We start from the raw sequence: 72,089 nt of genomic DNA, 5'->3' as shown, positions 1-72,089 counted from the left end.
TGTCCCATAGTGCTTACAGCCATTTTAACCATTTTCTCATTGGCATTCTTCAAAAAGAGTTGCTGAAAGTGATGACCGAAAATCTTAATGCCGAGACTGATCTATGCAGAGGGCAAACATGTGTGAAGGAAAATGCTGTCGTAATCAGAGCTTGGCACTATAAACAGAAACTGCCACATTTGGCTTCACCACACAATTGTGGCACTACAGCTACTAGGTGACAATGAAGAAACAGGACAGTCAACGTCAAGTGTTGTGGACAAATCCGATGTGTGACGAAACCGAACGTTGAACCTATCGGGCACCTTTTATTGTGCCACTTACATTCAGTTAGTTACCAAAAGTGAAGGTGCGTCCTTTTCCTTCTGTGTAATTCTGTTTGTGAAGCGTAATCATGAGTACCAGAAAATGCACAATTATGCACAGAAGGTAGGGCTCAAAGTGAATCGAGACAAAACAGAGGTCATGCTATTAGGAAGATGACAAGAGCAGGCATGAGGTTCAAGAGAATACACCAGTTCAAATACTTGGGACCTTGGTTTACCACAGACAACAACATAAAAATGGACATCAAGGAAAGATTAGCAGTGGGAATGAAACACATACATTCCCTCAGAGAGACGCTCGGCTCTAAATCTCTCAGTGAACACTAAGATAAAAATCTGCACACACTGATATGCACAGCTGTGATATACTGTTCAGCAACATGGAGCATGACGAATTGAGAATAGGAAAAACTATTAATATTTGAAAGAAGAGTAATGAGGAAGATATGGGATCCAGTTTTAGATAATGGAGAATGGAGGAGGAGGAAAAACGAGGAAATCTACCTTCTGATTCGACGACCAACTACCCTGCAGAAGATAAAGAGCAAAAGATTACAATGGGTGGGCCATGTAGTTCAAATGCCAGATGGAAGACAGGCGAAGATGGCATTAACGGTGAAACCAAACACCAAACACTGGACGACTAAGGCAGCGCTGGATGAACGACCTGGCGAAGGCCCTAGCAGCCTTGGGAATTGAAGACACCTGGAGGAACCAGGCACAAAACAGGAAGGAATGGAGGCAGTTTGTGGAAGCAGTGTGTGGTCTGCAGGGCCTGTGATCGCTGTATATCCATCTATCTATCATGTCGTCTGCAGTGCATTGGTCTGTTGTGTGGAAGTTTGTTTGGGAAGCTGGATATGATAAGCGTTTCTTGTAATTTATGTGGAAAGAAAGGTAAAACTAGCGGAAACACAACAAATCCAGAGGCACATTTCAAGAGCAAACACCACTATGCGTAGTTGCAATTACAAAGATCAAACAAAACTGATCCAAAAGCTAGCAGTGGTGGCACTGGTAGTGTTGTTCTGGAGAAGAGCTCAATTTATTCAGTCCAAATACCATCGACACCAAATCCTGCGATGAACATGAAGCTATAACTGATAAGGTAATAATTGAAAGTTTTCACTTTAGTTAGTGCTTGTATATTAATGCACTAACACTGTTAATAGGGTTCATTTCCGGATTAACGACGAAGAAGATACATTAAACAGCGTTTCTATTGAAGCATCACCAAATCTGAAGCAACAGAATGTGCTGGAATCATTCGACAGAACGATGAGCTATGGAGGTATGTTATTTACATTTGCTTTTCATACTTACATTTTGTGTTTTATGACTGCTTAATTATTACTTCTAGATACTTTGTGCATTATAACAACTCACATACAACTTGGGAAACGTAATGTAGAAGAGGGAGTGTAAGTGTGGAAACATGTGGGTAATGCGAAAACGTGTACTACCTGAAAATATTTTTTTTAAATTTCTTTGCAAACATAGTTTATGTGGTCAATGGGATTAGATTCACTTCCAAAATATTATTAATTACTTTTATGTAATTTCTGAAGCTAAAAGACCAATAAAATTTTCTTTTATACTGCAAAAACAAACAAGGTTTCCACATTTACACTGCCTCCTCTACTGTATTCATTGGATATGCCTGTTTTCAAGAGTTATCTTGTCTTCTACTCAGGGAAATGAAAAATTCTAAATGAATGCAAATATAAAAGCAAATTAAGGCTGAAAATACGGAATTGCGTAGTAAATGCTGTTTAACAAGTTTAAATTTTTTGGATGGTTCCAAATAGTACTGTTTTCTGCATATGAATACTTGCAAAGTAATCTGTTTTCAACCAGTGGCATTGTACAATATCTGGCACAGCGTGATATGGAGATAAAAGAAAGACAAATGCAGCAGTCTCTCATTGTAATCTAAAGTTAAATAGCGAGTTGTACCACATCAACTATGGGATGAAAGCCATGTATGGTAATGTGGAACAATGGCGTCGAACCTAAAACTTAACAAAGAAAGTTGTACATGCAACAATTCAGTTCCATTCTTCTCTTATTGCTTTGTCAGTTGTGCACAGTGCATATCAGTAAACTATGTTTCACAAGCTATATGTGACTGGATGCCATTCAAGATTTATTTGCACTCACTATGTTATATTTTGTAAATGTTTCTCCTATCTTATTACAAAATCTCCTTAAATTTCAGATGGAGCAGTCAGGAACACTACGATTACCTAATCTTTAACATATAAGATTTTTAAGGACAATTAACTTTTATCTTGTGTTGGTAGGGAAGGTATGAAAAAAGTATTCAAGCAGTATGTTCTCAATATAAATTACTATTAAGATTCAAGGTGAATCCTTTAAATCTCCTAACATTTTTTTAATTGTTGGTTATTGTATACTTTTGAAATTCAAGGCTAATTTCAAATAACTGATATTTGTTAGGTAAATGAATTAGTGGAAGATAAATAGATTGCTGCAAAAGCATTGTTATCAAGTGACTTGTCAGAAGTAAGTTTCCTTGCCCTAAGTAGTTATATTTTTGTATTGATAAATCCCACCAGGTGTTTTTCAATTATGACTGTCCACTATGTCAATGTCATTAATGCAAGTTTCAGCAGCTGTTTCCTTACTGCTCACAACATAACAGCTACTTCTGAATATTTTTGTCATGCTATCTAAGAAGTTGGTAATATAATGTTAACTATGCTATCAAATATTTTTTGTTTTTCAGGGACACATGGGAGACTATATTAAAGAGTGTTTTGAAGAAAAAATCACAGAACAGTTCTCCATTGTTAAAGAAAAAGTCGTAAATGTTTCCACTCACAATGATAGCAACATGGTAGCTTGTCTAAAGCTATTTTTTGGGGGAAGTAAAAGAATTCCCTATATTGTTCATATTATTAATTTGATAACTGTAGGTGTTCTGAAAAAATTCAAGTTCACCAAATAAAAATAATTGTCAGATATTTTAAGCAGTGTTTCGGCACTTCTGATGATCATAGATCGGAGCAAGAATGAGAAGAGAAACAAGGAGGCCAAGTACTAATGCTTCTTCAAGCAGTAATCACTTGGTGGAATTCATGCCTGGGCATGATACAAAGGTTTTTGTGATATCTTCAACTGTCAAAAAAGCGTTTGCAGGAAGAAGCAATCATAACGTGCCAGACATGGTGGTAGCTTCACAATTATTTGCGCTAATGACTTAGTTGTGCTTCTTTCTCCATTCAAAATGGCGATAGGAGAGTGCAGAAAAATATGTAACAGCCAGTCTGGTTATACCTCTTACCAATTTACTGAGACATGAAGCTGAACAAAGTACACCATCTATAGTAGTCGGAATATCTGTGCAATATGACATATTAAGAGGCATAATTAACCGACTGGTTTCTTTGTAACACAACATGTTTTTAGCCAGAGCCACTATAATGGATCCACATTTTAAAAGACTTTACTTCAGTTCCATGCCAGCTGTTTCTGAGGCAATTTCAGATGCAGCCAATGAAATTGCTGTGGAATATAAAAGGAAAGGAAATGAGTTACCTGCCATAGGAGTTGCTCCCTATGGGATGGTAGAAGCCAGATCATCTGTTTGGTATAGACATGAGCAAATGCTCTTAAAAATAAGTCAAATGAAGTGCCTAGTAAGAATTTTGATAGTATTCCATCAGAATTGAAACAATATTTAGATCAGCCTAACATTTGAAGATTTTCCAATGCCCTTAAATTCTGGAAAGAAAGCAAGAGTGTTATCCCTGTGCTGTCAGCAGTAGCTTTAACACATTCGATTCCTTCAGAACATTAGTCGTTTCTGAGCATGTGCTTTGACACAGTCTCCAAGTTCCAAATAACAGGAGCAACTAAACAGCTGAATATACTACACAAAGAGTGTTTTAAAAACACCTAATGACAATTACTGGAACATTTGATAAAAAAAAATTATTCCAGTAATCTCACATTCGTATTTATTTTTTTACTTCCTTGTTTATCTAATAACTGTCATAGACGAATACCAGAGTAGGCTTACAACTTGTCTTACAGTGGTATTTATGACAGTCATTAGTGAGAACTTAACAAATAAAATGTGGGGATATATTTTTTATTTTAACCAGAAAATTTAAAAATATTTAGTTTCATCTACAATCTCATCAGTTAAAAACATTTCGAATATTCCGCAGCAGATATATATTACATATAATTCCAATTACATCAGTAATTGCGGTATTGCTTCTGTACATTGCTTACACAATAACCTGTTATCTATAAATGAGTAGGGTTATGTTAACAATATAAAAAATTTACGTTTTGACACACTAACAATACAAAAGAGAAGTGTCTGGAATACCACAGTTACCACATGGCAAATGTGTTTTTGAAACCTGGTCTCCCTATGACGAAAAGCAAACTTACCTGCCAGATTCCGGAGATGAGGATATTCGATGGAGCTATCGACAGTTTCTTCTTATAGTGACTGCACTATGTAAAATATTTTGAATCTTCCTACATCAGCGTGAAAAAAAGTTTATTTCGACATGTAGCCAATGAAAAATTAAAACAAAATAAGTTGTGAGAGGTTAAATTGAATGAAATATTGCAAGACAATCTCGACCAAGAAAACATTTTAATACAAGTACAAGCTTTTCATCTGTTCAAAGGCCCATTGTTTACTTACTTATTTTCATGTTAGGTGTTTTATTTCAGTCCTTGCTCTAAGGGGGATAGGCAGGTGGTTAGTTTGTTGTTGTACAGAATACCTAATAACAAATTAATACATAAATATTCATTTCCAAAACCAACAGTATGTTTTTTCTTCGATATATTGCTACTATTTTTCGATGTTTCGTGGGCCGATAAAGATATTTTTCTACATATTAATGTATCGGATTCCCGATTTTTTTAAAAATATTCAAATGTGCAGAAGCAAGCCGCGCCACTAATGACACAGTGAACCAAATCAGCGCTCAGTAGCCTGAAATTGCCATAACGTATTGTGCTGTAATTGCATTTACGAAGAAAAACAAGGTTTTTTACGGTAGTGACTGGAGATTGAGTTCAGACTTACGCCGTAATTATCAGCGTATAGATGGATTTTTTAGAGTAAGTTTTGAGGTGAAAAATAACAGCTTGCTGCGCGATCGCTAGTTGTACTAACCAAGCAAGCAAATAAGTAGGTAGGAAATGAAGTTTCATGTATTTCCTAAAAGTAATGAGAAAAATTGATGAGTGCTTGTAGATATGCATATTCGTTTTCAGTTGAAAATTCTCGTATTTGCTCAATACATTTTACTGATTTGGATCATAAAAGGATTTGAAAAATGAATATTCCTTCGAAACGCAAGTTGAAAACTGATTCTGCTCAAGCTCTGAATCTACCATCTTCCAGTGCTGATTTTGGACGTTGTAATGAGCCCAATAATGAGACAAATATTCGGGCACAGAATCGAAGCTACTGTAAACAAGTATAAGATACTTTACAAGTAAATATATTGCCAACTAATAAAGAAATTACTACCAGACAGAACGTTAACTGTGAAAACAAGCACTGCTATAAATGCTACAATGCATGATTATGCCAATAATTAGAAATTGTGAAGACAGAAATAAAAGACCACAATAAAGCAGATTTACACATCGTCTCTCTCTCGATGTAGGGCTGAGTTACATGAAATTAAAATGTGTTCAAAAAGTGATTCAGGGCTCTTTTCCTAACTGTCAGCAACAAGTGGTTGTGAAAAGACGCTGTACTAAGTGGTCATCTGAAGATACTGCGAAGGCTGCGACTTTACATTTTGTGTCTTATAGAGCATTATGCTTCGTCAGAGATGTATTGAAATATCGTCTTCGTAGTGAAGTCACTATAGGAAAGAGGACTCAGGCAGTTAGCTTTCCACCAGGTTTTATTGAGTTAAGACTTATTATTTTGAAAACACAAAGTTATTCACAAAATTTGAAAAAGTCGTAGTTTGGAGGCTTTACACTAGTATGTCACCGACCACTGAAAAAGATAGTCTAATAGATAGCTTAAAAATAAAAACAATATAAATAATAATACACTAAAACCTGGAAAATCTCTGTTACATTCATACCTAAGTACGAGTTAAGCATTTGTGCGCTGCTTTCCTTTAAGCTTCAGTGCAAGCAGCGTGGCGGGACGGTTCACAGTGAAGTCACAGCTCATAGCCCACAGCCCACCTGCACGTGACCCCTACTGTGTTTTCTAGTATCCGTGGTTGAAGATATCGATTCAGTAAACAGGGTCGTGTTCATCTGTTTGTGTAACGAAATGCACTACCGTTTCGATGTTTCTAGAACCACATATTGTGTTCATGTTGAGTGTATGGTTTAATGTCTGTGCGAACATAGAGCTTAGAACCCTCCTCTATCCAGTGACATACGCAATGTGTTTCTAACTTATATAGATTCTAATAAACAACTGAAGTCTGTTTTTCTTTTTGAATCACCCTTTATTCGGATGGCACTCTTTAACTTGGTCCCTGAGCAGATGATGATGGGAGCCGAAGCTTACGATCGCCTGGTAGCACATTGGCTGCTGAAATAAGCCTCACCTCTTCCTGCCAGAGCAACCAGCTCATGGCTCGTAAAAGAAACATCCGTGTAATGAGTCAATGCATCGCAAAAGTGACATAAAAGTTGATGGCCCGTAAGTAGAAGGGCCAGGGTCACCGTTGTAGTTCATTTTTTAAAATAATATTAACAGTCACTAGACACGACACCACAGATGGATCAACACTATATTCACAACAGCTACTTATTGTTACAGCACCCGATACTATTATGTAGCTAATATTGGCAAAGAGTGTGAACATTCCTCTGCGGCACCAAGTCAGCCGTCTTACACTAATATAAGAGGGGACAGAATAAAGCAAAAAATTTTTATAAGTGCATCCAAAAAGCTATTTTGGTATTTCAAGAACAAATCAGATATTCTAAAAAATAAATAGTTACCATTGTCTGCTAAAGCACTGAAAGATGGAACAGTAAAAAGTTTTCGAATAAAACCAACCAAAAAGTCGAATATTTTAGATTGAATTCGGCTCTATCGACAGCAGTTGACGACACTTATGACATAAATGATCCAATGCAAATTTCACTTAGCGTACAGTTTACTTCATCTACATCTCCTAAAAAAGAACTCGCCACTCAAAGGTCAAAAAAGTGAGGAAGATATGATGAATGCTGTAATAGTGTGCATTGTGAAACATTTTTCACGCTATAAAATTGTTTCACTTTCAACAGATGTGGAGGACAGAAAGGATGGCATACTGAATGGGTTTATTGCTACTCTGAAAAAAAAAAATTAGCCAGAAGACAGTAACCATTGCATCATTCAGCAAGACGGGCTTTGTAGCAGATACAGCCAGGAGAAATGTGCTATGTTATGGAATTCTTTGTTAAGATTATCAACTACATATACTAAAGCTCTTTATTATCGCCAGTTTAAAGAATTTTTAGTTTAATGTGAGAATGAGTACTCAAATCGTTGTTTATCAAGAGAACATTTTGAAGCGTTTCACTTCCTTATTAAGAGAAATTAAAACTTTTACCTTTGAGAAGAGTCTTCACTATCCAGAATTAACGAATGATCAGTGAATAAAAAAAATGTTTCGTGGTAGACGTTAAGTCTCATCTAAATGGGCTTAATCGTGAACTGCAGGAAAAGGAAACAATGGTGGTGGTGGTGGTGGTTAGTGTTTAACATTCCATCGACAACGAGGACATTAGAGACGGAGCGCAAGCTTGGGTGAGGGAAGGATTGGGAAGGAAATCGGCCATGCCCTTTCAAAGGAACCATCCTGGCATTTGCCTGAAACGATTTAGGGAAATCACGGAAAACCTAAATCAGGATGGCCGGAGACGGGATTGAACCGTCGTCCTCCCGAATGCGAGTCCAGTGTGCTAACCACTGTGCCACCTCGCTCGGTAAAGGAAACAATGTTTTCCAAGTTAGAAGAAGTTATTGAAAACAAATCTTGCTCACGATTTTGAACGAAAAACTTTGATTCATTTTCCAAAGCCCTTTGAAACATTGCCAAGATAGTAACTCTGATATTGACATTTCCTATTCCAAAACAACACTTTTAAAAATGAGGAAAGTTTCTCTCAACAGGTTTCAAAAATTCACAAACACCAAAGCGATGTTAACATTTGTTAAAAAGAAAAAGTTCTTATGTTTCTATAACAGAACTAATTTTTTCTCCCTTTAATACTGACATTGGCAAATCCAGTTATTGCATTTAAAGAACAAAATATTGTGGAGCTCAAAATTTGAGTGTCTATGCGCTGATATAGAAATATTGGAGAAAAATAAATGTCAACTTAGTTTACAGTACATGTCTTCTCCTTTGAAAGACATGGGAAAGGGAAGTGTGTTGATTTTAACACCATATTCATGACTCATACAATCAGCTGAAGAAACTACCGTTTGCCGTTCTTTACTTATTATTGGTTATGTATTCATGCAAAAAATCATTTTAAAGCCTGAAACCTATAAGGAATAAATTAAAAAGCAGTCTTATGTACGAGAACGTTATGCAACTGAAAACAACATATAAACTTCACTTACCAAAACTTACCATTGCTCACGATATTTCCCAGCCATTGCTGCGATGTAAGTTTATGGATACCTTACAGTTCAAATTTATCAATAAATAATACATTTATTAGCTCTTATATCAAGTTTCATTCAACATACATGTGTCTTAACTAAGACTTAAAATATTAAGTAACGTTTATTATGTTAACTAAGGGAGCATCGGGGCGTGAATGAAGTTTATGTAGTGTCGAGAACTGAGAAAGTTTTGTTGAGGCCGTTTGGACAGACAGGAAGGTTGACCGAAAGTAGTATTTATCTATTTTATTTATCTGTTTATCACAATTAAGGCTGCTGTCTGGGAAAGTAAAATAGAGCACATAATTCACATTTTTGTTGATAATAAGAGGCGAATATATCATTTATTCCTGTTACTTAGAAGGGACCGTCAGATGAAAACGAGACAGCTGGAAGAAAAGTAAAACAAAAACTGTTGATTATTTCAAAAGACAGCTGGAAGAAAAGTAAAACAAAAACTGTTCATTATTTCAAAAGTAATCGCTGTAACTGTTAATACATTTATACCACTGTCAGACAAGCCTACAGGTAAAAATGTTTGCAGTTGCCTATGTAGCCATGTTTGTACCCAGGCGTGCACGTTTTCATCCAAAGCAAATTGACGGCCACGAATGTATGTGTGTATATATATATATATATACAGGGTGTTACAAAAAGGTACGGCCAGACTTTCAGGAAACATTTCTCACACATAAATAAAGAAAAGATGTAAGAAAAGCTGTGATGTAGACATGTGTCCAGAAATGCTTAATTTCCATGTTAGAGGTCATTTTAGTTTCGTCAGTATGTACTGTGCTTCCTCGATTCACCGCCAGTTGGCCCAATTGAAGGAAGGTAATGTTGACTTCGCTGCTTGTGTTGACATGCGACTCATTGCTCTACAGTACTAGCATCAAGCACATCAGTACGTAGCATCAACAGGTTAGTGTTCATCACGAATGTGGTTTTGCAGTCAGTGCAATGTTTACAAATGCAAAGTTGGCAGACACCGATTTGATGTCTGGATTAGCTCGGGGCAATAGCCGTGGCGAAGTACGTTTGTATCGAGACAGATTTCCAGAACGAAGGTGACCCGACAGGAAAATGTTTGAAGCAATTGATCGGCGTCTTAGGGACCACGGAACATTCTAGCCTATGACTCGCGACTGGGGAAGACCTACAACGACGAGGATACCTGCAATGGACGAGGGAATTCTTCATGCAGTTGACGCTAACCCTAATGTCAGCGTCAGAGAAGTTGCTGCTGTACAAGGTAACTTTGACCACGTCACTGTATGGAGAGTGCTACGGGAGAACCAGTTGTTTCCGTACCATGTACAGCGTGTGCAGGCACCATCAGCAGCTGATTGGCTTCCACAGGAACACTTCTGCAAATGGGTCATCCAACAATGTGTCAAACCTAATTTCAGTGCAAATGTTCTCTTTACGGATGAGGCTTAATTCCAAAGTGATCAAATTGTACATTTTCACAATCAACATATGTGGGCTGAGGAGAATCTGCACGCAATTGTACAATCACGTCATCAACACGTTCTGTTGACACCCATCTACATACGGAGACATGATCAACATGATAGAAAACGAGAAATCAGGGCTCGCACAGAAAAATTTAAGTGCTCGTTTTTCCCCATCGCCGTTCGAGAGTGGAACGGTAGATAGACAGCTTGAAGGTGGTTCATTGAACACTCTGCCAGGCACTTAATTGTGAATAGCAGAGTAATCACGTAGATGTACAAACGAAGCCGATGTAACCATCAGCCATCGAGCCGTCGGTGTAAACCACTTCGTGCCCTTGGTAGATGTCAAGAATCAAGAGGAAGTGGCAGCTGAGAGCCGAGGGGATAACTGAGTACTTTGGGCCATGTGAAAGGTTCATGCGAAGCCGCGGCCTAGGTGTACACCATGAAGATGGACGTGAAAAGGTATCTGACCCGAACTGTAATTGGAAGCCCTGACCTGGCCACCAATGTGGGAGGTGAACCAACATGGGTGGGAAAAGGAGATGGTGATGGGCTCTGTAGAACTGCAGCAGCGTAGATTGATGTGCACCCCAATTAGTGTTGGTCAGGCAGCGGAGAGCATTGAGGTGCTGCCAGTACTTCCGCTTAAGCTGAAAAAGTGAGAAAGCCAAGTTAACCGGGCGTCAAAAACCGGTCCTAAGAATAGATACGTGTCCATTACATTGAGAGGATCGTCATTAAGGTAAAGTTCTGATTGTGGATGAACGTTACGACGCCAACAGAAGTGCATAACACACGACTTTGCTGCCGAAAACTGGAAACCGTTGGCTAGAACCCATGACTGCGCCCTGTGGATGGCTCCCTGTAGGCAACTCTCACCAACACCAGTACTGATGCAGCCATACGAAATGCAGAAGTCGTCTGCATGCAGAGAAGGTGAGACGGAGGGACCGACAGCTGCTGCTAGACCGTTAAATGCCACTAAAAACACAGAGACACTCAATACCAAGAACTGTGGGACTCCATTCTCCTGGATATGGATGTAACTCTGGCCAGCACCAACTTGGACAGGGAAAGTACGGGGCAACAGCAAGTTTTGGATAAAAATAGGGAGTGGGCCCCAGAGACCCCACTCATACAATGTGGCAAGGATATGATGTCACCAGGTCATGTTGTATGCTTTACGTAAGGCAAAAGAGATGGTAACTAGGTGTTGCCATATGGAAAAGGCTGTTCGGATGGCAGACTCGAGGGACACAAGATTATTAGCGGTAGAGCGACCCTGGCGAAAGCCGCCCTGATATGGAGCCAGTAGGCCACGTGACTCCAGGACCCAGCACAACCAGCGACTTACAATGCATTCTAACAACTTACAAAGGACGCTGGTGAGGCTGATGGGCCGATAGCTATCCACATCAAGCGCGTTTTTACTGGTTTTGAGCACCATAATGATGGTACTCTGCGGCCATTGCGATGGAAAGACGCCATCGCACCAGATCCGGTTGAAGATGACGAGGATATGTCGCTTGTAGTCAGGCCCAGGAGCTGTGTCAGGCCAATGTGCAAGGACACTGAGGAGCTTCCACACTGTAAATGGGGCGTTGTAGGATTCAATGTGGCGTGTAGTGAATGAGAGGACTTTCCCTTCCAGCCGCCGTTGGAGAGGGCGAAAGGCTGAGGGGTAATCCTCCGACACAGAGGCTCGAGTAAAGTGCTCAGCAAAGTGCTCGGCAATCGCGTTTGCTTCGGTAGATAATACGCCCTTTATGGTAACAATGGGAACACCTGGGGGGTCCGGTACCCGAAAATACGTTTGATCTTCGTCCAGACTTGGGAAACTGAGGTATGGTGCCCAATGGTCGAGACGCACCTCTCCCAACACTCCTGCTTCCGTCATTTGATAAGTTCGCGAACGAGGGCACAGAGCCGTTTTAAGGCTGTAAGGTGCTCCAGGGGAGGGTGTCGCTTATGCCACTGTAGAGCTCGCCAACGCTTCTTAACTACTTCAGTGACTTCCGGCGACCACCAAGGGAATGCCCTACGCCAGGGATCGCGTTTTCTGCCGCAGAAACAATTGTTGTAGTCACCTGCTAAACCATCACATCGATGTTACTGTGTGGAGGAGATCCAATAGTGACAGCAGAGGTGAAAATATCCCAGTCCACCTTGTTTAAAGCCTATCTGGGCAGACGTCCGTCTGCCTGACACTGGGCAGTGACAGGAAGATGGGGAAGTTGTCACTACCATACAGGTCGTCATGTGCTCTCCAGTAGATAGATGGGAGAAGTCCTGGGCTGCAGACTGATAAATCAATGGCCGAGTAACTACCATGAGCCACATTGAAACGTGTGGTGGCCCTAGTATTTAAGAGTCAGAGTTCGAACTGAGACAGTAAAGGTTCGACATCTCTGCTTTGGTCAGTGAGTACAGTGCCACCCCACAAGGAGTTATGGGTGTTAAAATCTCCCAAAAGTAGAAAACGTTTAGGGAGTTGATTAATCAGTGCAGTTAATACATTCAGGGGTACTGAATCATCTGGAGGAAGATATACGTTGCAGACAGTTACTTCCTGTGTCGTCAGGTTCACCTGCTGCCAGAGACTTTTTGCCGTAGCAGTCTATATCCATTGTGTTTGATAGTCTGGCGAGATTTAGGTCCTCAGCGGACGCCAGAGTCTCCACCCCATCCTAAGACGCAGAGCTTGTAGGTAGAAGTGGTGTGTCGAACTTCCATCACTTAAAGTACCACATCAGGGGAGCGATATAGGCCTTTACATCACAGTGGTAGACCATTACCTTGACCTACTCAGGCAATGTATCACCTTCGAAGGCCAAGATGAAGGCACTGGTGACAACCTGATCATCCCTCGGACCCTGGTAGACACGTCGGACGAAATGTACACCTCGCCGCTCTAAATTGGCGCGCATCTCATTGTCAGACTGCAAAAGAAGGTCCCTGTGAAATATGATATCCTGGACCATATTTAAGCTCTTATGTGGCGTGATAGTTGCAGAAACTTCCCCAAGCTTGTCACGCGAGCCAATAGAGGATACTTTTGAAGCTGTTGCTTATTTACCCTTTGCAGGAAGTATGTCATCCAAAATTTCAAGAATTTTAAGAAAATATAATATTAAAACTGTTTTTACGCCGGTGACCAAGTCTAGAGCCCTTCTATTCTCAGTTAAAGATAATTTGGGCTTGAGGAGGCCCGGGGTTTATGAAATTCCGTGTCACTGCGAAAAGAAGTATATTGGTAAAACTATTCAAACTATTCAGGACCGGTACTTGGAACATCATTGACACATTCGGTTGCACCAGCCTGAGAAGTCGGCAGTGGTGGAACATTGCCTTAACGAAGGACACATGATGATGTATGACAAGACACAATTGATCTGTCCTGCTTCTCGCTATTGAGAATGTGTTCTTAAAGAATCCAATGAAATTAGATTATCCAGTAATGTTATTAACAGGGATAAATGTTTTCGTCTACGTAAGCTATGGAATCCGATTTTGTCCGACATTAAACAACAACGGTCTTCTTTTCGATCACTGGATTCTTCCAACTAGTGCTGTTGCGATTTATCGTTTCTGCTGTCTTCTCCTACTGCGCTATGATGCGAGAGAAAACTGCTCCGCCATACATGCCGCTTTAATTTATTACTTCATTGCTACTAACTCTATTCGCAACACGTTTCGCAGACACTATCTATATATACCGCTGAATGTACCTAGACAGATACATCATTACACGATAAACAGTTCAGGAGCTACAACGTCGTTAACGCTGAGATGAGCGAGAAACTGTCACATCACACATGTAGCGTTAATTTATTAATTCTTTACTACTAATTCTAATCACAACACACTTCACAGAAAGTAGGCACATATAGCACTCGATGCGCCTGCAAAATTATATAATTTTATAGCAGATAGTTCAGGATATACTGCGTCATAAACGTTAAACTGCGTCAAAATGAAACTGCAGGGCGAAAACCACTGTCCATACCGGTGAAATATGGGTACAAATACGCCTAAAATGTGTTAAATATGTTTGAAATATATTTGACATGTGAGTAAGCGAGCAAAGCCACAGGTAAAAAGGTCGTCCTAAACCTTTGGAATTATTTCAGTCAAATGTGGCACACATTTTAGTTACAATCTGGAAAGAAATACTATAGGGTAAGAACTACCAGACTTCTATTGGGGTGAATGTGATAACATGGAGATGTGCATAGATACAAGCAGAAGAAGCTGGACAGAGATAGATATGAGGTAATTGGATAGAGAGAAAGGAGAGGAGGAGATATAGAAAGGAAATTGGTAGGAGAAAAGGAGATGAACAAACAGAGGAGGAGGAGAAATGGACAGAAAAATGGAAGAGAAGGAGGTGGACAGAGAGATGGGAGGAGGAGACTGATATAGTGAGGGGGAGGAGATGGAATTAGAGGGGGAAGGAGCAGATGAACAGAGGGAGGAGGAGCATACTGATAGAGAGTGGGGATGGAGGAGATGGACACATAGTGAAGGATGGAGGAGGTGGACAAATAGAGGGGATGGTGGAGATGTATGGAGAGAGAGAGAGAAATGGATGTGAAGAACAGGGACAGGGGGTATGGATAGAGGCCCAATGGAGGAGAGGTAGATAAAGATAGAGGGCATGAGTATAGAGTGAGACAAGAATATGTGGGTAAAGAGAGGGAAAAGAGTAGATGGACAGAGAGAGGGGACAAGGGGAGATGGAGAGAATGGAGGAAAAGGAGAAAATGGGCCGAGAGATGAAGGAAGAAGGGGTGGACTAATAAGATATTGAAGTAAATACGAGGGTAGGAACTTAAATAGTGGCAACTATTTATTCCCAACCGATGCAAAAGAGTTACATGTTTTCCACTGTTACTGTCCTTCAAAGAAGTCACCAGCGTTGTGTATAACCCGTTGCCAGCGATGTGGAAGGCGTAGTATACCGTTAGCAGAGCCTGTTCTGTTGATGGTGCGAATGGAACGGTCTACTGAATGTCAGATCTCTGGAACAGTTCTGAAGCGAATGCCACGAAGTGGTTCCTTCATCTTTGGAATCAAATCAAAGTCACATGGATTTACGTCGTATTATTGTTCGTTTTTGGAGCATCACCTGCAAACTTTCTGTGAAACTCGCCCATCATTTTGAACGACAATGTGCGGGCACATACAGCGCAAGCTGTGGCTGCTCCATTCGATAGCTGTGACTAGGAAATACTGTACCACTCTCCATACTCCCTGGACTTTAGTCCTTGTGACTTTGATTTGATTCCAGAGATGAAGAAACCACTTCGTGGCATTCGCTTCAGAACTGAACAGAGATTCGACAGGCAGTAGACTGCTCCATTCGCACCAACAACAGAGCAAGCTCTGTTAACGATATACTACGCCTTTCACATCGCTGGCAACATGTTCTAACACACGGCTTGTGACTGCTTTGAAGGACAGTAACAGGTGCAAACATGTAACTCTTTTTTATCGGTTGTGAATAAATAGTTGCCACTATTTAAGTTCAAAAGCTCGTAAATACCCAGACAACACCAGGTTTGTCACCTACTATTACCATGAATATAAGAAATATAAATTCTGTAACTAATTATTCAGGAATTTTAATAGTATTTATTAGCCTCTTGTGCAAGAAATGTTAATAATAAACCACAAGTATTACGGAAAATATAAATAATTTTTTTTAGATTTTGTGAAAGCTATATTTATGTTGTTGCATGTAATTCTGATGCCTGGCATCACAGAAAAAGTTGAAACTGTCGTGACCAAATCATCGGAGCTCATGTCAAAAATTAGAGCCCCAGTCAGTAAGAAAAAAGACATGTTTGGAGGCTATGTGATAATGATAGCCAACAAGTCAGTAAGAAAAAAGACATGGTTGGAGGCTATGTGATAATGATGGCCAACACAGTCACGATGGACCCACAGTACCAAGGATCACTGCATTCAACGAACGAGTGAAGATTGGTTTAAAAGAAAAATTCTCCATGGAGTGTGTTCTAATATCAAGGCCATGGAGTCATAAGTGCTTCATGAACGAGTTGTCGTGACTGACAGTGAGCCACAAGAAAATGAAAATAAAGGTGCATACCCTATGTAAAGTGCATTTATGTGCCATGAACAGTAATGAGTCACATTTAAAGGTGCCATAATTCATATTTTATGATTGTGTAATGATATGGTACTAAAGAGTGCTCATTTGGACTAGACTCAGATGGTATCTAGGGTGCAGAATATTTAAGCTGAAAGAGTTTTTTAAGTCTCACAGGACTGAGTTAAAATATCACATGTTCTGTGTTAACCCCATTGTATTTGTTGTTTTTTAAAATAAAACTGGCAATGGATATTAATATTACGAGAGCATGGCAGGTATGGTCTGAATCTTCTCATAATCCTAAGGTAAAGATAGAATACATGTTATGTACCTCTGTAATTTTCTAAAATTTGTTTGTTTTGTAGTAACAATCTAAGGAAATCAGTTAATTAAGAATCTGTGTTCAGGAAAGTCTGTAATGGCAATCCATTTCTTAATTACTAAAGTTAAATCAGCAGCCAACAGGCTTCTGTTATTGATGTGTAGGAAATTTGTAAGCTTACTGCATAGGGAAAAATGGCTAAAGTAAAGACAGCTGTTAACTATAATACCATGACCCTACTTATTTCTTAATTTGGAATTTTGCTTAAAAACCAGTTATGACAAGAAATTAGAGAAGGGGATATCTGATGCTCCTCTTATCTTGCACAACATTTTATTTGCTAACTCTAATATTGAATTGGAATGCTGTAGTTAACAGGAGTAATTAGCTTTCTTAAGCAGCATGTTGAATGCTGTAGCAATACATGAGAAGGCATTCCCATGCTGCGGACATAGAAAGTATGCTGGCTTCTCCATATGGCGCTGATGGCACTGCAGACACCAGTGACGAGATAAGCTATGACTAAGCAGTGAGACTGAATCTAACTTGAAGATTCTAAATGTCAGGGACTCACCAACAGTTCGGAATGAAACTAACACTTTCTCTATCAAAGCCACCTTGAGCATGTTAAATGCTTGGAGAAGCCTAAATGTCATTAGATATTTGATACTACGGTATTACTGTGCAGTGAAGTACTGTATTTATGTAAGAAAACAAATGAAAATTAATATTCTGCTGACAAAGTTCAAATAGCTCCAAAGTTATATGAAGTGTAGTAAAGGTTTCTATTACACCTCAGGTTAGCTGTCGGTGCTAGGATGCATTACAGGTGTGATTTATATGCAGGACATTCTCTCAGTTTTACGCAATTTTGAAGTTCTTTGTACTTAACAGTGCGATTGTTAACTGTTTAATGGTGTTTGTCAATAAATGCACCATAATGCCATCCCAGAGTTTATTTAAAGTAGATTAGTTCCCTTCAATCTTTTCACTTATAGCTGCACAGGTTGGCTGTTGGGGTCTCCCAACATATCCAGTAGCACGAGAAGAAATGCTTCATGGGACTACATGATGAGAAAACTTCACAGAATAGGTAGAGAAGAGTTCTAGGCGTCGATTCTCTAAGTTGGTCCAGGAAAGACTTAACTAAACATTTTAAGTCTCGATTGGGAAACAACGATCAGTTATACTCTCCGTCACCTATACTACTACCTAAGTGCTTGTGGCTAGACTGAGAAACATTTATGGGGGTTTAGTACCATGAGGCATCTTGCATCAGTCTCATACATAATGAAGTTAAAGAAAATGTGCAGACAGGCGGAAATTGTGATATAGGGCAAGAAGATTCAATTTTGATAATGATATCAGGTTAATAGCACAAAAACTAGATTACAATGCTTTCCACCATTTTATGCAACAAGCTGAAATCGAGAAACAGCATGTGCCACAATTGATCGAAATGTTTCCAGGATCACATTCAGAATGTATTGGGCAATGCATGCATTCAGTGGAGCTAAATTTGCAATCAGAACACTGAACACAAAATCTTTCAGATAGCCCCACAGCCAGAAGGCATATGGATTAAGATCAGGTGATCAAGATGGCCAGGTTGTAGGGAAGCTTAACTGGATTTGCAGTGTGTAGAAGTGCGCCATCTTGGATAAAAATGATCCCATTCACACATCCACTGTGCTGGAACGACGTGGTTGCACAAAAGAAACTCATAGCACTTTCCAGTAGCAGGTACAGGTAACAGGACCAGAAGAACCTGTCTCTTTGGTAAAATATGGCCCCATGATAAATGATGCCGTAAACCTGCACCTCACAGTGACCTTTTCAGAATGAAGTGGCACTGGTTAATTTGTGTGTGGAATTTCTGTAGCCCTTATTCGACAACTCTGTTTATTGACATATCCTGTCAGATGGATGTGGGCTTCGTTTGTTCACTAAATCTTCCATGGCCAAACATTTTCTACTTCTATGAAAGCAAGAAATTCTGAAGCAAAGTCTCTCTTACTGGTAGATCAACAGGAAGCAACTCGCGCATATGGGTAATTTCGAATAGACAGCAAAAAAGGATGTTTCATAGGATTTTACACGCCATGCTCACGGGTATGTCCAATGTTCGGTCAATTCTCCATGCGCTACACGATTGCCCAGTCACTTGTCTGCACCTGCATTGTTGTGGCCAGTGCTTCCACTGATGTTGAATCAATTCCTTTCCTCCCTCTACCAGGTTGCACACCAATTTTCGAATTTCCGAATCATTTTCTCCAGACTCATGGTAGTCAATGGACCAACACCCTTCTTCAAACATTTCAGTGTCCAGAACGTCTGCAGAGTGATGTGCGCACAGTCATCATTCTTGTAATTCAGCTTTACAAGCAGAGCATGAGCTTTCATTGAGACAGACGTGGCGAATGTCGCTGACGTGAAAGTAGGAAAAGCCATATACCTGGCGTGCTTATACCAACTTCAGTGGGTTGGGCGCATGACAGTTGTCTTCATATACATGTTCTGACACATATAGTGGCATCTATTGATTAATGTTCACACTTTTTTTTTTTGGCTTCTGCCATACGTTTTCCCCTTCTCTGATAATATTCCGTTGCAATTTGACGTCATTCTGGCGAATGGTTTTGAAAGTTTAACTTTAATTGCAATCACCCTGTATATAGTTTTCATGCAAAGATTTTTGCTTTTGTGGTATCTTAGTTAGACTTAGAACTTGACATACTGTGCACCCTGTTGACATATTTAGTGTAGCTAAATTTTTTAATTGCAGCTTTTTTAGCCAATATACATAACTCATCTCTTCAGGGAAGACGTGAGCTACAGAATAAATTGCATAAAGGTAGTCGAAACATTCGTATGCAGGTGACAGGCCACACCACTGTAAGCCAAAATGAAATTTGTTTCCCATCTTCGTCGTTTTATGAAATCGTTGTTAGCACGAAGGTCATAGGTGATAGAAGAGTTTGTAGTAAACCTATTAAGAAACAAATTTTCATATATTCCTCAATCAGACATTTGCATTTGAGCATGAATTTTTAGCAGTAGTTCATTTGAATATAGAAATCAATGTAGGAATGGACTGGATGTTGAAACACAAAACAGTCATTGATTGTAATAGAAGAATGGTAACTTGTGTTAGAATTGAAAAAGATGAAGTAAATTCTGATGAAGTTATTGAAGTAGATGACAGCAACCACACACAACTGAGACTGTTTAATGTGCATACATGTGTTGGTATCGCAGAGTGCTACCATGTTCAAAATCTGAGTGCAATTTCTGTCCTTAGAACGAATTTGAAGACATAGTACACCATGTTTCAGATGTATCATCAGAACAATGAGAGGATTTATACAGAATTTGATTCAAAATAGAGAAGTATTTTCAGACAAACTAGGATCAGTCCGCAACTGTAAGTATAAAATAAAGACTGCATCACATGAATCGTTTTATGTGCATCTATTTCAAATACCTCTAAAGAAAGAAGTGGAGCAAAAAGAAATTGGCCGTATGAAAGAATAAATCATGATGGTGCACTGGTTAATATGCTGGACTCACACTAGGTAAGATGTGACCTCAAACCCGCATTTGCCCATCCAGATGTAGCTTTTCCATGGTTTTACTGAATATCTCCAGGCAAATGCTGGGATGGTTTCTTTGAAAGGGCATGACCAATTTTCTTCCCCATACTTGAAAATTCTGAACATGCCTTCTGTGTCTAACAAATTTAATGTTGACAGGAAATTAAACCTTAATCTTCCATCCTTCCTCTCATATGTAAAAGTAGGAAATTATCAAACATGTAATAGTGAGGACAATAATCCACTGATAGTTGTAGATAAAAGCTATGGTGGAATTAGAATTTTGACCCACCCTCAGTCATGCTGCAGGCAACTATTTAAGGATCCATAGATCCTCACAGTAACCTCACAGTATATATATTCACTTATGAAATTTGTTGTTAATAATCCAACCCAGTTCAAAAGTAATAGCAGTGTGCGTAGCTATAACACCAGGAGAAAGGATGATCTTCACTATGCAGGGTTAAATCTGACTTTGGCACTGAAAGGGGTAAATTATGCTGCCACAAAAGTCTTTGGTCACCTACCGAACAGCATCAAAAGCCTGACAGATAGCCAACAAACATTTAAAAATAAATTTAAAAATTTGCTAGATGACAACTCTTTCTACTCACTGGCTGAAGTTTTAGATATAAATTAAGGGAAAAAACAACAACAACTTAAACATTAGTGTCATGCAACATTTTGTGTAATGTAATATCTTGTACAGACATCTTTTAATAACCTGACACGTTCCACATCATTACGAAGTGTTATATTCATGATCTATGGAACAAGTATTAATCTAATCTAATCTCTAATCTAATCTGGTAGATGAACATACTCTGAACAAAGTTGTTAAATGAGAGAGAGATTATCCAGAATGTTTATATGAGATGTAGCAAAAATTTCATAATGTGCAGTCAATGACAAATTTAGATTTAACTAGCAGTTAGTGGCAAATAAATACCTTTGGAACCAGAATCTAGAAGTTTTACAGCTTTCCTGTTCACAGGGGCTTGTTATCAGGATAAAGTTGTCCCATTTGTGGCGAACACATTAGCATCAGTATTCATATGAACTCTCGATATCATGCTGAGAAAGGACTGTGTATTAGAAGTATGATCTATGTAAATGGTTTATTGATAGCAGTACTCAGTGTGAAGTACATTAATGAAAAAAGTTTTTCATGCATTGAGAGTTGGTGGAATGACATTAATGATAAAGAAACGCAAATTTATAAAAGGATAATTGCAACAATATCACGAATAATTAAGGTTCCACAAAATATAGAAGAACTCAGAACCTGTCCTCCACCAAGAAAGAACAGTTGGAAGTATATTTAGAACTATGCAATTTCCATCACAAATTCATGCAAATGTAAGCTTTTAATGGTGTGAATATATATCATATATCATAGAATAGTGCTTTTGAGTAGAAAGTCAAAATGAAGAGCTCATGAAAGATCAATCTCTGCATCACTATGATTTGTCTTTACTATACATTTTGGGAAGTGCTTCATGCAAGTATGGTATAACTGTTCACATTTTCGAAGACGACGGAGAAGGGAGAAAGAAAGTACAGCTCTTTGTAAATAGAAGAAAGTTATACTATTTCCAATAAGAAAGCCATAGCTATTGTCTGGTTTTTTGAAAAATGAAAAGATTTTAATGGAGACACAGTGTCTTCGTTAGCTAAAATTAGGAAACCAGATTCAATATTACCTGATAACAATCTCAACTTATTTCCAAAGTCTGGGTCAATGGGAGGAAAGAAACGAGGTAGAAATCAGACACACCTTAGCTTACCACTCTTTGAGCAATCCTGCTAAACGTTACTTGTATAAACCAGGTAGATACTTTTGAACATATTTCCACTACAGTCACATCCAATTCTTTATGACACGGAAGCACAAGGATCACACTGAGTGAAACTACATTCTATGCCAAACTGAAAAGTGTTGTGGAAAAATTAGCTGATTTTCCGAGGTGACTAGAGATAGCCATTTTCCAGAAGAACCAATTCTTGAGGGAAAAAGTACACAAACATCCAGAAATAAGATTTAAAAGACATCATAAAGGATCCAAAACCAGCAAAGTAGGAGATGTGATACTTGTTAAAATACATCAGAATCGAGTGTGATAAATAATAAAAGCTCGAAGTTAAAATTCATTTATAATGGGCCTTTCAGGATTGACGGTGTTCCACATGCTAATGCTTTCTGTCTACTGTCCCAATTTTCAGGCAGATATTGAGTGCACATAATATTACAGACTAGAAACAGTACTGGAATAGAAATAAGTTACTTTTGTAAGATTACTTTTGTAAGACGTAGTGTTATGTATCTGTGACTGAAATATTTAAAATATGTTCATGAGTATGTGGGAATAAATTCGCTGTATGATGTTTTCTAACAAGATGGTCCATGAAAAGATTTTAATACAAAGACAAACACTTCCTTGTTGTAATGCAAGCAATGGAAGATACAAAGCCAAAATATTTCCTAAATGTCGTTGTATTGTGTGAAAATAAGTTCAATTTTATTGAAATTAGGGATGAGAATTGATAAATTTAAGGAATTGGTGATGTATGTGAAGTATAAATTCAGATATGCTAAGACTTTTTATACAAGCTGCAGGTTATACAAAATAATGGAAGTTTAAAGGACAAAAACAAAACGACTAAGTGGTGAATGGTCCCACTAAGTGAATGAAGTGACTGAGAAAAATGTTCAAAGGGACTTGGTTATTATTCATCCAGAAATATTGAAACAGTGGAGGAAGGGCATAAGAGAGTACTTAACTACTTACTTTCTCTCACAGAAAAGTTTAACTATTAGAAATATTATGTATAAGTGGGTAAATTATATTATTAGAAGATACATGATAGAAGACTGACTAATTCTTTGTAGAGGACAAAAATTCTTTTCTTTGTACACTTATGGACACTAAACTTTATGACTGGACAAATATGTACTTAATGTTGCTATGACATACACTACAGTTGAATTCTTTTATCTTGGCGGCTTGCGCATGGCCAGCCAGACGCAGGAGATTGCTGTGTTGCACACGACGCACGTGCCAAGAGAAGAGCGCCATAGTATACTATAGTTCGCAAGCTGACGTTTAGGGGGGAGCGCGCAGTTTATGAAGTAAAGCCACCATGGCCGCATTAACCCTTTCGCTGCTACAGAGATGTGCTCCCCGCATTCCGCGCTGTGTGCGATTTTGTCACTGCAGTGCTCGCCTGTGCTGACACATGGTGTTCCGACTGCCTTGACACACTTATCATTGGATTCCACAAAAACTATTTGGCCCAAAAATTTGATTTTTACACATCTTCTTGACTGATACCTTCACCCCACTTCCTTTGACTGATTGAAGTTCTTTAAAATAAAGCCAAACGCGCCCGGTGTAAATAAAACTTTTATTACAGTCGCGAAAGACGGAATATTTCTCAATATTACATACGACACCTATGTGGTACTTAAATTAAATGAGATATTGTTATACAGTAAATTTTATATGAAATTTAGGTACCTTGTCCACATTTAATTCTCAACATTGTGGCAACTAAAATCGACCATACGCAAAGTATACGCTATGGACATTTACCTCTGCAAACTCTTCAAAATTTCGTGCAATGGTTTACTACATTTAATGCTGCACAATAACTGGGTTGAACATCGAAACAAAATTAAGTCATTTATGGGAGGAAGGTATCAGTCAAGAAGATGTGTAAAAATCAAATTTTTGGGCCAAATAGTTTTTGTGAAATCGAATGATAAGTGTGTCAAAGCAGTGGGAACACCATGTGTCTGCACAGGCGAGCAGTGTAGTGCTGACAAAATCGCGCACAGGGCGGAATGCGGGGAGCATGTGAATGCAGCAGCGAAAGGGTTAATGAAGAGCCAAAGCACTAGAAATTTAAAAAAATTTCATTCAAACGAATAAAATTCGTGAAATAAGACACTTCAATATTGTTTTTAAATAAAGAAAATATTTAGCATTGCACAAGGTTTAAACTCTGTACCTTTCGCTTACTAACCCATCACCTTAACAGGTATGCTAGCGCAGCTCGTCTTACAATGCCCCTCCATTCGGACAAACGCTGTTGGTATGCCTATGAATTACTGGCAATTCGTCGAAGTACAATAGGAGATGAACAATTACTGCTGTTCTTTATTGCGAAAAAGCGGTTCGTGAAATTGATACAATCACCTTTCCTTGCTATCGCCTGAATTAGGAGTCTTATTGTTTGTTTGGTTTAATTAATTAATAGAAAATGAAGCAATTGGTATAAAGAATGGTTTTTCCAAACTTTCTATAAAACAAAGTTTGCTATCAATACATTTCTTTTGTTCTATTACTTTATTTATGACTGAAAGTTTCTAAAACTGAAGACACTCGTCGGTGCTCTGCTCTGCAGTCAAGATCTGGCAACGTCGTTCTCTGTTCATTGGCTGACTGTATTTCTTTGACATCAGATGGGCAGAACGAACCTAAACTCGACCGCAAACATAAATGACGTGCACTTTAATAACTTCTGATTTATGAACTAATCAACTAATGAAAATTTTAGATGCTAATTAAAAATGGTAAATAATATTACATATTTGCTAAGATGAATATATCCCCACAATGTAATTAAGAAAATACTACACATGTAATATTTTGTGACAGTAAGATTTAGATATTTTGAAGTTATGATTTATATATATGCCAGTTCATGTTAATAAACATACAACTACTATAACTCAAAATAAGGTTTCATTAATAGCACAAAATTATAGGTGTGCAAATATGTGATAGAATGTTACACACATTCAGAAATAATCTTATTTTGGTTATGAATTTAACATGTGATGTGTTCATTTTCTCTCTTTGCAATGTTAAAAAATGATATGTGTGTGTTATTAGATTTATTACAGGTAAAAATGACACATTACACAATCAGACAACTGCTTCTCATGATCTAAACATTTCCGTGAGTTTGCTATTATCAGTACAGATCAATGAAACAATAATCCACACTCGAGACAGTACTTCTTTTCGCATTTTTCAATAGCATTCTGTTATCGTTAATGTATATACTTTCAATTGCACTACAATGTGAAACAACTTTCTTCCAAACTGTTGATCATCTTTTTTGTAAATGATTTAAGTAGGCACAGTGGATGACATCGGAAGTTCACTGAGGCTTTTTGCAGATGATGCTGTGGTGTATCGAGAGGTTGCAACAATGGAAAATTGTACTGAAATGCAGGAGGATCTGCAGCGAATTGACGCATGGTGCACGGAATGGCAATTGAATCTCAATGTAGACAAGTGTAATGTGATGCGAATACATAGAAAGATAGGTCCCTTATCATTTAGCTACAAAATAGCAGGTCAGCAACTGGAAGCAGTTAATTCCATAAATTATCTGGGAGTACGCATTAGGAGTGATTTAAAATGGAATGATCATATAAAGTTGATCGTCGGTAAAGCAGATGCCAGACTGAGATTCATTGGAAGAATCCTAAGGAAATGCAATCCGACAACAAAGGAAGTAGGTTACAGTACGCTTGTTCGCCCAATGCTTGAATACTGCTCAGCAGTGTGGGATCCGCACCAGGTAGGGTTGATAGAAGAGATAGAGAAGATCCAACGGAGAGCAGCGCGCTTCGTTACAGGATCATTTAGTAATTGCGAAAGCGTTACGGAGATGATAGATAAACTCCAGTGGAAGACTCTGCAGGAGAGACGCTCAGTAGCTCGGTACGGGCTTTTGTTGAAGTTTCGAGAACATACCTTCACCGAAGAGTCAAGCAGTATATTGCTCCCTCCTACGTATATCTCGCGAAGAGACCATGAGGATAAAATCAGAGAGATTAGAGCCCACACAGAAGCATACCGACAATCCTTCTTTCCACGTACAATACGAGACTGGAATAGAAGGGAGAACCGATAGAGGTACTCAGGGTACCCTCCGCCACACACCGTCAGGTGGCTTGCGGAGTACGGATGTAGATGTAGATGTAGATGTAGTGGAAACGTCAGGGTCCTTAAATTGTTTTGTATCCAGAAATATAGTTTGAATAGCATTAGCTTCTGTGGTACATGAGATAGCAAGTTAAATGTCAGAAGTTAACATTGAAAGAGGTCAGATATAAAGTAACTGCGAGAGCACACACAAATAAGTGTATGCAGACAATATGGTAGAAAAATTTAGATCAGCAGATTGTGGATGCGATGGGCAGGAAGTTGTTGAGGCTGCATTACAATGATTACTCAAGGAGATATTTCTGGAGGGTTAAGAAAAGAAGAGTACTGCAGGGCAAACTATATTAAAATTGGTCCATAACTGGAAAAACACTCTTTGCTTAAATACTTGTTGCCATAAAAGTATTAAGTTTCGCCAACAGTAACTCCATTTCAAAATAGCTCTACAACATTTCAGGTGCTAACGAGTGTTGTAGAATCATTGATCCTTTTTCTGTCAATATAATAAATGATTGGCACAATATTAAAAGAGAAAGAGGCTTTTATGTACAATCCTTGAATTTGCCTGAAACAAAAAACAAAATTTTGCCCTTCTAGTGAAAAGATAAATTTTACTAGTTGACTGAAAGTATTACATCAGTTTTATATTTTGACTAGATTCATTATCTTTTTGAGAAGGAAGTTCATTAAATAACAAAAGCATTAATTCTGGCAAACTGTAATAAAAGTCTATACTCTGAGTCGAAAGTGTTACTGGTATTCAATCTTACCCACTTATTGATTTTGCTCGCAAGTCATGAATTTCATGAATTTGGTTTGTCTTTGTTGACTTGTCTCATTGCAGCTAATTGCAGTATATTTCTTGGTAATGAATTTTTATCATTAGAAAGAATTGGTTAGGAAAATATAGTGATAGCAACATTACTGTAAGTTCACATTTCTCAATCATTACTGCATCATGTACTGTAGTTAGTAAGTCAGTTGTGCTTTCAGAAGATTCTAGTGTCCGATGTAATGGTAATCAGTAAATCCAATTGCGTTTCCATCAGTCTAATGACCATTGTCACCCACATATGTTTCATTAATTGTCACTTAATTTCAGTTTCAGTCCAGCATTGTCAGCTCATAACTATCATCCTGGAAAGGAATGGTGCCCATGATATTTCATTTAACAATTACAGTTTCACTAAATGTCAGTTTCATAATTAGTAGCAAATTCGGTAAACTAATCAATATTAATGGAAATCAATACACAGTTTGCCTTCTGGTCATTATTTGTACAATATTGTTTTCATCGTTACAATAATCAGTACTACACTTGCCGGCATTCTGTCAGTCCGTATTATTTGTACTTGGTACCTTATCCAAAAGTTAGGCACATTTGTGTCACAGTCGAATGTTAACATACTGAAGGGTGCAGGCTCATTACTGCCTAAGCGCCCAGTGCAGTAGATACAGTGACACAGAGGGTGAACTACACCTGAACTGAATCTGCAGGGTGGATTAATGAATTTAGTCTTTTACAATATCCAGGCTGAGTACAGCTTTTAGGCAGTTTTCCAGTATAAACCAAAATGCTTGTCTCAGAAAATATGACTTACAAACAGTTCATACACAATTACAAACAGGATAGAATTTATATGATCACAGACAGATGACAAACATTACTTTCTTCCCTTAATTATTTGACCATTGTGGCTAGAGCAAGGTCATCCAACCACAAAGTTAAAAAATAATAATTCTGAAAAAAGACCCCCTACAATGGGATAATTACTTGGAAAGAAAGTGAGTATAATGTGAAATGATGAAGGTTGAGTTATAGGGATTACTGAGATAGCATGTATGCATCACATGTACCATATCCATTGTTAGGATCCAAATAGTGGCGAGATGTCTTCCAGAAGATATAATTATAAGCCATCTACACCTCATGCACTTGGAGAAGGCCTTCTAGACAATGAATATCACTGTGTACAGACAGTTACTATGCAGAAGTCCCAGACGTCACATTCACTTGTTTTAGTAATATTTATCACTGCTTGGCTCTTGATTCTGATACTAGATTCTGACTTTTGTATTACCAGTGGTGTCCCATAAATTCGCTTCAGCCATTCACTACTAGGCTAAATGAACTAATGTCTTGCTGATGTTAAATCTAGTGCGAACCCTAGAGTGAAATCGCCTGATGAGTTGTTATGTTGACATCTAGTGTGACTCAGCCTTTAATGTTATATTCTGAGTTGTTTGGATGACCCTTTTTTATTCTTTGACTTCTTTGCAGTGTGGACAATTTATTATACAACCTTTATCAAGAATACACGTTATTAATTTTGCTATGGCCATTGATCAGCTATAATGTTGCTACTTCTTTAATTCATATTCGTATTCATTTATCAACTATTGACCTTGATATGGGTTTTCTCAGTTACATACACATAACAAGTTAAAGGGGCAGGATGTCAAACAGGCTGACTTGGAGCAGGAGAGGCACTACAGGACATTTTAATTTCCACTGTCTATACTTTTACAAATAAATTCATAAAACTTTGTTAGTATCACCAGAAAGAATTTAAAGTTCACACTCATAGCAGTGGAAGTTCAAAAACATAACAAAATATTTTTTACATGTGAAATTTCATCATTTTTTCACTTAGTATTGGCTGTATTTGTTGCTATAGGTACACTTTTCTTCATAAATAAGAGAGATCATTTGATGAATTTTGCACAGCATACAAACCATACTTACACGTGTATGACATTCTAGAATTATCCAAATATATTAAAAACCATGGTAAAAATTTAGATAATTAACTATAAAATTTAAGTCTTTTCTAAACATGAAGTTTAAAATGTAACATCTCATTCATTTTTTTCATAAATTAAATAAATTCTCCCTCCTGCACTTATTCCTCCATTTTCATCTGCAACTGAATTTTCTTTTGTGTCTGGTTGTCCTGCTACTGGTGTTCATTTGCTTTTGTGAATTTGTCCTTAGTGTCTGATGTGTCCACCTGCACTTTAGGAATATGCCCCTCTTTGCTGTTGACTGTGCTGCTGGTTTACCTACTGTTACATCCTCTTCCATCAATGACATTACATTTCTTTCCACTATAGATGCAGTTATCTACAGAGAAGTAGTTTCAGTTTCCTTGTCTGATGATCTGGATGATCTTTTTTTTCTATTCTTGTTTGTTTTAACCTTCTGGTCATTTTCTACATTGTAAGTTCTCTACAACTACTGGTGCCATTGAGGGTGATTGCTGATTTTTCGTTAAATCCGTGTCACTTGCTGGTAATGAAATTAGTGCTGAGGATGGGATGCTGGCAGCTCATGTAACAAAATGGTTCAAATGGCTCTGAGCACTATGGGACTTAACTGCTGTGGTCATCAGTCCCCTAGAACTTAGAACTTCTTAAACCTAACTAACCTAATGGCATCACACACATCCATGCCCCAGGCAGGATTCGAACCTGTGACCATAGTGGTCGCATGGTTCCAAACTGTAGCGCCTAGAACCGCTCGGCCACCCAGGCTGGCCACATGTAACAATACTACATTATATAGTAATACTGACCCAATGAATCAGCGACATTTTGTTTAGCTTCTTTATTCCACACAGTCCGGAAAACACAATTTGACAAGAATGTGGGTAAACAAGAAATTGTCAGAACATAAAGGCAAAGATTAGACATAACAACAATAAGACGTGTCTACAGTCCAAAGAACAACAAAATACTCTTTGAATCTTAAATCTAAGTCAATGATTCCCACATATCCCCCTGATGGTAGACTGGAACTCCGAGAACATGTACATACTCCTGGTAACCTACTTGTTGGACTGCTCTCGTGCAGACTGCAGGCATTGGTCAGTGTTTCTTGCAGGCTTGTGTGTTGTGGTGAGGGTGACACTGTGGTTGCTTGGCCAGCCCGTTCACCAGTTTGACGCGAATTCACTAACACAGAGTTCCTCCTTTCTTGATGTTTTATAGGGGTTTTCAGTGACGCAATTTCATTTGTTCAAGTGACACCATCAGTAGCCAGTCATTACAAATTATCTGCACTGTATGCTCTCCACACTTTAAAACTCTGAACGGTCCAGGATATGATGATTCCAACAATGGGCACACTGTATCAGTTCTTAATATTATGTGAGAGCAGTTTTCTATTCCCCATGGCAGTATGCTGATGAAGTTCGTATGTCGGCTATCTGGACTTTGATTTGCTGCAGGAAACAGGGCAATTCTATCTCCACAGGTAGCTGATGTGTTGGAAAAAAACTACAGTCGTAGGCATAATGTTTCTCCATAAATCATCTCTGCTGTTGATGCACCAATGTCTCACTTACACACTGTTCAGAGGCCCAGTAAAGCCAGTTGGAACGTGGACGTCCTAATGTGAAACTTTTAATGTTGTATGCCAGCACTCAACCATCACGTTGCCTACCAGGTGGTAGCTGGTTATATGGAGGTGTTGGAAACCACACAACTTAGATATCAAGGAACAGTGTCAACTTGAGCTGCTTTCATTGACACATAGTGAGGTGAGATGGACATCCAAAATGAGATATCCAAGGGTTAAAAAAACTGTGAATTGGTGGCTACTTTAATTTGGTTAGGCATGGCTGCCATTGAACTCCCATCCTGGCCAAGTGGTAGTGTGCTTACTTCAAATCCAAGTTGATCATACCAACGATTTCTTTTTTTTTGTCCCTTATATACAACCAGTGTAATAATGTAAGCAAGGATGCTTGGTTCTTTGGTTGCTTGATAGATCCAACTTTAATTACTAGGACGTCCTGAACAGTGTGGCTTGATTAACTTTCCTTGACAGTTTGATATCACTTGGCTTGTGTCATATCTTTTATTTATAACTTGACACTCTTGCAGAATTCTGCGGATTGTTGTACCTATTACTAGCATGCAAGACCATTTGGGTTCGCACAGGGAGATGTGCATATTGTGACCTGATCACCAATCTGCCAGCGATATCAGCACACTTGTGCCATTTGCCTATCTTCTTGCTTCTTCTGGACTGATGGACGCCTTTCTTCTTCGTTTCATCTGGCGTGGGTCCACTTCTCAGTTGTCAGCACTAATAATTGTTTCTGCAGCTCATCTGCTTGATATTGTAAGCTTCTAAGCAGTTCGCTAATGTTTGTTTGCTACTGCTCCCGAATAGCAGCTGCCTCCCCATAGTTGATGTCATTGGCTATTTGCGTTACTACCTAAGTGCTTGCTTGATCTAGTATTGTGTACTCTTTGTCTGCTAATGCAAGTATGGAATTGATGTCACTTCTCTCAAGCTCCGCCATGGATATTTTTGCCAGTAGTGGCAGCTGCGTCAACTATGTGTGACACAGCGTAACGTTATATAAGGCCACTTCTCCAGTTGTGCTCCTCAGTTGCCGCCAGAACTCCAATTGTGTTCTGTCACCGACATGCTCACTATTTATTATCTGCTACATGCGTCGATCTAATAATTTGCACATTCTGCTGACCAGCGAATTTCTCAAATGTAAATATGGTTGCTCTGAGGGTGACTTCAATATAAGATCATAGCTACTGCGCAGGCATATAAACTCTTGACTGTCCCAGCAAATCACAAGTGGTCACTGGTAACACTGTTTTGCAGAAATGCTAAGTTAAGTATTGCGAACCACAACTTTAGTTTGTCCTGCAGTAACTTAGGAATGTGCACTTTTATTTGTGGGTTAGAAACTGTGTTAGGCTCGTGGAGCAAATAGGTCGCCCATTTTATCGTTTGAGGAGTTAATTTCATGTCCTCTCGTGTCCCAGGTTGAGACTGAAGATCGTCTACTTGCTTTTGCATATCTGTGTCCCAGCTTGAGACTGAAGATCGTCTACTTGTTTTTGCATATCTCCTTGCAGCTGCAACAGAATCCTTCTGACATTCGTTTGACATAAACTCACTGTTTGGCTTTGCACGTTTCCTGTAGCCTCTGTGCTCTTCAGTATTCCAGGGCTCACCTAATTGTAGTAATACTCCATTATTTAATAGTATTGATTCAATGAGTCAGTAATACACTGTTTGACTGCTTTATTTCACACAGTTAGGAAAACGCACTTTGACAAAAATGTGAATAAACAGTTAACTCTAAAAAAAAAAGACAAAGAGTAAATGTAGCAATGATAAGATGTAATGTAAATTGAAGGTAGAAGAGGGGAGAAAGGAAAGGAAAGGGAAGGAACTCATGATGTCAGGTGCACTGGGACTTAGTGCAGGATTGGCTACAGTGAATGAAATGTCTGCTGCACTGGGATTTGGACACCCTATCTCCTGCTTACCAGGCAGTTGTGTTAACCACTGTCACCCAGACACAATGTTTATTGCGATTGCGCATACTATCCCGGTATGTGCCTTGCCCAACCTACATTCCCATCTAGTGCCACCCATGTGCAGTTTCCATCCATGTTCCCAGTGCTACCACTTCTATATTCCCACAGGAGGATGAACATGATTGTGCATTCGAACTGAAGATGGTGTATTTACAGCCTACTGTGGCGACTCAATAATATGATTGTGTGAAGTCTCTTTTTTCAGACATGTCTGAAAGAACAGACATCACATACTCATACAAACGATGTGTCTGCAGTTCAAAGAACAATAAAATACACTTTGAATCTTATTCAGAAGTCAACGATTTCAATACACATATATTTTTCCTTCCCATTCCTATGAAGCCAATACTTTGTAAAATGATCCCACAGTGATAATGTTACTTGTATAATTCTTTCATTTGCCATGCTACTGCATACTTTCTTGAATCTCGTATTAATTGTAATTACCTCTCTGTTGATACATGACTTTTTCACTAGACTATTTGAGGCAATGAGAGCCATAAGGGTCCTAAGCACAGAAACAAAGTTTTGAGAAAAACTGATGTTTGTGAGTATCAAATTTATAGACAGAACTCCAGCTTCATAGGTCGACCCTTTTTAACCAAGTCTGAATATCCCATAATTCCTATGAAAAAATTAATTTACCTGTTTTATGTTATGAAATCTTAATTAATATTTAAGATTTTACTTATTATTGACATTAATTTTCAAAATTTATATTTGTAAGACAGTGACAATAGTTGTAAAATTTGTAATTATGTAATGTGAAATTAAAATCAGGACTGAAAGAACAGATAATTGAGCCACACATACAGTTGTGACCTGCTCCCAAAATTCGTGGTAATAGTTATCATTATTTTCATTAAGAGCATTATGTGGCATGAAGTTCGCCTCGAAATATGAAGTACCACTACTGTGTACATGATATAAACATTAAAATATATTGTCCTTCTTAGATAACAATGGAGCAGTGCAAATCAACAAAACTATGCCTTAGGCCCACATGGAAATGTATAATGGAGAAATTGGTGAGACAGCTCTTCATGAATGCTCTCATATACAGTGTGGGGCTACAGATACAGATAAAGCTCGTTCCTCATAAGATCAACATATGTCAGGAGCATACACATGCACTACAAAATCAAAATCGATGACTGTGTGCTTTAGGTCCTTATGGAGCTCAGTGCCTCATATTTTTGTGGGTTGCTTACTAAAAACAAGTTCATTTCTGAGTTTCTCAGTGGGGAACATTTTAGAAATCTGGTCACAGCTTGTCCACTTTCATTGTGTTAAACGTCAGTCGGATCTAAAAGTTACATCCCCATATGCATGAATCTGGTTTCATTATTGCACTTACTTTCACTTGGACATTTTCATATCGTGCATTGTCAACAAGTTCCTTTCCATAATTTCTGAATATGCGATTATTTCACTCTCGTCGATCACGTTTAATGTCTGTAATTAAGATTTCTTTCTATATTAGTCACTAATATTTGTGAACACTAATTATCACTAATTATCCCTTGCCCCTTCCTGATGCTCTTACGAATCTATTCAAAGTTTTGGGTTAAGGGCAAAAGAAGAGTGTTTCACAGGGCGAACTCTTTTGACCTAATAAACCTGTTATTTTTCTCTTAAAATTTTGTTGCTCCAGATTTTATGAGGCTATCTATCGCTGTTTCAATCATTTTCTCGTATTATATCGCTGAACACACTTTTGAAATGCGCTGTTGAAGTTTGGTACTATACAGGATGTTACAAAAAGGTACGGCCAAACTTTCAGGAAACATTCCTCACACACAAACAAAGAAAATATGTTATGTGGACATGTGTCCGGAAACGCTTAACTTCCATGTTAGAGCTCATTTTGGTTTCGTCAGTATGTGTTGTACTTCCTAGATTTACCGCCAGTTGGCCCAATTGAAGAAAGGTAATATTGACTTTGGTGCTTGTGTTGACATGCGACTCATTGCTCTATAGTACTAGCATCAAGCACATCAGTATGTAGCATCAACAGGTTAGTGTTCATCACGAACGTGGTTTTGCAGTCAGTGCAATGTTTACTAATGCGAAGTTGGCAGATGCCAATTTGATGTATGGATTAGCACGGGGCAATAGCCGTGGCGCGGTACGTTTGTATCGAGACAGATTTCCAGAACGAAGGTGTCCCGACCGGAAGACGTTCGAAGCTATTGATCGGTGTCTTAGGGAGCGACTGCGGAAGACCTGGAACGACGAGGACACCTGCAATGGACGAGGGAATTCTTCGTGCAGTTGACGATAACCCTAATGTCAGCGTCAGAGAAGTTGACCACGTCACTGTATGGAGAGTGCTACGGGAGAACCAGTTGTTTCCGTACCATGTACAGTGTGTGCAGGCACTGTCAGCAGCTGATTGGCCACCACGGGTACACTTCTGCGAATGGTTCATCCAACAGTGTGTCAATCCTCATTTCAGTGCAAATGTTCTCTTTACGGATGAGGCTTCATTCCAATGTGATCAAATTGTAAATTTTCACAATCAACATGTGTGGGTTGACGAGGATCCGCACGCAATTGTGCAATCACGTCATCAACACAGATTTTCTGTGAACGTTTGGGCGGGCATTGTTGGTGATGTCTTGATTGAGCCCCATGTTCTTCCACCTAAGCTCAATGGAGCACGGGATACTCTACCTGTGCTGCTAGAAAATGTGCCTTTACAAGTGCGATACAACTTGTGGTTCATGCACGATGGAGCTCCTGCACATTTCAGTCGAAGTGTTCGTAAGCTTCTCAACAACAGATTCGGTGACCGATGGATTTGTAGAGGCGGACCAATTCCATGGCCTCCACGCTCTCCTGACCTCAACCCTCTTGACTTTCATTTATGGGGGCATTTGAAAGCTCTTGTCTACGCAACTCCGGCACCAAATGTGGAGACTCTTCGTGCTCGTATTGTGAACGGCTGTGATACAATACGCCATTCTCCAGGGCTGCATCAGGGCATCAGGGATTCCGTGCGACGGAGGGTGGATGCATGTATCCTCGCTAACGGAGGACATAGGACATTTTGAACATTTCCTGTAACAAAGTGAGGAATGTTTCCTGAAAGTTTGGCCGTACCTTTTTGTAACACCCTATATTTACCTGTTACAGGATTACATGGATTACAATAATTATTGCCACTGCCATAAAGTGAGTTCACTGTGTCATAGCTTTTATCCATTACAAGTACGCCCACTTACGCTTAAAAGAGCACGTATTTATACATTTTACAACTTTTCCACCCCACTTTACATTGGTAATTCAGACACAAGAAATCGGCATTATTAATGCAGCCGTTTATCAATAAGTCTATACTCGCAACATCTTACACACGTATTTTAATACCAAATTCTGTCTTTTTTGTGCCATGGATGGTATAGCATAACTCACTATAACCATTAACTATCGAACTGTTGTATGTTGAGGTTGGCGTTTTTGCGTTACTTGACGTTGACGTTTCTTCCCTTCCGTTTCGTTGACGTCCAATATGAATCGAACGTGACGAAAGTGTATAGTAGTGGAGGCCTCTTTGGACAATCTCTGATATTGTTACGTTGGACAACCTGTCGGGAATCAATCGATGTTGTGGTGGCAAGTTTTGAATTGTGATTTGTGTGTTTGTGTTTTAACTTTGTAGTGGTTCACGAAAGTGAATGATTTTGATTTGAGATATGAAACGGACCGTACACATTGAAATAAACCAACGCTTGGAGAGGTAAATTTCTGTTATTTTTTATGTTATGTGCCTAATAGACAAACTGTGAAGAATGATGTTGGCTCGACTTGCTACACACGTCTTACTGGGATCAGCCGGTTTTTTGAAAAGTGCATTAATATATGTGCATTATTGCGGTAATTTCCGAAAGTATTCTGCAAGGGAATATATGAAACTATCACAGAAGTGCAGTTGCGTGATCTGCAGCACACGTAGAAAGCTATTTACAGTAGGTTTCTGCAGTGCAGATTTCACTGAATCGTATATTTCATTGCAATGTGATGGAAAAGGATACTGTAATAAAGTTTATATCGCAAAAGGCAATTGGATGTCTTAGACTTAGGAAGAGTCAAAAACATTAGTTTGTCTAGTGAGTTACTTAATGTAGAGACATTAACGTTCTGTCAGCTGTCACATTCGTCCCAAAGAAAAACAGCAGGCATTTAGTGGTATGGGGGTTTCAAAGTGAAATTGCAGGAATAGAAATTAATTCCTTAGAGTGTGGTTTGCTAAAGAAACTAAAATGACTGGTTATTATCAACCTGGCCATTTTAATTGGATAGATTGTAATCCGAAGACTTTGACATATAAATACAGTATATGATTCTCTGTGATTTCTCTTGTGACTGTAATGAATACCCGCACTATGTTGTATTTGAGAAGCATCAATGTTTTTTATAAGTTACGTCAAGATTGTCTTTAAGCTTAACGATGTTGGCAACTGTACTCAGGCTACAACGATCCTGAATGCGCTTTAGTTATTCAAATTATAGTAGGACTTGGTATTACATTTCTTCAGCAAAACTATGAATAGCTTTCTCACTACAGATGAATTTGCTAACTGCCACTTCTAAGCATTGGTAGGTAGATTGGTATATTGTCATGAAGTAAAAGCCTTACCTGGTACCTATGCTGTAACTGAGTTTCTAGATCCAAAATCCACAGTATTTCTTTTAAAACTAATAACTTGTTTTATTACAGTAATGCACCAAGAGATGTGGTAATAGAATTTGTTTCTAAGTTTGCAAAAACTTGCAAACTGATACAGGGATCCATTATAAACAGTTTTGATGATCCTTTCCTTTGTGAACATGTACAGGCAGTAAAAATATGTGAAATAAATGATGAAGCCCCACAGGTAACTGATTACTAACTTTTCCAGTTGCATATGAAATATAAGGTTGTTTTCTTCTTCTTTTTACAATGCATGTAAAGGAACTGTTGCTAATATCTGTATGAAAGATGGATATTTTATTTGAAATATGTGGAGTAAATTGATTCATTGTAATGTTTAGTTTACTTTCAGTGTCTAGAAGCAAGTGATGTTGACCTCTGTTACCATGTCTATACTCTTGATCCATATGGCTCTCAGCTGGAAACCATGGATGGTGAGGGAGATAAAGAAGTGCCGTTTGCCCTTCATTGTATTCTTCCTACAACTGAATTTGCAGGATTATGGGAAAGCCTTGTTTATGATTCTGCAATCAAAGAAAATGTAAGTAATGAGAAGTTGCTGTTTTAATGATTTGCAACCTCTTTCATATTTCAATTTAGTATTTCACTGTTCTCTTTTCACATGTCAGAATTTACACTGACTTTTTTTTTAAAGTCCTTGAATGGGATATACATGGATGAGTTTCAGTGAAACAGATACAGAGGAAAGGCCGCTGGTCCTGATGGGATACCAGTTCGATTTTACACAGAGTACGTGAAGGAACTTGCCCCCCTTCTTGCAGTGGTGTACCATAGGTCTCTAGAAGAGCGAAGCGTTCCAAAGGATTGGAAAAGGGCACAGGTCATCCCCGTTTTCAAGAAGGGACGTCGAACAGATGTGCAGAACTATAGACCTATATCTCTAACGTCGATCAGTTGTAGAATTTTGGAACACGTATTATGTTCAAGTATAATGTCTTTTCTGGACACTAGAAATCTACTCTGTAGGAATCAGCATCGGTTTCGAAAAAGACGGTAGTGTGAAACCCAGCTCGCGCTATTCGTCCACGAGACTCAGAGGGCCTTAGACACGGGTTCACAGGTAGATGCCGTGTTTCTTGACTTCCGCAAGGCGTTTGACACAGTTCCCTACAGTCGTTTAATGAACAAAGTAAGAGCATACGGAGTATCAGATCAATTGTGTGATTGGATTGAGGAGTTCCTAGATAACAGAACTCAGCACGTCATTCTCAATGGAGAGAAGTCTTCCGAAGTAAGAGTGATTTCAGGTGTGCCGCAGGGGAGTGTCATAGGACCGTTGCTATTCACAATATACATAAATGACCTGGTGGATGACATCGGAAGTTCACTGAGGCTTTTTGCAGATGATGCTATGGTGTATCGAGAGGTTGCAACAATGGAAAATTGTACTGAAATGCAGGAGGATCTGCAGCGAATTGACGCATGGTGCACGGAATGGCAATTGAATCTCAATGTAGACAAGTGTAATGTGATGCGGATACATAGAAAGATAGGTCCCTTATCATTTAGCTACAAAATAGCAGGTCAGCAACTGGAAGCAGTTAATTCCATAAATTACCTGGGAGTACGTATTAGGAGTGATTGAAAATGGAATGATCATATAAAGTTGGTCGTCGGTAAAGCAGACGCCAGACTGAGATTCATTGGAAGAATCCCAAGGAAATGCAATCCGAAAACAAAGGAAGTAGGTTACAGTACAATTGTTCGCCCACTGCTTGAATACTGCTCAGCAGTATGGAATGCGTACCAGATAGGGTTGATAGAAGAGATAGAGAAGATCCAACGGAGAGCAGCGCGCTTCGTTACAGGATCATTTAGTAATTGCAAAAGCGTTACGGAGATGATAGATAAAATCCAGTGGAAGACTCTGCAGGAGAGATGCTCAGTAGCTCGGTACGAGCTTTTGTTGAAGTTTCGAGAACATACCTTCACCGAGGAGTCGAGCAGTATATTGCCCCCTCCTACATATATCTCGCGAAGAGACCATGAGGATAAAATCAGAGAGATTAGAGCCCACACAGAGGCATACCGACAATCCTTCTTTCCACGAACAATACGAGACTAGAATAGAAGGGAGAACCGATAGAGGTACTCAAGGTACCCTCCGCCACACGCCGTCAGGTGGCTTGCAGAGTATGGATGTAGATGTAGCGAAGATAGGTACAAAGCAACAACCCACCACAATAGTACATGTATTGATGCCTACAACCTCTTCAGGTACAGGATTGAAATGTATGAGGAGATAAAATGAACTATTCATTATATTAAGCAATGTGGAAAAATTAATTGTAATCAAGGAGTGGAATAGAAAGTTTATATAATGGTAAGAAGGTGATATTGAAATCATTTTTAAACTGCAAAACATTTCCAGGAGCAGATTTGGACTCTGCTGATATTTTATTATGAAATGGAGATTACAGCAGGAAAAAAGGTAGAAAGGTAGCAAACTAAGGAAATGAAATGTGGATAAATAGAAAGAACAAGATGTTGCTGAGAATTTCGAAGAGATACTAAGGGAACTTCTGACTGAAATTGTGAATGAATACAATAGGATAAGTCAGGGTAGCTTTGAAAACTGGCCTAGTTGATGGCAGCAGAAGTACAGTTGAATCGCTCGATGCAGAAGAGGTCTCAGTCCATTCATTATAACTAGTTTCGAGAAAACTAAAAAGAACTATCTAGACTCTAAACTATGAGATTAAAGCTAAGAGAAAAAATGTGTGTTGTTTATCGACAGTTTATCAAGGGCCTTACAAAGTTTACAGGCATTTAAAGTGTTTTAATCTATGAGTTATTTAATTTTACTGACTGACTGAAGTCCTTTCTACGGGGACCAAAATAGATTTTCGCTCTTTTCATAGTTTCTGGAGGAAAATATGATGATTCCTTTATTACTTTGAGGATTTGCTTATAGTTCAGGAATGTGAAAGGCTCATGAGCATTAGATAAAGCAAAACAACTGGTTTTCAATCAATATTTATTAAGAAAATAACTGAGAAGAAAAACAATTCAGTACATCATTTTTTAGTTTCTTTAGTCACCTTACACTTCACTGTTATCAATGTCACTTGTGGGCCAATGTGTCAGTTGGTGGTAGAATTCTTCATACTCATTCGGTATATAAGTTAGTAATCTAGTAATGTCCTTTATTTTTGCTACTTTTATTGAAACTTTCCCCATGGGATATGCACAGTTTGGGTGGAAAAGTAGAATGTGTCATATGGCCAGGTTGAGACAGATGGAATGTGTGTTTCATTATACCATCAATACCCTGGGATGTTGTTATACATCCACAGAGTTGGCTACTGTATGAAAAGTGCATCAGTGTACTGATTCTGAAATGTACTTTCTGGTCTCATGGTACTGACTTTGGTATAGTTTCTTCTGATATGCAGTTTCTTTTATAAAGAATTGGCCACCATTTCTTGAAATCCAAGATATCCTCTGTTTTCACTTCACATACTTCAAATTTCACAGATTTGCTACTTTCTATGATCATTTTGGTTATTTCGTGTACACGATAAAGTCGATCATGCCTTCTAAGGGTGCATTTGACTGCAGCAAAATCCCTGTCACAGGGCAGTAAAGAATGACCTCTGACTGGAAAGAATTGCTCGATTTGTTTAAATTGGCCAGTGTCTGTTAAAAATAGAAGCAGCCTTACTAAAGTATGGTTCTTGTTCTGCCCTGCACAGCTATAGGAATACAAATGTAGCTCTGTAATTTCAGCAGGTATGTCCTGCAGGTAATTATACAAGAAAGAACATACCTCATTACATCCTTTCCTGGCAATTCCCTCATGATACATGTATATTTTAACTTATTTTTTCTCAATATCATGAATGCAGAGCACATTAGTAGTCAGCTGGCACATGTCAAAAGTTTGCTGGACGGGGATTACTGGTAACTGAATGTTCTGCATAAAAACCAGAGATAATACATGGTGTTTATCTTTCATTTCAGTTTCCACTTCAATATTATTATAGCATTTTTTTTACCCGGCTCTTGTGCACCATCAACTCAACCACTGCACATTGTTTTGCCGCATCATTAATATGGGGATTTAGAATCTTAACTTTTAATTCTCCACACAAGCAGCATGCATCGACCTGAGGGTGCCCCAATGACAGGGAGTAGTTTTCATTGAAAAACAAAGCAAATGTCTGGTAGCTACATTTAACATCAGTGTGTTTCTCCTTGAACATTTTATATATCAACTTAATATATTGAGTCTTGCATCTAAATACTTAGTTGTTCTCCCACTGAGTGGCTTTCTCTTGTAAGAGAAACTGGGTAGCTATTAATGTGTTCTCTCATGAGTTGTCTGCCTTCGGCTGACAAAGCTTTTACACTGGGAATTTTCCCTCTTTTTGTCATGTGAACTTTGATCTGATATAGACAGCTATCCCAGTGATTTCACTCTCTTAATCACTTAAAGCTAGAAGATCCACGAATGCTTTGTAATGTACCTTCCTTTTGGTGTTACCCACAATTACATGGTAAGTAAATACTTTATTGACTTGTCGAATTGAATAGTCTTTTCTAGGTCGACATCACTGGGCGTTATGTGTGTCTATAATTGACTGAATATAAACATCTTGTTCATCCTTAGAAGGCAAGTTATGAAGCTGTACTAAAATAGATTCCTTTTCATCTGCACTGATGTCTTGAAAGCACTTGAACCTCTTGCACCTGAAAACAAAAGAATCCTGTATAGAAACATATTCTCAATTGATTGTCAAACTAGCAGAGGCGATGCCAAAATGTGTGCGGTGAAAAAGAGCAGTGCCATGGACGACCCATAATAAAGTTTACCCAAACACTAGTTACAGTGTTCAAAAAATTGTCACTAACATCCAATATAATTAAAAATTACCTGCAGTCACATACTGTAATTTTAACTGGTAAGCATTGTCTTTTTTAGTTAATATATTCTTGGCCTTTTAGCTTTGCGTTTTTGAAATATTCCTCTTGTCTACTTTCTTCTTGTCATGATACAGTGGCGCCTTCCATTGCTTTTAGAAATAAAACTGGAAATATTGTCAACAAACGAATGTGTAGGTTAACAACGTACACTTTCAGCTGTTTCCCTTCACTGAATAAGTTGTGCAGGTTAGCCAACATGCTCTGCACATTGAAGTTAACATTTCCTTGTGGGGAAGTGGTGAACTTCGTGGCTGAAAAGCAGTTGCATAGCAAGAAGGGCTTCAGCCCTGGACTGAATTCCTTTCTGCATATAACTCAAAACAAGAAGCTTCAGTTTGTGTATTTCCAAGTACTGGACAGAATACATGTTTGCTCAGAATGATGGGAACAGCCATAACGATACAATTTGCATCATGATCTCATTTTCACAATTTTGTGACTGAAGCGCTTTCTGCATGGAGCAATTCAATTAGGCAAAGAGACAAGGCACAACAGAAATTGTGAGAAACATATGAGCTACTAAAGTTAACTGACAAAAGAAGAAAACATAAAAATACAGCAAAGGGAGGCAAAAATAAAAAGATTTCTAAAAAAATTAAGGCGTCATGAAGTGCTGTATAGCATAGCAGGAATGGTTAGAGTAATGGAAAACAGTTGAAGTATGCATGATTATGGAAACACACATGCCATCTGTAGAAATGCTACAGAAACCTTGGAAGGAGGAGGACCTACGTGAGCATCAAGAATTGAAGTGGTACGTCAGTACTAAGGAAAGATTGGGAGAGGAAAGGAATGTATCGAGGGGTTAAGCCAGAAGATTTGAGACAATATTATAGAAGGGAGAAGTAGTAGATGAGAGGGATGATTAGATACCGCAAAGAGTGCTGAAAGACCTAAGTCGAAACAAGGCACATGGGGCAGCCAACATACCCTTTGATTTATTAAGAACTTTGGGGGAACAAACCATGTCCAGATTATTGGTACATAAGATGTATGGGGCATGAGAAATATCCTGATTCTAGGAAGAATGTATTACTCTCAGTTCCAAAGAAATTAGGTGCTAATTGGTGATTATTTCTGAACTGTCGGTTTAATATGTCATGGTTTCCAGATTCTGACATGAATTATGTGCAGAAGAATTGAAAAACTAGAGAATCAAACTGTGAGGAATAATAGTTTGGGTTTTTCAGGAGTGTAGGAATACGCATGTCAATACTGGCTGTACAACTTACCTTAGGAGATAGAGTGAAGAACGGTGAAACAGCATTTATAGATTTAGAGAAACTTTTGACATTGTTAACTCAGATATACTCTCTGAAATTGTAAACATGGCAGGAATAAAATAACAGATCACAAGATTAGAAACCAGACTGCAGTTACAGTAGTCAAAGTGCACAAAAGGGAAGCAGTGGTTAAGAAAGAAGTGAGACAGCATTGTAACCTGTCCCCTATATTACTCAATCTCTGCCAGAGTATAGTGTAAAGGTAACTGAGAAGAAATCATGAAAGGGAATTTGAGTTGAGTGAGAAGAAATAAAAATTTGAGTTACCAATGGAAGTGTAATAGTAGACATAGCAAAGTAATGGGAAAAGAAGTTGATTTGAATGTATAATGTATCAATCAGTAGTATAAGGTGAATATCAACAGAAGCAAAGAAACAGTAATGGAATCTGGCTGAATTAAATTACAAGTGTTGAATTTGTGTACTTTCGCATATATACTTCTATGTACACAGGTGTACTGATGCAGCACACAGAAGTGTAAGTCTGTTACATGGTGAATACTATGCCGCATCAGGACCTGAGTGTACATAAACGTCTATGATAGATGCACAGATCCAAAACAAATAGTTAAAAGATAACAAATAAAAGACAAGTTGTAGCGTACAAAAATACGGTCTACACAAATACAATAATGATGAAGAGAGAACTTTATAATGCCCATTCAAGTTGAAAACCTGAAACATGTCTTAGCATAAATACAGCATGTAAAGGTGACTGGCTGCTGCATTTCTTCGAATAACTTATTTGTAACGATGTAAAATGAAAAGATTTGCTCTATTTGTTTCAGAGACTGTATATTGTGTTTATTTCCCCTCAGATTTTCACCTATAGATAGCCTGAATACTTCAAAAGTGTGTGCTCTACTTATCAGTAGATCCAGAACTAGATATATCTTTATCCAACTTGCACTTTTCTCATATGACATTCTGCATGTAGATGCAGTAATTCTTGATTTCCAAAAAGCATTTCTCTCATTTCACTTCTACACTTACAAATCACTTGTGTAATCTGTCCTAGAATATTGCTCAAGTATGTGGGATACACACACCATAGGGAACATAAAATGCTTAGAACTGTCTGGTCAATATTATTGAGAAAACCTGTGAGGACAACATCTTGCAGTGGCAGAAAATTATCATTGCAAAATGTCACACATATCGCTGTTTTTTTTTTTTTTTTTTTTTTTTTGCACACACGCTTATCACAGTTGCAGCAGCATGGTAGCAAGAGCACATGGCTGGTACAGTCTCAGGGACCACAGTACTTCTTCAGCTTCTCCACTGACAAACCACAATGTTTGAAGTAATTATGTTATCCACGCAGACTCAGGGAGGCTGAAATCTCTTGCACACTCTCCATTGTCAACCTGGAATTGGAAGACCCTGTTCAAGCAGACTTAGGGAGGAGTAAGTGACTTGCACAATATCCACTGAAAACTATAATTTGAAGAGCTACAGTCATTGCTGTAGAACTGCCTTGTTGTTGTTGTTGTGGTCTTCAATCCTGAGACTGGTTTGATGCAGCTCTCCATGCTACTCTATCCTGTGCAAGTTGCTTCATCTCCCAGTACGTACTGCAACCTACATCCTTCTGAATCTGCTTAGTGTATTCATCTCTTGGTCTCCCCCTACGATTTTTACCCTCCACGCTGCCCTCCAATATTAAATTGGTGATCCCTTGATGCCTCAGAACATGTCCTACCAACCGATCCCTTCTTCTTGTCAAATTGTGCCACAAACTTCTCTTCTCCCCAATCCTATTCAATACTTCCTCATTAGTTACGTGATCTACACATCTAATCTTCAGCATTCTTCTGTAGCACCACATTTCGAAAGCTTCTATTCTCTTCTTGTCCAAACTATTTATCGTCCACGTTTCACTTCCATACATGGCTACACTCCATACAAATACTTTCAGAAAAGACTTCCTGACACTTAAATCTGTATTCGATGTTAACAAAGTTCTATTCTTCAGAAACGCTTTCCTTGCCATTGCCAGTCTACATTTTATATCCTCTCTACTTCGACCATCATCAGTTATTTTGCTCCCCAAATAGCAAAACTCCTTTACTACTTTAAGTGTCTCATTTCCTAATCTAATTCCCTCAGCATCACTCGACTTAATTTGACTACATTCCATTATCCTCGTTTTGCTTTTGTTGATGTTCATCTTATATACTCCTCTCAAGACATTGTCCATTCCATTCAACTGCTCTTCCAAGTCCCTTGCTGTCTCTGACAGAATGACAATGTCATTGGCGAATCTCAAAGTTTTTATTTCTTCTCCATGGATTGTAATACCTACTCCGAAATTTTCTTTTGTTTCCTTTATTGCTTGCTCAATATACAGATTGAATAAGATCGGGGAGAGGCTACAACCCTGTCTTACTCCCTTCCCAACCACTGCTTCCCTTTCATGCCCCTCGACTCTTATAACTGCCATCTGGTTTCTGTACAAATTGTAAATAGCCTTTCGCTCCCTGTATTTTACCCCTGCCACCTTCAGAATTTGAAAGACAGAATTCCAATCAACATTGTCAAAAGCTTTCTCTAAGTCTACAAATGCTAGAAATGTAGGTTTGCCTTTCCTTAATCTTTCTTCTAAGATAAGTTGTAGGGTCAGTATTGCCTCACGTGTTCCAACATTTGTACGGAATCCAAACTGATCTTCCCCGAGGTCGGCTTCTACTAGTTTTTCCATTCGTCTGTAAAGAATTCGTGTTAGTATTTTGCAAATGTGGCTTATTAAACTGATTGTTTGGTAATTTTCACATCTGTCAACACCTGCTTTATTTGGGATTGGAATTATTATATTCTTCTTGAAGTCTGAGTGTATTTCGCCTGTCTCATAAATCTTGCTCACCAGATGGTAGAGTTTTGTCATGACTGGGTCTCCCAAGGCCGTCAGTAGTTCTAATGGAATGTTGTCTACTCCCGGGGTCTTGTTTCGACTCAGGTCTTTCAGTGCTCTGTCAAACTCTTCCCGCAGTATTTTATCTCCCATTTCATCTTCATCTGCATCCTCTTCCATTTCCAGTACATCGCTCTTGTATAAATCTTCTATATACTCATTCCACCTTTCCGCCTTCCCTTCTTTGCTTAGAACTGGGTTTCCATCTGAGCTCTTGATATTCAAACAAGTGGCTCTCTTTTCTCCAAAGGTCTCTTTAATTTTCCTGTATGCAGTATCTATCTTACCCCTAGTGAGATAAGCCTCTACATCCTTACATTTGTCCTCTAGCCATCCCTGCTTAGAAATTTGGCACTTCCTGTTGATCTCATTTTTGAGACGTTTGTATTCCTTTTTTGCCTACTTCATTTATTGCATTTTTATATTTTCTCCTTTCATCAATTAAATTCAGTATTTCTTCTGTTACCCAAGGATTTCTACTAGCCCTCGTCTTTTTACCTACTTGATCCTCTGCTGCCTTCACTACCTCATCCCTCTTCTTCTACTGTATTTATTTCCCCCATTCCTAACAATTGTTCCCTTATGCTCTCCCTGAAACTCTGTACAGCCTCTGGTTATTTCAGTTTATCCAGGTCCCATCTCCTTAAATTCCCACGTTTTTGCAGTTTCTTCAGTTTTAATCTAAAAGTCATAACCAATAGATTGTGTCAGAGTCCACATCTGCCCCTGGAAATGTCTTACAATTTAAAACCTGGTTCCTAAATCTCTGTCTTACCATTATATAATCTATCTGACACCTTTTAGTATCTCCAAGGTTCTTCCATGTAATCAACCTTCTTTTGTGATTCTTGAACCAAGTGTTAGCTATGATAAAGTTGTGCTCTGTCCAAAATTCTACCAGGCGGCTTCCTCTTTCATTTCTTAGCCCCAATCCATATCCACCTACTACGTTTCCTTCTCTCCCTTTTCCTACACGCGAATTCCAGTCACCCATGACTATTAAATTTTCATCTCCCTTCACTATCTGAATAATTTCTTTTATTTCATCATACATTTCTTAAATTTCTTCGTGATCTGCAGAGCTAGTTGCCATATAAACTTGTACTACTGTAGTAGGTGTGGGCTTCGTATCTATCTTGGCCACAATAATGCGTTCACTATGCTGTTTGTAGTAGCTTACCCGCGTTCCTATTTTCCTATTCATTATTAAACCTACTCCTGCATTACCCCTATTTGATTTTGTATTTATAACCCTGTAGTCACCTGACCAGAGGTCTTGTTCCTCCTGCCACCGGACTTCACTAATTCCCACTATATCTAACTTTAACCTGCCCATTTCCCTTTTTAAATTTTCTAACCTACCTGCCTGATTAAGGGATCTGACATTCCACACTCCGATCCGTAGAACGCCAGCTTTCTTTCTCGTGATAACGACATCCTCTCGAGTAGTCCCCGCCCGGAGATCCGAATGGGGGACTATTTTACCTCTGGAATATTTTACCCAAGAGGACGCCATCATCATTTAATCATACAGTAAAGCTGCATGCCCTTGGGAAAAATTATGGCCGTAGTTTCCCCTTGCTTTCAGCCGTTCGCAGTACCAGCACAGCAAGGCCATTTTGGTTATTGTTACAAGGCCAGATCAGTCAATCATCCAGACTGTTGCCCTTGCAACTACTGAAAAGGCTGCTGCCCCTCTTCAGGAACCACACGTTTGTCTGGCCTCCTAACAGATACCCCTCCGTTGTGGTTGTACCTACGGTACGGCTATCTGTATCGCTGAGGCATGCAAGCCTCCACACCAACGGCAAGGTACATGGTTCGGGGGGGGGGACTGCCTTAATGAGCAGTATTCCATTGGTGCGTCTTTCATAAGCTGTGGTACTGAACCTAGTGCCACAGTAAATTGTATGAAGCCATCCAGCATACTCCGTCCACTGAGTTTTGCGTTTGCATGTTAATCAAGGTCATCTTGAATGTGTGTCCAGAATAAAGAAAACAAATTTACAAGGGAAGTAGATACTATAATGAATTGTCATGCAAAACTTATAATTCCGTGCACTTGTGTTTTATTCAGAATCCTTATCTGATGTACATACAGTTAATATAGTTATCTCATAACATATAAGGCTCATCACTAAAGTTGTGGTGTGATTTAGCCAGTTGCTTAAACAAGTAAAAAGTTGATCACCAGTCTGGTATTGCATATCAGTCTTGAATATAGAGGTGTCAAAATTGGTCACAGATTTGTTTGATCCATGGGAGAGTGACACAGAGGTGTTGAAGAAACTGAAATGTTTGACTTGTGAAGATAAACTTACACTACTCTGTGAAAGCATACTTATAAAAGATAAAAAAAAACGGCTTTAAATATAGTCTCTAGAAGTATATTATAGCCCCCTACTTATTGCACCTGTACAGACCATGAGAACCACATTACATTAATTCCAGTGTGCATGGAGGCATTTAAACAATCACCCTATCACTGGAGTTATTCATTCTATATGTTGAGCAAGTGTAGAGAAAACTAAAGAGAAATTTTGGAAGGGTGTTGAAATTCAGGGGGAAGAGACAAAAGTTTAATTTTTGGCATTGGATTTTTAATTCTGTCAGAGAAGGTCAAAGGACATGAAAGATCAGGTGAACAGAGTGGAAAAGAGAGTATAAGATAAACGTAAATGTAAAAAAAGAGTGAGTTAGTGGAATGTAGTCAAATTAACTCAGGCCATACTGAATGAAGTGGTTTAGGAAATGAGCTGGAAGTATTAGACAAGTTTTCCAATTTGAGCAACAAAGTACCTGATAATTTCAGAAGCAAAGAGGCTTTTAAGTGTTGACTGGCAATAGCAAGAAAAATGTTTGTGGAAAAGAGAAATATTTTATTGGCAAATAACTTACAGATTTGAGTGTTAGGAAATATTGGTTTGGAACTTAGACATTGACACTACAAACAAGTAGAGAAATGAAGCTTTCAAACTGTGGTGCTGCAGAAGAAAGCTGAGAGTAACTGGGTAAGTTGGATAAATAATTAAGAGGTCCTGAATTGTTCAGAGGAGAGAAGAAATTTGACAGACTTGACTACTTTTAGTAAAATGAAAACCTTGTGCCACACCACTGCAGTACATCACTTGAGGGTGTAAAATAAAACAGGACAGGCTAAAGATAAAGTGGAGTGCTGTGTGGTTACGTGTGTTTGGCAGCAGCTGAAATGATGCAGTTGTTTCAAGTCAGCCCAGATAGCTATCTGCATTCCTTGATACAGCTGCAACATTTCCATAGCTGCCAGAAAAAAAAATATTGGTCAATACTCCACTTTATTAAAAGACTGTGCTATTACGTTTGGTTTATGTAGAGGCATGATACAGTGCTGTGATTTGGGGATTTTACAGCATACCAGGGCAGTGAACATGTATCTGCAATTTGAAGCAAGTTTATTGTATATACATGCTCAGATTGAAATTGTTCCTTCAGTGTTTGTCCCACAATATAGCTGCTTACTTGTCTATTTTGCAATGCAACTTGTGTAGCACGATTTGGTTATAATTTGTGATGTCTTGTCGTGTCATTAACGTTGATTTCATGAGCTGCCCAGATGAAAAGATACTGTTGCACTTTCTTTGCACAGCCTTCTACCTTTTGGCTCTGTGTCTTTACTGCGCACAAACTTGTGCTTGATGAGAGTGAAGACCCACTGTCTTGAAGTTTACATGGTGGGTGAATAGCCAACATTGCCTCAGTATACCAATAAGTTGCTTACCATTGACTTTCAGTGAAAATGCATATTTTGCAATTGTTTGTTGGTCTGCTCGAAGTATGTGTTTTTACCACCATACACAGCTTTTCCCCGTATTCTCAGCGATAAGTTTCACTCCTTACCACTTCTGAATTTTATTATTGTTTACATAATCATGATGTGTCAGACAAGGTGTATTCTGAAGCATTTTGATTTCTGTTACAGTAAGTTGTTGCCCTGCTGCTTTTGTTGAGGTCCAACATTCTGCACTGTAAAATTCAGTTGGGCAGATTGAGGATCGGAATATTTTCAACTTGAGTCAGTATGAGATAATCTTAGGACAAAGCACAACAGTCATTGCCCACAATTTAACTCGCATATTGCTAATGTGATTTGTGGTTTCAGGAGTGAGTGAGCTGCTGGCTGTGATTTTTTGAGCTATGTTAGTTGAAGATCAAGCAGAGAGCAATCTTCAGCAGATATGTTTGCTGTTGATCATGATGTCAGTATTATTTGCATTCATCGACAGGTGTTCACTGTTCATTATACTGAGGTGTAGTCCATACTGTTCAAGGTGTTTCTTCCATACTTGGACTTACCACTGAAGTTTGTTACTGACTTCAGCAGTTAGAACAATATTGTTAGCACACAGCAGTGTCCAAGATGCTAATTTCTGAATATCTCTGGTGACTGTCTTCAGTATTATAATGAAGAGATCATCTCAGAGGAAAAACTACATGAGAGCATATCTAATTAATGCCTTTTTTAGGTGGAGACTTCTAACATTAATTCTCAATAAGCAAGTGATCTAAATGGATAGTATTGATGATTCCACAGACTTTCACAAAACCACACTGATGGGTGGTAATAGTGAGAACCATGTGTACTCTACTGTCTATGATGAACTCTAAGAAAATCATTGTATAGTGGGTGTACAAGAATAGGGTTTGAGCATTCAGCTGTTTTCTCCTTCTGTTTCCAAATTGGGACTTTAATGCTGTATATCCATTTGGCCGCTGTCTTCTTCTCTTCAGTGGTGTTATTGAGGAAATGTGACAGCCATTTAGCTGCCTTTCAGCATATTGTTCTACACAGTTCTTCTGGCAGCCCAGATGCCTGCAAAAATTTCATCTGCCCTTGGGCTTTTAGAATTTCAGGTGTGATGTTTGGCATGATATTGGGGCTTTCATATATCTCCCTTTTATGGACTTATTTGGCTGGTGTAACTGCTTTCTTTCCATCATGCCTGGCATTACAGTTGATGTTTTGGTTTCTGGTTGTAAACGATTTCAACAACAGTGCAATTTTATGCTAACTTTGATAGCAGCATCTGGATGCATCCAAGATCTGACTTGAGGAGCACAAGTGCGATGCTAATTATGAACCAAATCTTTGATAAGTGAGTGCAGTGCTCATCATTTTCTCTGAATTCTTAATATAACTGATCACTGAGTTTTGCCACTGCACTCTACAAAAGCACAGTCACACTGAGAACAATAAATTAAGTATACAAGAGATTACATTAATTAGTAGTGGGTTGTCTAGCCATCAAAAAATAAAACAGTGAGGGACATTGAGATCTAAGACAACAGTTACTTATTTTTTCTAATGATTAATATAAATCATAGTGAAGTGAACAGAGAGAAAGGTTCTATAAAACTCAAACTACAAAATGAATGTAACACTCTGGGCAGGTACCTGTTTAGAGAAAAAATGACAAACTCTGTATGTCTGTGCAGCTCATGAAATCAAAATAAATGATGCAACAAGATGCCAGAAATTATAACCAAATTCAGCAAGACAAGTCATGGGGCAAAGTAGCAAGTAAAGAGCTGTTTAGAATGTGGATCACACTTCTGCAATTTGTGACACTTATATTTCTCCAAATTGGCTATTGTGTGCCAATCAGCACGATACGGTGGCTAGAGATTACTCCCTGTCATTGACAGCCTCTGTGTGTGTGTGTGTGTGTGTGTGTGTGTGTGTGTGTGTCAATTTGTGACTACAGGACTTCTTGCTCCAGAGAAAGTAGCGTGTTGTATGGAGTGGAATCTACAGCTGAAGAAGTAACTTCTTAACTTCTCCCCCCTGCGAGCCCGGAGATTAGAATAGGCCCGAGGTATTTCTGCCTGTTGTAAGAGGTGACTAAAAGGAGTCGCACACCTTATGACCTTTATATGATGTGAGGGTTTGACCTCCATTTTTCAAAATTTACCTGAAGATTGAGCCAATTGGGGAAGCGTGCCTTACATGGTGCATCATGTACATCGTTCATGGAGATCCTTAGCCCACTTTTTTGTCGTTGCATTACAGTTCCACTCATCTTCCATCTCTTGGGTGAGGACACCTTCCTGGATGTGTTTTTCTCCACCCACTATGCAGTGTCTTTTTCTGCACCGACCATGACCATGGAATCCTTACCACCACATATTCAGCACAGTAGCCAGTCCGTTGTGGTGGGGCGCCATGTACCTTGTTGATTGTAGCCCCCTGACTATGTAGGGATCGCTCTGCTGATGCCTGCGCCGTTAACTCCCCACGTATGACAGGGAATATAAGCCAGTCACCCTGGGGCATCGGGACTCCCTGCAATGGCCTTTGCTGTGGCTGGGTTTCGCCCGTGGGGAGTGCCACTGGTCAGAATGGGTGCCATCAAGGCAGATGACACACACCATGTCATCACTTTGATGGTGATAAAATGCCAGCACTCTCTAAGCATTCCAAATCTCACTAAAATGCAAGGAAGTATGATCCTAAATCGTTCCCCTCCCTGGCCACACCGTGGGTGGAACGCCAAGCTAAGTAAGGTAGCGAACCTTATTCACCCCAGTACCTCATATGTTTGAGAGCTGATGGGTTCTCCTTTGTCTCGAAGTCTCAGTTTTTTGTAGAGCATTTAGAGGACAAGTTTGGGGAGGTGGAGGGCTTGTCCAAAATGCGGTCTGGGCCAGTCTTGATAAAAACGGCATCCTCTGTCCAGCCACGGGCATTACTCGCTTGTGACAATCTGGGAGATGTTTCTGTTACCATAATCTCTCATAAGAGCTTAAATATGGTCCAGGGTATTATATCCCACAGGGACCTTCTTTTGCAGTCTGCCAACAAGCTGCGCACCAACTTATTGCGACGAGGAGTTTATTTCATCCGACGCGTCCATTGGGGTTCGAGGGATAATAAGGTTGTCACCGGTACCCTCATCTTGGTCTTAGAGGTGACTCATTACCCGAGAATGTCAAGGTGATGGTCTACCACTGTTATGTCAAGCCATATGTGCCTCCCCCAATGCGGTGCTTTGAGTGCTGGAAGTTCGGCCACGTCTTCCTGCTGTACCTCCAGATTGTGGATGTCCATCTCATCCCAATATTCCATGTACCCTGCCTCCCATCCGTGTCAGCTGTGGAGAGAATCATTCCCCTTGTTCACCAGACTGTAGGATTTTACAGCAAGAATGGAAAATTATGGAATGACTGACCTACACTGAGGCTAAGAGGAAATTTGAGCACCTACAACCAGTGGCTATGACCTCCCATGCCGCTGCTATGAGAACAGGTGTAACCCCTTCAGTTCCGTGAGTTCTGTCTGAGGATAAGGTGAAGATTCTGGAATCCACTGAGGACCTAGATCTCGCCAGACTCTGACACAATGGATATAGCCTGTTCAAGAAATTAGTCTGTGGCAGCAGGTGACCCTGAGGCCTCATTGAGTGTTTCATGCCTTCCCAGTGTCACAATCACGTCATTTTCCAGTGGAATTGCGGTGGTTTTTTCCAACATCTGGCTGAGCTATGGCAACTGTTCAGCTTTACACCTGCTTTCTGCATTGCCCTCCAGGAAACCTGGTTCCCGGCAATGCCAACCCTTGCCCTTCGCGGCTACAGGGGATATTACAAGAACCGTAGCGAATATAATAGTGTGTCAGATGGAGTTTGAGTTTATATCCTGAACTCGGTATGTAGTGAACCTGTGGCGCTCCAGACTCCTCTTGAAGCTGTGGCTGTCAGGATACGGACAATACAGGAAATAACTGTCTGCAATGTATATCTCCCTCCAGATGGTGCGGTACCCCTGAACATATTGGCTGCACTTATTGATCAACTCCCTAAACCTTTTTCTACTTTCGGGAGATTTTAACACCCGTAACCCCTTGTGGGGTAGCACCATGCTTACTGGCCGTGGCAGAGATGTTGAAAATTTACTGTCTCAACTTGACCTCTTCCTTTTAAATACTAGGGCCACCACACATTTCAGTGTGGCTCATGGTAGTTACTTGGCCATTGATTTATCAATTTGCAGCCTAGGATTTCTCCCATCTATCCACTGGAGATCACATGATGACCTGTGTGGTAGTGACCACTTCCCCATCTTCCTGTCACCCCCCTGGCGTCATGCCCTTGTTCACCTACCCAGATGGGCTTTAAACAAGGCAGGTTGGAAAGCCTTCGCTCCTGCTGTCACTGTTGAATCTCCGCCCCCCCCCCCCCCCCCCCCCCCCCACACACACACACAGTGCCATCGATGTTGTGATTGAGCAGGTCACTACAATGATCGTTTCTGACGTGGAAAATGGGATTCTTTGTTCTCTAGGGTGCCACCAGCTAAAGATAGTCTCTTGGTGGTCACTGGAAGTCCCTGAGGCAATGAAGGATTGTGGGAGAGCTCTACAGCAGCCTACCCTCGGTATGTTGGCAAAAATACTTGTTCAAAACCGGTGGTAGGCAGAAAACATCTTCCGAGATTGTCCTAAATGCTTTCTCCAAAAATTATTTCGAGCAGTTAGTCCACGAACCCACGCGAATTGTAAATGGTTGCGAAAACATACTTGACCTCTTAGCAACAAACAATCCAGAGCTGATAGAGAGCATCATGACTGATACAGGGATTAGTGATGACAAGGTCGTTGTAGCTAGGTTCAGTACAGTTTCTTCCAAATCCATCAGAAACAAACGCAAAATAATTTTATTTAAAAAAGCGGATAAAGTGTCACTAGAAGCCTTCCTAAAAGACAATTTCCATTCCTTGCGAATTGACTATGCAAATGTAGATGAGATGTTGCTCAAATTCAAAGATATAGTAGCAACAGCAATTGAGAGATTCATACCTCATAAATTGGTAAGAGATGGAACGGATCCCCCGTGGTACACAAAAAAAGGTCCGAACGCTGTTGCAGAGGCAACGGAAAAAGCATGCGAAGTTCAGAAGAACGCGAAATCCCGAAGATGGGCTAAAATTTACAGATGCGTGAAATTTGGCACGGGCTTCGATGTGAGATGCCTTTAATAGGTTCCACAACGAAACATTGTCTCGAAATTTGGTAGAAAATCCGAAGAAATTATGGTTGTATGTAAAGTACACAAGCGGCAAGACGCAGGCAATACATTCGCTGCGCAGTGCCGATGGTACTATTACCGACGACTGTGCCGCTAAAGCAGAGTTATTGAACGCAGTTTTCTGAAATTTCTTCACCAGGGAAGACGAATGGAATATTCCAGAATTTGAAACACGAACATCTGCTAGCATGAGTTTCTTAGAAGTAGATACCTTAGGGGTTGCAAAGCAACTCAAATCGCTTGATACGGGCACGTCTTCAGGTCCAGATTGTATACCGATTAGGTTCCTTTCAGATTACGCTGATACTATAGCTCCCTACTTAGCACTCATATACAACCGCTCGCTCACCGATGGATCTGTATCTACAGATTGGAAAATTGCGCAGGTTGCACCAGTGTTTAAGAAGGGTAGTAGGAGTAATCCATTTAACTACAGACCTATATCATTGACGTCGCTTTGCAACATTATGAATCACCTCGAAGGGAACGATCTATTGACACGTAATCAGCATGGCTTCAGAAAACATTGCTCTTGTGCAACGCAGCTAGCTCTTTATTCGCACGAAGTAATGGCCGCTATCGACAGGGGCTCTCAAGTTGATTCCGTATTTCTAGATTTCCGGAAAGCTTTTGACACCGTTCCTCACAAGTGACTTCTAATCAAGCTTCGGACCTATGGGGTATCGTCTCAGTTGTGCGACTGGATTCGTGATTACCTGTCAGGAAGGTCGCAGTTCGTAGTAATAGACGGCAAATCATCGAGTAAAACTGAAGTGATATCAGGTGTTCCCCAGGGAAGCGTCCTGTGACCTCTGCTGTTCCTGATCTATATAAATGACCTGGGTGACAATCTGAGCAGTTGTCTTAGATTGTTCGCAGATGATGCTGTAATTTACCGTCTAGTAATGTCATCCGAAGACCAGTATCAGTTGCAAAGGGATTTAGAAAAGATTGCTGTATGGTGTGTCAGGTGGCAGTTGACGCTAAATAACGAAAAGTGTGAGATGATCCACGTGAGTTCCAAAAGAAATCCGTTGGAATTCGATTACTCGATAAATAGTACAATTCTCAAGGCTGTCAATTCAACTAAGTACCTGGGTGTCAAAATTACGAACAACTTCAGTTGGAAGGACCACATAGACAATATTGTGGGGAAGGCGAGCCAAAGGTTGCGTTTCATTGGCAGGACACTTAGAAGATGCAACAAGTCCACTACACTCGTTCGTCCTCTGTTAGAATATTGCTGCATGGTGTGGGATCCTTACCAGGTGGGATTGACGGAGGACATCGAAAGGGTGCAAAAAAGGGCAGCTCGTTTTGTATTATCACGTAATAGGGGAGAGAGTGTGGCAGATATGATACAAGAGTTGGGATGGAAGTCATTACAGCAAAGACGTTTTTCGTCGCGGCGAGACCTTTTTACGAAATTTCAGTCACCACCTTTCTCTTCCGAATGTGAAAATATTTTGTTGAGCCCAACCTACATAGGTAGGAATGATCATCAAAATAAAATAAGAGAAATCAGAGCTCGAACAGAAAGATTTAGGTGTTCGTTTTTCCCGCGCGCTGTTCGGGAGTGGAATAGTAGAGAGATAGTATGATTGTGGTTCGATGAACCTTCTGCCAAGCACTTAAATGTGAATTGCAGAGTAGTCATGTAGATGAAGATGTAGATAAACGGCACCCTTCCCTAGGGCACCTAATAGCCTTTAAGCGCTCCATGCTGCCATTCACCTGCTTATAAAATGACGGAAACAGGTGTGTTGGGAGAGGTACATGTTGAGCATTGGGTGCCATGCGTCATCTTCCCAAGTCTGGATGAAGATCAGGCATCTTTTTGGGTACCAGACACCAACAGGTGACCCTGGCGTTAACATCAATGGCATTCTTTCTGCTGACGCAGATATGATCGGCAAGCACTTTGCTGAGCACTGTACTCAAACCTCTGCGTCAGAGTTTCGTACCCTCAAACACCAGATGGAAAGGAAAGTCCTCTCATTCACTACACACCACAGTGAACCCTGTAACACCCCATTTACAGTGTGGGAGCTCCTCAGTGCCCTTGCACATTGCCCCGACACAGCTCCTGAGATGGATCAGATCCACACACAGATGATTAAACTTCTCTCTTCTGCCCACAAGCGATATCCCCCCGTCATCTTCATCCGATCTGGTACGATGGCATCTTTCCACCACAATGGCAGGAGAGCAGCATCGTTCCAGTACTAAAACCTGGTAAAAATTTGCTTGATGTGGGTAGCTATCGGCCCATCAGCCTCACCAACATTCTCTGTAAGGTGCTGGAATGTATGGTGTGTCGACAGTTGGGTTGGGTCCTGGAGTCACGTGTTCTACCGGCTCCATGTGAGGGCAGCTTGTGCCATGGTTGCTCTGCCTCTGATAATCTTGTGCCCCTCGATTTTCCCATCCGGACAGCCTTTTCCAGATGCCAACATCTGGTTGCTATCTTTTTTGACTTTCCTAAAGCATACAACACAACCTGGCGCCATCATATCCATGCCACATTGTATGAGTGGGGTCTCTGGGGCCTGCTCCCGATTTTTATCCAGCACTTCTTGTCGCTCCATACTTTCAGTGTCCAAGTTGATGTCTCCCACAGTTCTCCCCGTATTCAGGAGAATGGCATTCTGCAGGTTTCTGTATTGTGTGTATCGCTATTTTTAGTCGTCATTAATGGCCTAGCAGCAGCTGTAGAACTGTTGGTCTCCCCTTCTCTTTATGCAGATGACATGTGTATTTCATATTGCTTCTCCAGTACTGGTGTTGCTGAGCAGTGCTTACAGGCGCAGTCATGGTGCTCTAGCCCAGGCTTTCAGTTTCCAGCCATGAAGTTGTGTTTCGTGCATTTCTGTCAGCGTCGCACCGTTCATCGAGAACCAGACATTACCTTAATGACGATCCACTCATTGTAGTGGAGACATATCAATTCTTAGGACTGGTTTTCGATGCCCGATTGACTTGGCTACCTCACTTTCATCAGCTTAAGCGGAAGTGATGGCAGCACCTCAGTGCCCTCCACTGCCTGAGCACCACTAACTGAGGTCTGGTTTACATTTCAGCAGAACCCTCAGCAGTGCATTTACTCAACCAGTGCATCACTGTGGTATTCGCCTAGCGACAAGAGCCTTTGGAAAGAGTCCGGTGACCAGTGTCCTGGTGGAGACCGGATTCCTTCCACTGCGGGTCCAACGTGCACAACTGCGTGCCATTTATGTTGCACACATTTGTAATTCTCCTGAGCATCCTAATTACCATCTCCTTTTCCCACCCGTGGCAGTTCATCTCTGCATTGGTGGCCCGGGTCAGGGCTTATGATTGCGGTTCAAGTGCAATCCCTTCTGTCCAAACAGGAGTGCATCCCTTTACCACCTCTACTTGAGGTCCATTCACGTACACCTCCATGGTGTACACCTTGGCGGAAGCTTCGTCTGGACCTTTTGCATGGCCCCAAGGACTCCGTTAACTCTGCTGTCACTTCCTCTCGATTCTTGACATGTTCCGGTGTTCTGAAGTTGTTTACACTGACAGCTCAATGGCTGATGGTCACATATGTTTTGCATGTGTTCGTGGAGGACATATTGAACAGCACTCCATGCCAGATGGCTGCAGTGTTTTCTCTGCAGAGCTGGCGACCATATCTCGTGCTCTTGAGCACAACCGCTCGTGCCCTGGCGAGTCATTTCTCCAGTGTACTGACTCCTTGAGCAGCCTACAAGCTATCGACCAGTGCTACCCTCTCCATCCTTTGGTAGCATCCATTCAGGAGTCCAGCTATGCCCTGGAACGGTCCCGTTGTTCAGTGGTGTTTATGTGGACCCCAGGACATGTCAGAATCCCATGCAACAAACTTGCCGACACGCTGGCCAAACAGGCTACATGGAAACCGCTCCTGGAGATGGGCATCTCTGAAACTGACCTGCATTCTGTCTTAAACCACAAGGTTTTTTGGCTTTGGGAGACGGAGTGGCATAACAGTATGCACAGCAAACTGCTTGTCATTAAGGAGACTGCGAATGTGTGGAAGTCTTCCCTGGGATTTTCTCACAGGGATTCAGTTGTCTCTTGTTGGCTCCGCATTGACTGTACGTGACTCACACATAGTTACCTCCTCTGTTGCAGGGACTCAGCTCAGTGTTGCTGTGGCTCCCAAATGACAGTCATCCATTGCTGGGCTGCCCACTTTTAGCCGCTTTGCAGTGGACTTTTAACTTTCTCAGCACCCTACCATCAGTGTTGGGCGACAATGCCTTAACAGCAGCTTTAGTTTTGCATTTTATTTGTTAGGGTGGGTTTTATCATTTGATCTGAGTTTTAGTGCATGTCTTTCATCCCTGTGTCGTCCACCCTAGGACTTTTAGGGTGGAGATTTTAATGCGGTGCAGAGTGGCTGGCTTCTCCTTTTTTATTCTGTTGGTCAGCCAGCCATGGTAATCTGCTTTTTTTGTTACTAATCTCTTCTCCTTGTTTCTTGTGTCTTTCTGTGGTTTTCTTGTCCTGTTTTATCCATTGTAATGTTTGTCCTTCTGGCGTTCTTCTGGTTCTTCCTTTTTCCTGTTACTGTGGCGTACTTCTTCTTTGTTTTCTTCTTTTCCTTGGGTAATTGTTCTACTGGGAACAAGGGACCTACAACCTCACAGCTTGGTTCCTTTCTCCCCCTTTTATACCAACCAACCAACTTAACTTCTGGTGTGCTCTAGAGAAATGTGTTGGGACCCTTGCTGTTGTTGTTGAATATTAATAATCTCACAGACAGTATTAATAGTAACATCAGAAGTTTCCCAGATGATGCAGTTAATTATAATTAGGTATTGCCTGAAAAAAAGCTGCTCACACATTGCCAAAAGATTTCCGAATGCAGCAATGATTGGCAACATGCTGTAAATTTTCAGAAATGTAAAATTGTCTCTTCACAAAACGAGAAACAGTAGTGTCCTGCAATAACAGTGTCAGTGAGTCACAGTCATTTAGCTCATACCAATACCTTTGTATGACAATGTGTAAGGATATGAAATAGAATATTCATATACTCTCATTTTATAGGTAAAGCAGGTGTCATTTCGATTCATTGGTAGATAGTAGGAAAATACAATCTCTATACAAAGGAGATAGCTTACAAAACACTTATGTGAATCATTCTGGAGTACTGCGAGGCGTGACTGACACCAAATAGGACTAACAAAGAGTATAGGAGGTATGGCAGCTTGAATAGTCACAAATGTGTTGTTTGATCAGTAGGAGAGCACCACAGAGATTTCGGGAAAACTGAACTGAACTGGTAGGAACTTGAAGATTGACACAGATTAACTGGTGAAAGCCTACTTATAAAATATCAAGAACCAAATTTGAGGAATCTAGAAATGTATACAATCACGTATGTATAACTTGTGTAGGAACCTTGAGACAGGATTAAACTACGTATAATGCGTACAGAGACATTTAAGCAATCATTTTTCCTGTCCTAATAATTGGCGCAATGGGAACCACCTTATGCTATACACTTCAGTGGTTTGCAGAGTATAGATGTAGGTTGTCACAGCTTGATTGGTGTCGGAAGGGTGTACACAATAATCTTGACTAGTTCATTTTGAAACATATAGTCCTGTAGAAGGTTTATACAAAGGCGATGTACTTGAGGACAATATTACGGAAATGGAAGAGGATGTAGATGAAGACGAAATGGGAGATAAGATACTGCGTGAAGAGTTTGACAGAGCACTGAAAGACCTGAGTCGAAACAAGGCCCCTGGAGTAGACAACATCCCATTAGAACTACTGACTGCCTTGGGAGCGCCAGTCACGACAAAACTCTACCAGCTGGTGAGCAAGATGTATGAGACAGGCGAAATACCCTCAGACTTCAAGAAGAATATAATAATTCCAATCCCAAAGAAAGCAGGTGCTGACAGATGTGAAAATTACTGAACTATCAGTTTAATAAGTCACAGCTGCAAAATACTAACACGAATTCTTTACAGACGAATGGAAAAACTGGTAGATGCGGACCTATGGGAGGATCAGTTTGGATTCCGTAGAAATGTTGGAACACGTGAGGCAATACTGACCTTATGACTTATCTTAGAAGAAAGATTAAGGAATGGCAAACCTACGATTCTAGCATTTGTAGACTTAGAGAAAGCTTTTGACAATGTTGACTGGAATACTCTCTTTCAAATTCTGAAGGTGGCAGGGGTAAAATACAGGGAGCGAAAGGCTATTTACAATTTGTACAGAAACCAGATGGCAGTTATAAGAGTCGAGGGACATGAAAAGGAAGCAGTGGTTGGGAGGGGAGTAAGACAGGGTTGTAGCTTCTCCCCGATGTTATTCAATCTGTATATTGAGCAACCAGTAAAGGAAACAAAATAAAAGTTCGGAGTAGGTATTAAAATTCATGGAGAAGAAGTAAAAACTTTGAGGTTCGCCGATGACATTGTAATTCTGTCAGAGACGGCAAAGGACTTGGAAGAGCAGTTGAACGGAATGGACAGTGTCTTGAAAGGAGGATATAAGATGAACATCAACAAAAGCAAAACGAGGATAATCGAATGTCAAATTAAATCGGGTGATGCTGAGGGAATTAGATTAGGAAATGAGACACTTAAAGTTGTAAAGGAGTTTTGCTATTTGGGGAGCAAAATAACTGATGATGCTCGAAGTAGAGAGGATATAAAGTGTAGACTGGCAATGGAAAGGAAAGTGTTTCTGAAGAAGAGAAATTTGTTAACATCGAGTATAGGTTTAAGTGTCAGGGAGTCAATTCTGAAAGTATTTGTATGGAGTGTAGCCATGCATGGAAGTGAAACATGGACGATAAATAGTTTGGACAAGAAGAGAATAGAAGCTTTCGAAATGTGGTGCTACAGAAGAATGCTGAAGATTAGATGTGTAGATCACGTAACTAATGAGGAAGTATTGAATAGGATTGGGGAGAAGAGAAGTTTGTGGCACAACTTGACAAGAAGAAGGGATCGGTTGGTAGGACATGTTCTGAGGCATCAAGGGATCACCAATTTAGTGCTGGAGGGCAGCGTGGAGGGTAAAAATCGTAGAGGGAGACCAAGAGATGAATACACTAAGCAGATTCAGAAGGATGTAGGTTGCAATAGGTATTGGGAGATAAAGAAAAGCTTGCACAGGATAGAGTAGCATGGAGAGCTGCATCAAACCAGCCTCAGGACTGAAGACAACAACAACAACAACAGCAGCAGCAGCAGCAGCAGCAGCAGCAGTCCTGTAGCAAGATCTGAGAGATGGTGAGAGCTCTTTTGAATGTTGAAATTCAACATGATTGGTGTGTGAAACAGTTTGATGCAAATATTGCATTAGTCACCAGTATTTTGGAGGAAATGTACATCCATCGGCCATTGGGCTATGATAATGGTGCAGGACATGTATGTAATTTGCTGAAAAAAATATGGTTTGAAGCAAGCTTCAAACTGATGTTACAAATGTTTCGTCAAATTTCTCAGTGAATTTAATTAGTTGGAGAGCTGTGCTGATCTGTTTCTGATTGTTTTACAGTGTAAACATAGTACTGATTTTTCATATTGATGACTTCTTATGGGCTGTGCTGATTCACATAGTAAATTTGACAGTTGGATAATTGTTTTTATGTTACTGTAGATGCTGTTGCTGTTGATTTTGATTATTACTACACGAGATTATAATGAAGGAGTTTGACAAATTTATTCAGATACATCATTTTGCTTAGATGAAGTGAATTTTACAGAAAAATGACATGAAGGATGCAAAATTGTTAGCTTGAACCAGGATGGATAGTCGGCGAATCACCTCATTCCATTTATTGCTGAACTGTATTGAGAGTTTTCTTACATGTTGTTAATGTTGCTTAGAGAATCCAGTATTCATTGATACTGATGCAGAATGTATTTCTGAAACGAATACTTAGATGTGTTATATTAACAATTGCAGATGAACATAAGTCTGATGGTAGAGAAGATACGCATATCGAAATTTCAAGTGACACTAATCGTACTGAAGACTAGTACATGAGATACTCAACAAGTGGTGTTACTCTCAAGTCTAGGTGATCAGCTTAGGTGGAAAATTAAGTCAGATTAATGTGTTGCTCTAACTTCAATGGAAGTTGAGTATGTGACTACAGGCTTTACTTCCAGATCACTTGGCTTTTGAAAGAAGTTACAATTGTTGAAACATTAGTTCCTAACTGAAATTACGTGAAATGCCGAAGTTTATTAATGGATCAAGATTTTGTGAGAAATCTAAACACACAGACATACAGTATCATTATATTCATAGAAACTAAATCAGTTTTTGATTGCCTGTTTCTTTATTTAATGCAGTCAGTTTAGTTCAATACAGAAATCTGTGATCAAAGACAGTTCTAGTTTCTACGAGTTACTAAACATTGGTTTCCTGAAATCTTGTAGTTGATTATGTTATCCCTCATCATCATTGTATTCATTGACTAGTTGAGGATAACGAGAATGTGTCAAACACCAACCAGGATAAAGACATCTGATGTTCTTACAAATGGGTTAAATTTTTTGAAGTCGCATTTGATGATGAAACTTGTTGACATTGTGTCAGCTTCATGAAAGAAAACATTACAGGGGAGTGTGAAAGTATTTGTTTGTTCATTAATAGTCTTTGAACATGTGGCAATGTTACTGTATCTTAATAACTCTTGAACATTTGAACTAGTGATACTGAAAGTCTTCGGTGCAGTTATAGCTGTGTTGTTGGTGTCAAATGATCATTGTGCCAAATCACAGTGTGGATTACTGTCATGCTTTTAATGAGTAAAATTCCGGTTTAACTTCACATGCTGTAAAACAGTAGCTAGAATGATCAAGTCATGCAAACATCTGTGAATAGCAACCTGCAGAACTGTGAAGTGGAATAATCACATAATCTCAGTATTGGGTAAACCAAATGAAAATCCTTTTTGTATCTTAATACGCTTTGCGTGTCCATGTCCACATGCCTTCGGTGGTGCAGGTCTTCTTTTATCCTAGCAAAGATGCTTTGTGATGAATTATAGAATTGCATGTACTTATTTTGCGTCACTAAATGCAGCTTAATGGAAAGTCAGTATTTTTATCCACCTGGAGCAGCTGATCTTTCTTTTCTTTTCCACTCTTCATTTTCATGCAAGAAGGGAGAAAATACTTTTATGATTTTCTGTACGTGAAGTGTACTATGGAAATGGAAACATTCCATAATGTCCAGGAAGCTGTAAACCGTGTTGTCCATTTATTGGAAATCAGCTTGTTATGAAAAGTGTTAAATTATTTATGCGTTGTTCTTTTCCATTTTTGTGTTACAGTTACTGAATTTTGTGGAAACAACTTTACTGTTCTCTGACAGTGGAGTAGATATGAACATAATTAAGTGGAATCGTGTAGTTTTACTACATGGCCCTCCTGGTACAGGAAAAACTTCATTGTGTAAAGCTCTTGCACAAAAGTTGGCCATTCGACTGGGGCATCGATATACGCATGGAGAATTTATTGAAATCAACAGCCACAGCTTATTTTCTAAGTGGTTTTCAGAGGTATTGATTTTATGTATATTCATGGACATTTGTTGGTTTTTATTAGCTTATTAAGAAAAAGAAGAAACTGTTCAATATTGTACATTTATCAATCATTTACAGAGTGGTAAACTGGTGACCAAGATGTTCTCCAAGATTCAAGAATATATTGAAAATCCTAATGCCCTTGTTTGTGTGTTGATTGATGAGGTGGAAAGCTTAACACATGCTAGGAAATCTGCTCTGGCGGGTACTGAGCCTTCTGACTCAATTAGAGTAGTCAATGCTGTTCTGACACAGATTGATCAGATACAAAGGTAAATTGACTCATTGATATCAGGAGTATGTTTATGGGTCTTCCTTACCATTCCTTTTCATGTACTCTTCTTTCTTCTTCTTTTTTTTTTTTTAAATCACAACAGGTATCGCAATGTATTAGTTTTAGCAACATCCAATGTGACTGGGGCAATAGACACAGCGTTTGTGGACCGTGCTGACATAAAACAGTACATTGGGCCGCCTTCACCATTTGCAATATATAAAATATTTTTATCTTGTATTGAAGAACTTCAAAGGGTAATTTATTTGAAGTATATCTATCTGCTTTTTACATAAATTCACGTTCTTTTTTATTTTTTACTGCCTTCTTGTTTTAGACTGGCATCATTACGTCCAATGACAGCCTTATGAACCTGAAGTTGCTTCAGTTGTCCTCATCAGAATCTACAGAAGGCACAAAAAATAATCTCACTAAAAACAGTTTGTTCCTGCTTAACATAGCCAGGTTTGAAAATTAAAGCATAACTGAATTTAGTTAATAGTACATCCTATGAAAAACACCTCTGTAAAATTCTATTACCAACAAATTATTTCATATTAGAAACTGGCATGTCTCTTTGTGATTCATCTGTCTTATGTGCACTCCAGTAAATTGTGGATAATTGACATTTTGGCTTATTCATTTCTCTAGGAAAAGTGAAGGTCTAAGTGGAAGATCACTTAGAAAAATTCCATTTTTAGCACATTCGTATTATATTCAGAAACAAACAACGTCATTGGAAGAATTCCTTGAAGCAATGGAAAAAACTGTATTGAAACAGTTACAGGACCAAAAGTTTTCCTTTGGAGGAGTACCACATAAAAATAATGATTGCAACTGTGTTGGATGATGAAACCACACCGTTTCCCTTTTTTAGGTGAGCACTAACAGTACCTTTCTTACTTTTCTTTGTTACGTTATTGCAATAAAACACATTTGTCAAATGTGCTAACAACTGCTGCTAATATTTTGATTATAAGGTAGACTGTAAATATATTAAAAGCAGGAGAAAATAAATTTAAAAAAAATTGATTCAAGAATTTGTACAAATAGTGTTTTGCTTGTTCATACTTAATCTATGGATAACTAATAAATTATTTTGGTTTCCTTGCAGGTACTTATGCACCATTTCTTGGTAGCTAACATGTGAAATGTAAACTTGCAGTAAAATAAGATTTTTACTGTCTGCAGCATTCACATATGAGCTGCAAATGGTGCAGTGTGTGTTAAATTGTGACAAAGTGTAATATTTTTGTATGTAAGATCTAAATATTGTACATCTAGTGAAGTCTGTTGTATAAGTAAATTAAAGAGACAAACATTTTTTCTAAAAAAGGGATAGAATTTTACTGGAGACCATTAGATAAGATTTAGAATTTTGATGTCTTCCATTAGAAATTGGTAAATTGCTTGAATGAGAACTACTGAAAAATACAGGGTTGTGAAATGTGAATATGTAATGTCTTTGAGATTGCTAGAGAACTGTGCTAACTGTTTAATTGAGGCTACTATAATTTTTAACTTTGCTTCTTCATGCAGTGGGCTCTAAATATTTCTCAGTTAGATGTTACATGCTAATGTCATTTAAATATGGGGATGAGCTGCTTCTGCACAAAATTCTTGTCAAACTTCACACTAATGCATATCTCCCTTCCCTTCCCTTCTCTGATCTTTGACTGTGTATCTATCTATCTATCTATCTATCTGCTTATCTCCAACTCTGCTTATTTAAGTTATATGTACTCCATCCAACTTGTCTACCTGTGCAGGAGACACAGTAAACTCTCGCCTGGTTATGTACAATAAAACTTGCTAGAAAGGAATTGCGTGGGACTAAAATAATTTTCCAAATTGGGTAAGTTGCCAGAATACACAAAACTCACTAGGCTATATAAAATTTGGCACAGATCATGGACAAAAGCATAAATTTGTAATTGCACGCACATTTACTTAACTTCACTCCTGCACAGTAGATGTTTATTCACTGTGTATTGTAGAATAAAACACTAGACTCGTACATTGGTTGATAAATTGTATGGGATTTCTGTGTTTTTATTCATTGTTGTACATACATACAAATTATTTCCATGTTTATTTGTGTTATATTTCACATTTTTCGCTACATACTGTATTCTACGGTTTATAAGATGCACTTTAATTTCTAATTATTACTATATAACAAAGCCAGACTAACAAAATTCCCCTGTTTATAAAACTGAACTAAGCTTTAAAATCACTGAAAATCATCTTCAGAAATTTCTTCTTCTTCTTCCTCTTCGTCAAAAATCATCATTGTCCTCTTCGTACATAAGATGGTCTTCACTACTACCAAGAGCATTACTTATGCCACGCTTCTTGAAAGATTTAACAATAATGTTTCCTCTCACTCTAGATAGAGACATCACGAGGTTGCAATTTTGAACGAAGTCCTCCCACAATAACAGCAAGCTCTGTTTTCAGTAAAGCATTTTTTCTTCTCTACCACACTCTGTTAATCCATAATTTCATACCAGCGTTGTCCATCCGACTCTTGTCGTGTACGTGAACACCATCACCTGGTGGTATTTGTAGTTCTTTTTTTTTCTGTGCACTTGTGTTTATAGTTACAGTATTTGCGCCTTTCATGTTAACAGTTCTGTTACTCGCCACATCAATTGTCAGAGGAGTTTTACATCTACATCTACATGTATACTCTGCAAATCACATTCAAGTGCCTGGCAGAGGGTTCATCGAACCACCTTCACAATTCTCTATTATTCCAATCTCATATTGCGCATGGAAAGAACAAACACGTATATCTTTCCGTACGAGCTCTAGATTCTGTTATTTTATTGTGGTGATCGTTTATCCCTATGTAGGTCGGTGTCGACAAAATATTTTCGCATTTGGAGGAGAAAGTTGGTGATTGGAATTTTGTGAGAAGATTTCATCGCAATGAAAAACCCATTGATTGTTTCTTACTTCACATACGACCAGAATCTCTTTGGATTTTCTGCCATGTTTCGAGATGAAGTTTCATTGTAGAAACTATTATAAGCATCTTGCATTGAAGTGCACGTTAAATTTCAAGCTTCTGTAGATCGACAGTCTTGGGGATTTTGTGTCTGTTTAAATTTGGCATGTTTGTTTCATTGTTTCTGCAACAGTGTTCTGACCTGTTTTGGGTATCAAGGAGGACCAGTTCTGCCGTTAATTTATTTGTTATGAATCCCTCAATTGCTGCTGATACTACTACTCTGAATTCAAGCTGCATCTGGTGTACACTTATATCATTACTTCGGAAGCAGTGGAGATTGTCTCTCAGCAAAGTGTCAAGTGGATTTTTATCTGCTTTTTTGAATATGTATATTTTTCGTTTATTTTGGAGGATTTGGGGGGTTACATTATTTAAGCTCGCTATGACAACCCTGTGTTCACTAATCCCTGTACCTATTTTGATACTCATTATTAACTCAGGATTATTTCTTGCTAAGATGTCAAGTGTGTTTTCACAACTGTTTACTATTCGCGTGGGCTCATTAATTAACTGCTTGAAATAAATTTCGCCCATGTTTGCTATTCGGCTTAGTTCTTTGCTGGTTTGCCTTTGATATTGAATAATAAAGTGGTGGAGAGAGAATATTTTTCTCTTCATACTTGTGGCATTTTCTGAGATTCTGGTTTTATTTCACATGACACTTATAAACTTGTAGCACCATCCAACTCCACCCTTGAAGTCTGAAAGCTCCACTGTAACGCTAGCTTACGAGCATTATTTGAATCATTTTTGTATTAATTCCAGTGCCATTTTGACAGCGTCGTTGAATCTATTTCAGTACGTCATCATGTAGTTTTGCTCACTTTGCAATCAGTTGTCTGTTTGCCCATTTAGTCTTCCTCAGTTTTTTCAGTTCTTCTTCACCAGCCCACCAATTGCAAATGGTTTTTTTTTTCCCATTGGAGGACCGAAATGCTACTCAGCATCTCTGTTTCCTTGTTCTTCTGCACATGTTTCAATTTGTAGCCTGCATCGTGTGAATACCTTTTATTTTTTTCCATTATGAAACTAGCTACTAACAAAAATACTGTACTGTTACCAATAACACAAATCACTTTCAATTAAAGTTCATTGGCGCCATAGACTGCAGTGATGCATTGTAGGCTAGAGAGTGTTCTAGGTTTGTGGTGGCAGGGCAGGAAGGAGACAATGTTAGCAAGCTTGTGAATCCCTGCAAGTCATGTTCATCACATCAGTGCACTGCTGCTGCCAGTGATATGTGATTTATTCATCTCATTACGTACAATTTTCAAATCATTTGATTTAATGTATAGGAGGCATTTCAAGGTCTACAAAAGAAACTATTTTCACTTTTTTAAGAGAAATACAAAAGTTTACATTATATTTTACATTTCTAAATTACAGCTACACATTTACATAAAATAATACATGTAATACAATCCCTGTGCTCAGACTGTGAAGCTGTCCTCAATGAATTCATCAACAGAAGAGTAACACTTTTCCACAAAAAGAGCAAAGAGCAATCTTTTCAGGGAACCAAGCTCCATTTTAAATATATTACTGTCTTTTATTTTATTGAAAAATTTTTTAACCCCGTATACTAGCATTTAGGCATAAAGTTTTAAATTATGTGTTGAAAGTTTGAAATTCTCTCTGTGGCGAGTGCTGTAGTTGTGGTCAAAACGAAAAACGTCTAGTGTATGTTGATTTTTGTATAGGAACACCACCATCTCATATATGTAAAGTGAGGGGATAGATAGTACTTTTAAATTTTTTAACAGTGGTCGACAGGATTCCCATTCTCTCTCTCTCTCTCTCTCTCTCTCTCTCTCTCTCTCTCTCTGTCTCTCTCTCTCTCTCTCTGTTTTTTTTTTTTTACACACATGTTTCTAATCACTTTCTTTTGTAATACTAGTAGCCTAGTGACATTTGCTGAATTTCCCCAGAAGATTATGCCATAATGAGTAACTGACTCAAAGTAGCAGTGATAAACTATCTTTCTGGTATCCATGTTTGTGGCACCTGACAAAATACACATTGCAAATGGTAAGTTCAGTTTATTTGTAAGAAATCTATGTGTACCTTCCAATTAAAATTTTCGTCAAGATTTAGGCCTAAGAACTTCACATGGTTTGCATCTGTGATATCCTGGTCATTGCAAGTTATCTTTATTTCAGTCCTTTCTACTGATTTAGCTTCAAATTGCATCATTTTGGTTTTAGTTACATTTAGTTTTAGTCCATTTTGATAGAACCAAGAGTAAAGTTTTTCTAAAGTATTTTTGGATTTTTCTGTAATATTTTCAGATACCTCATTTTCAATTAGAACTGATGTATCATCATCAAATAAGACTGAATGAACATCAGTGGCAAGTGGTAGGTCATTTACGTAAAAAAGAAACAGATAGGGTCCCAATATCAAACCTTTTGGTACTCCTTGAGGAACTGTTTTCCAGTCTGATGAATAATTGGTTCCATTTTAAGTTAAAATTACTCTTTGTTTCCTACCTGACAGGTAAGAGCTGAACCATTCTAAAGCAGTGTCCCTGATTACATACATCTGTAATTTGTGGAGGAGTAATGCATGCTTCACTGAATCAAAAGCTTTAGTTAGATCACAGAATATTCCTGTGACCTTTCTACCTTTATCTAACGTGGAGCATATTTTTTGGATAAACTCATTTATAGCATTCACGGTGCTTTTACTCTGTTGGAATACGAACTGGTTTTAAAAGTTTTATATCATTTACAGTAAGAAATTTATTAATTTGTTTTGCTGCAATCTTTTCAAACACTTTAGATGAGATCGGCGGTAATTCCCCATATCTTCTGTCGATCCTTTCTTGAATATAGGTTTGATCTCAGCATATTTCAATTCAGTTGAATCCAATGTTGCCTGGTAGAGATTGGTTTCCCGCAGCATTGAAAATATGGCCATTTCTAAGACGGTCAGGAATTTTAAATCAAACACTAGACATTTTTATATTAATTTCAAGAAGCACTTGAATTTTGGAGGCAATTTTTTGAAGAAAAATGTGTCTTATAATCTATAAAATACAGTATCAAGGGGGAAGCCTGTTTTTCTGTTCAGTTTTTTCTGCAGTACAATAGTTCCAACAGCTTGGGAGAATTTTTGTGTGCTGGAAATTGCATAACATGGTTTGTGTGTTCAACAACTTCTTCAGAGGTATTAATTTTTGTAATGACATCATTTTGCTCCACTTCTTCCTTTGTTTCTTCCTGATCTTATTCTGTGTTGTGGATTTCTATTATATATGTTGCTGAAGTAAAAGTGGAGTGAGTTGACAGAAAGTCATCGCCTTGAATGTAGTCTGTCTGCACTAAATGAAATGTTTTACATTTTAATAAATTCGGCTGTAGCTGCCAATATTTCTTGTGCTTCGATGGCTGAAGAAATGTCTCATTCTTGACCTCCAAACCCTGCTTTGTTGAAGCCCTTAGCAACAGCCAAGTCAATCCAATTTACTCCATCCAGGACGAAAACTGACCAAGAGCAAACACACTTTCGGGTTCATCAACACTAAGAATAAGG

The 72,089-nt window shown here is 39.1% G+C and overlaps 1 protein-coding gene across 1 annotated transcript; it reads left to right on the top strand.

The window, feature by feature from the left end:
* The first annotated feature begins 36,358 nt into the window (after positions 1–36,358).
* LOC126273025 (pachytene checkpoint protein 2 homolog) lies at positions 36,359–67,613 on the top strand. The gene is made up of 9 exons (XM_049976405.1): positions 36,359–36,528; positions 37,510–37,666; positions 37,835–38,023; positions 65,014–65,241; positions 65,344–65,537; positions 65,643–65,796; positions 65,877–66,004; positions 66,191–66,416; positions 66,654–67,613. The coding sequence occupies exons 1-8, from the start codon at positions 36,485–36,487 to the stop codon at positions 66,387–66,389; spliced, it is 1,293 nt and encodes a 430-aa protein (XP_049832362.1). The 5' UTR covers positions 36,359–36,484; the 3' UTR covers positions 66,390–66,416; positions 66,654–67,613.
* Positions 67,614–72,089: the final 4,476 nt, after the last annotated feature.

Source organism: Schistocerca gregaria, chromosome 5, assembly GCF_023897955.1.
Source record: "Schistocerca gregaria isolate iqSchGreg1 chromosome 5, iqSchGreg1.2, whole genome shotgun sequence".
Classification (NCBI taxonomy): Eukaryota; Metazoa; Arthropoda; class Insecta; order Orthoptera; family Acrididae; genus Schistocerca; species Schistocerca gregaria.
The sequence above is the reverse complement of the archived record's forward strand: the minus strand, read 5'-3'. Positions and strand labels throughout refer to the sequence as shown.

Coding starts and splice junctions, on each gene's coding strand:
- LOC126273025 (XM_049976405.1), top strand. CDS start 36,485: ATGAAACGGACCGTACACATTGAAATAAACCAACGCTTGGAGAG. Junction 36,529..37,509: donor ATAAACCAACGCTTGGAGAG/GTAAATTTCTGT, acceptor GTTTTATTACAG/TAATGCACCAAGAGATGTGG. Junction 65,797..65,876: donor GTATTGAAGAACTTCAAAGG/GTAATTTATTTG, acceptor TTCTTGTTTTAG/ACTGGCATCATTACGTCCAA.